Consider the following 70,992-nt stretch of genomic DNA (forward strand, 5'->3'; position numbering starts at 1 on the left):
TTTCTATAATTTCTTGAGGTAAAAGGCTGAATGAGAGAGTCATTGAAAGAGCCTAAGAGTAGAAAGAGGCAGAGAGATACACATGAGTAAAAAGTCTAGAGTGATTTCATATTTCTTTAGGTTAATTCTGTGTCTTGTATCTTGTACCAGTGAGGTACCCCTTTTTTAGTTGGGTGAGCACTAAGAGTGAATAGTTAGGTATTAGCATAACTAAGTCAAGTTAGGTTAGAACTTGAGAGTGAAAGGATTGTGTCAATCCTGTGAAATTGGTGTATGTAATACTTTAACTATAGTGAAAATTCCACCACTGTTGTCGTGGAGACTAGATGTAGGTTGCATTGCACAAGGCAACTGAACTAGGATACATGATGGTGTCAGCTTCTCTCTTCCCTGCTCTGTTCTGTTTTCTGATATTCATGAGACAAAAATAAATTGTCTCATAAATTTTTCGCTGTTGAGTTCAAACTGATTCAGATATAAATTTTGCTTTAAAAAGGGCAGTAACTTAAAAGAAGGTCATAGATTCAACCCCCCTTCTCTAAGCCTTCTACAACCTTCAATTGGTATCAGGAGCCTTGGTCTCAAGAATCAAGCTTTACCGCTTGGAGCAAAGGTCCAATGGTGAATAACTTGGGCATAACCACAGTTGCATACACTCTAACTAAAGGCCAGTCAAACAATAGGCCTCCCTTCTTCAACGGGAAGAACTATGCCTACTGGAAAGAGAGGATGGGGATCTTCATTCAATCCATTGACTACAACATATGGAAGATTGTTGTAAGCTATCCCAAGATTCTAACAAAAATAAGTGCTGATGGAGTGGTGACTCCAAAAGAAGAAGCTGAATGGAATGATGACGACAAGAAGAAAATAGAGCTGAATGCTACAGCCATCAACCTTCTTCACTGTGCTATCAGCTTTGAAGAATACCAAAAGGTGTCTAGATGCAAGACAGCCAAAGAAATCTGGGAGAAACTCCAGGTTACACACGAAGGCACTAAACATGTCAAAGAAACAAGGATTGATATGCTGCGAAAAGAGTACGAGAGGTTTAATATGAAGGATAGAGAAAGCATTGATGAAGTGTTTGAAAGATTCTCAATCATAATCAACAACGTTGATGCTATGGGTACAAACTACTCAGAATAAACCCTATGAGAAAACTCCTTAGAAGCTTCACAAAGGAATAGGAAACCACTGCCACTATCCTAGCCGAGAGTAATAACCTAAGCCCTATAACCTATGATGAGCTGAGAGGAAAAATCCTTGCTTATGAAGCCACACACACAAACCCGGACTCAAAGAAAAAGGGAATAGCCCTCAAGTCAAAAATAGAAGTAAAAGAGAGTGAGTCTAGTAATGATATTTCAAATGATGAAATTGTGTTTTTTGTTAGGAGACTTAGAAGGATGATGAAGAACAAAGGCGCAATATATTATTTCCGAGTTACTCATTTCTTTCTAGAAATTGGTTACTTTATGCTAGTATGTCAATGGATGGTGCTTCTGAGAGGCATTATGATGTTTCTTTTCTTTGCTAAATGGTTGTTTCTACAAATGTTTTTTGATCTCAGATGTGACAGGTAGTTGGGGATGACTCCGTTTTTTAAGATGTGAATGGTTTTTTTTAGTTTCTGGTTTCTGTGATAGTGATACTTGAGCGTTTGATTTTGATCCATGATTCTTTTCACTTCTTAAATCAGGGGCGCCTCTTGACTAGAAAGGGTAAAAGTGAAGATGTAGAAGGCCAATTGATAAACCCCAATTTTGTGGTTTATATTGTGTAGAATTTAGGGGGTTTTGTCAATATTTTCCACATTTATTCACATAAATTGCATGGTTTTGTGTTCTCTTCCTAATATTGCTTCATGATGGAAAACATGCTTCTTTTGCCTTAAAATTGCCATATTTTGATCCTCTTTTATTACCATTTGATGCTGTGATATGTTTGTTGAGTGATTTCAGAGTTTATAGGGCAAGAATGGCATAGAAGAGAGAAAGAAAGCATGCACAAGTGGAAGGAACATGAAGAATTAGATTTTGGAAAATCAGCTACGACGCGCACGCACACCTCACGCGCACGCGTGGGTGCAGGAAGCTGGGTATGGCACGCGAAGAGTGGCACATCCACGTGGATTGGCGAAATCTCCATCGACGCGCACGCGTGCTTGGCGCGTACGCGTGGATCCCGAAATTCAGGCGACGCGCACGCGTTCATGACGCGTATGCGTGACGAGCAGCACGTGACCTCATTAAAGAAATCGTGCCTGGCAATTTCTGAGACTCAGTAGGCCCAAATTCAAGCTGATTCTGCATGGAAAAGACCCAGGAACTCAAGGGGGAAAGGGAGGGATCATCCATTACACACTTAGACACAATTTTTGCTAGTTTTTTTGTTCTTGTTCTTCTAGAGAGAGAAACCCTTATTTTTTTCTAGATCTAGTTTGATTTTGATCACCCATTGCTGAATTTCAGAATTGGGTTTTGTTAATTGTTAGTCATGATTACTTAATTTGAATTCTCTAGTATAATTTTGCTTAGATCTTGTGTAGAGTTATGTTATCTTGTTATCTTCCAATTTCCCACTCATGTTCTGAATATTATGGATCTTGAATTCTATGAATACATTGATGTTTTCTATGATCATTAGTGTTAATTGAGTTGTTCTTTATGAATAATTGTTAGTGGGTCCTTATAATTTCCAATTTAATTGCAATTTGAATATGTCTTTTGTTAATGCCTACCATGTGTTTGATGAAATGTTTCCCTTGATTATGGAGTAGTTTTCTTTATTCTTAGCCTAGGTTAAGGGAATTGGGTAAACTTCAGTCATTGGGTCTAATTGATTTGGTGATTTGAGAACCCTTAGTGGTCAAGTTGATAACCATTGACACTAGCCTACTACTAAGTCAATTAGTAGCTAGGTTAGGGCTTATGGATTGATGTTGATCAAGCCATTTGATATACTTCAAGTATAGAAGTAAACTTAATGGGCTTGGTAATGAGAGGACTTTTGCGTGGTCTAGAAATTTGCGGATAAATCCTCGTTGCAAGTATAGTTTCTAAACCTTCAAAAGTCCTTTCATACAAACGTTTTGGGTGTCACAAGTAACAAACCCCTTTAGAAATTGTTAACTGAGTATTCAAACCTCGGGTCGTCTTCTCAAGGAACTGCGAGAAAGTGTGTTCTTATTATTGGCTATAAAGGTTGTAATCGGGGTTTAGAAGATGAGAAGCAAGTAATGACAAGTAAAGTAAATGACAATTAAAATAAATAAATACTGTAAAGCAAACTTTTGGCAAGGTAAGAGAAGTCGGAGGTCCAACGTAGTTATCTCTCTCAACTATAATGAAAGTTGAATCAAAATTCCACTTGGTCAACCTTTACTAGGGCAAAGAAAAGTCAGGGGACTAATTAAATTGACCTTTGAATCCTATTTATTTCCTAAGAAAAGGTTGGGATTGCTTAAGTTCAGCTCAATTAGCAAGATAACGATTATCAATTATGTTGAGTTTAATAACTGTTGAGTTACTAAATTCTTAACCAGAACCAAAAGGAAAAAAAGTAAAATTGCTGGAATAATAAAAATATCCTTAGATAGGAAGCAATGGTGACTTAAATCAAAGAGAACAATCATAAACTGAAAATACCTCAATTATCATTAATTCAAATAACTGTCTGTAACATAGAATAATTCGTAAATCAAATTATAATAATCAATTCAAATGTTGGAATAAATAAATAAAAGTAAAACTAAAATAAAAGAACATTAAACCTGGGATCTAGAGTTACTCTTAAAACAAGAAGAAATCCTAAATCCTAAAAGAGAGAGAGAGAAGATCTCCCTCTCAACTAAATCTAAATCATTGAAAAGTAAAATATGTGAGCTCTCTTTGAATGGGTGCATTCCCACACTTTATAACCTCTGGTCTATGCTGTCTGTACTTGGATCTGGGCCAAAAAGGGCTTCAGAATTCGCTGGGGGCGTATTCTGTAAATTCTGATACGTAGCCTCTGTCACGCGTCCGCGTGGGTCACGCGGTCGCGTCATCTGGAGCTTTTCCTTTCCACGCGGTCGCGTCAGTCACGCGTCCGCGTCGTGTGTGTTCTACTCAAGGCACGCGGTCGCGTAAGTCATGCGGCCGCGTCGCTGCTTCTTTGCTTCTGGCACGCGATCGCGTCGTCCATGCGATCGCGTGGATACCAGTTTCCTTAAAGCTCCATTTTGCCTTCTCCTTCCATTTTTGTATGTTTCCTTTTTCATCCTTTAAGTCATTCAGCCTTAGGAAACCTGAAGCTACTCAACATACTAATCACGGCATCGAATGGAAATAAAGGTAATTAAAATAATTAATATTTTTAAAGCTTAGGAAACATGTTTTTCACAATATGACATAATAAGGAAGGGAAAGTAAAACCATACAATTAATGTGAATAAGTAGGTGAAGAGTTGAATAAATCACTCTAATTAAGCACAAAAGAACTCATGAAATATGGGTTTATCAACCTCCCCACACTTAAACACTAGCATGTCCTCATGCTAAATCCAAGGTAAATAATTAAGGTTAAAGTGATGGAATTTTATGAAATGCAACCTATGCTAAATGCATCTACCTAATGAGTCATGCAATTCTGATTCATCCACTCATATATAAAGCCTACATGTAGTCAAATTATTTCACATTCTCAAGGAGATATATATACATATATAGCTAACCCTCAAATAATAAAGCATTTTAGCAAAGGAGATGGGAAAGAAAACATTGTACAAACTTGCAAAACAATTAGTAAATTAAGTACAGATATATGTTGATGAGTTATTGAACCCTCACTGGATTTTGTGTTTACTCTCTAGTCACTCAGTGTTTATTGGGTTTATTCACTCTATTTTTCTTTTTATTCTTAATTTCTATAGCTTTGTTCTTCATCTAACCAATCAAAAATTATAGAATATAGTCATACCAAAAAGTCATGAGGTCTTAATTAAGGTTGTAATAGGGTCAAGGTAAAGGTAAGGATTTGTGTATAGGGTCAAGTGAGCAAATAAGTGAATCCTTAATTAGACTAAGATCTCACCTAACATACATATTTAGTAAAACAAAAATCTCTTTACCTATTTTCCCATATTTCCCACTTATTGTTACATGCTCATGTTTCACTTTTTAAATTTTTTTTTATCCCATGTGCATTGTTTTCATTGGGGAATTTCTTTTGTGTCCCCTTTTATTTAGATGCTGAAAAATAATTCTCTTTTTTTTTTAATGTACATGGTAATTGAATCACTTAGATTTTCTCATGAGCATGCTTCCCAAATTTTATTTTATTTCTTTTAATTTCTCTACCTTTTTGGTTCTATCATCCATGTTCCCAAAAAGTTTCCCACATTTAACTCTATTCATGATTTTCTATCTTAAGCTAACCAAGGATTCACTTGGGATTTTCTTTTGTTTTTCTGCTTAAGGCTAGTAATTCGGCTAAATAGAATAAAGGGTTTTTAAAAGGCTCAAGGGGGCTAACAAGGGTGATGTAAAAGGTAGGCTAATTTGGGGTGAGTGAGCTAAAATTAAATGATGGCCTCGATCATTCTCTTGGTATGTATTTATTCTATATTCTATAATTGGACATATAGATTAAAGCAAAGGAAAGAACATTAGAATAAAAAGAAATGTAACACACAGAAATGAAATTATGGTTTGAATGCAACCATACAATTTAAGCTCAAAACTCACAGGCTGTGTGTTCTCTAACTCAAACATCATATATCATTTATATATTGTATGCAGATTTAGTTAAAAATTCCCATTATTCTCATAAAAAATTATTTAGGGTAGCTTTTAAAGTCTTAATGTTCCTCCTTGATGAAATGTTGTCAGCTTAACTACATCATGTAATGCTATATATATAAGGTTTTATGGATCTAAATCTATTATGTTCAAGTTCCTAGCTTACACTTTTTTTTATATATTTGTCAATTTAAACTAAGCTATAACTAAGCTATCTTATGTAAAAAAAAGGTAAACTATACTAATTGATCCATTAATAAGTTAGAATTGCAAACTAAACTAAATAACTAAAATGAGCTAAATAACTAAAATATGAACAAAAAATGCAAAATGCAGAAAATAGAGTAAAATACACAAGTAGCAATGTATAAGTACTCAGAAAATAACAATAAAAGAAAAAGAGGAAAATACAGAAAAATATCCAAAATAAAAGAAAAAGTATGTAGTAGTTCACCAAAATAAACGCCAGAGATGGCGACCTCCCGACACTTAAAATAAAGCATCGTCCCCGATGCTCAATCAAGCCGGGTGTGAAGGAGTGTCATCACTGGTAGGGATGGTAGCTGGGGTCTCTGTGGCGGTGGTGGGCTGAGAGTCTGGCTGCTGTAGAGGGGGGACTGACTGGATCGAGATCTCCGGATCTGCAGCCTCAAGCTAATGTGGGGCCTCCTGCTGTGGTGTAGCGTGCTCTGTGCCTGCCTGCTGATGAGTCTCCGCCTGGGAATGAGGCTCCTCCTCGTGCTCATCCTCCTCCTCCTCTGACGGCTCTGATGGTGTGTCGGGCTCGGAGGGGATGTCGGCGCCCTGTCTGATCATCAGCTTCAGATGGGAATAGCGTCGCCTACTGCGGTGCTCCAATCTCTCATACCGGCGCCTGTTACGGCGCTCCATCTGATCAAGCTGGCGGAATAGACGGTGCACGAGGCGATAAACCGGCTCAGAGGCGGGTGGAGGTGCAGTGGTGGCAGCAGGGGCAGCTGGGGGAGCTGTGGATGAAGAGGGTCCAGCAGACGGAGGGGCTGTCTCATCAGTAGCAGTGACAGATGGTGGTCTGTAGCCCAAAGCAAGGAAGTTCCTGCTGTGAGGGATGATCTTCCTGCAGTCCACTGCTGGTGGTCGCTCATCGGCATCCTCCCAAGGCACATCAGCCTGACGGCCTAGCCGTGTAACCAGATAAGGAAAGGGGAGGGTGCCTCGGACGTGGACCCTGGCCATAAAATGCCGGATAAAACGAGGCAAGTATAGGTCCTTACCCTCCAGCACACACCAGAGGAGGGTGATCATGGCAGCCGGGATCTCAGTCTCATGAGTACTCGGCATCACATGGTTGCTCAAGATCTGATGCCATAGCCGAGCCTCATCATTCAAGTACACTCTTTTGATCCCTCTAGGCATGGTGGTGTCCTGACTCATCTCCCAAGGAACAGCAGGGTCGAGAGCTATCCGTGCCTTCACAGCATCCCAATTAAACCACATCTGGCCCATGTCCTCCTCAGCCTGTGCATAACTATCTGGCTGATCGGACTTGGCTGGGAGCTGGAAAATGGTCTCTATGACCTCCTCAGTGACCAGAATTTGCTTTCCCCTCAGGTTCACTGCATCTAGGGTAGTAAGGTAGTAGTTGCAATAGAATTCCCGGACTTAAGATGCATTGACCTCTGTCAGTGGTCTCTCCAGAAAAAACCAGCCCCTTTGCTTGATTTGCTCAGTGGTGTATTGCTGGAGGGCTTCTGGAATCTTCAAGGTACGTTCCAGGTATAGATTTCTGGAGTTTGCAAAAGTCTGGTACTTCAGCTCACAGTACCGGTTTGCAAATTTTATAGGATCAGTTGAAGGGAGCAGCTGGTCAGCTTTTTCCTGCTGTGTGAAGTTTTTCTCCCGCCATGAGGAATCGTGCATTAGAGCAATGATGGACTGGGAAGAATCTCCTCTCTTGCGCTTGCCAGTAGCCTTGCCTTTGCCTTTCCTTTGTGAGGCAGACATCCTGAAAAATAGAAAACCAGGAAATGGATAAAATAGGAAAGCAAATAGGCAATTTAAACAAAGAAAACTCAAAGCGGTAAGGGAGACATAGAATAAGGAAAATGAGTAATTAAAATGTTATTGAATTAATGTTAAATGGAAAGAAAAAAATCAATATGCCATAGTGAGAAAGTTAGAGGAAGTAAAAGTAATCAGAAAAGAGATCAAGAGGGTTAGTATGGTAAAAAGAAATTAGTAAATTAAAATTAGTGAGTTAGGAAAGTAAGTGGCATAGAAAAAATTCCATATAACAAGGATTCACAGGTAAGAATAGAAGTACTCATAATCGAATAAAGAAAACAGGGTGATGCTGATACGAATAGAAATAAAGAAATCAGAAATTGGAATCAGTGAATCACAATTGCAGGTTATGAACCAGGAAATCAAAGAGGATAAGAAAGTGGCCCTAACATTCATGAAATGGTTTGGGGGAAGCATAGTAAAACAGAGTTGCCAAACCAAAACAAGAATGAAAAAATTTTAAAAAAAAAAATTTGGGCAGCATTCCGACTAAAATTGGATTGTCCCGGAAAATAAACAGCAATCATATCAGTTCATATGAATTAAAAAAATCAAGCTGCATGTACAAAAACATAAAAACTCAATGTAAATAGCAGCAACATACAAGAAAGCAGCATATGAATCATGATTATAGCAGCAACAGGTTTGCACATAGGATAAAACAGAAGTAAGAACAGTGCAAGTAAACAGACCTAGATCCACTAACCACAGCCTAAGCTACCTAACAACCTAAAAATCCACTACAACATGAAAGTCTAGCTATCCTAATCATGAACATAAACGGAATAAAAATACAGAAAAGTGACGAACGGATAAAAAGGGTTGCGTGTTGCGGAACCTGGTAAGCGGAAGGGGTGGAACAGGGAAGAAGGTGGTTGCGGCGGCGTTCGGCGCGGTGGCTGTGGTGGAGAGGGGAGGAGAGAGGAAGAAGGAAGAAGAGAGAAGGGGAGGGGGTGGTACGGCGGCGGCGTCTGGGCGGCGGCGGCATCGGCGTGGTGGCTGGCTGGCGGTGGCTGGGGGAAGAAGAAAAGAGAAGGAGAAGAGGGTTGGGGGTGAAAGAGGGGGCTGCGTGACTAATAGGGTTCGCGTGGCTGGGGGGTTATATTTTCGAATCCACGTAGCCGCGTGGGGCACACGGTCGCGTGGTTGGGGTGAAAATGGGGGAGACGCGATCGCGTGGGTCGCGCAATCGCATGAGAGGGGGGAAAGAGGGGTGACGTGATCGCGTGGGTCGCGCGATCGCGTCGGTGGAATTCGTGCTAAACGCACGACTCCAGCGCCATTTCAGTGCAACTCTCTGTCTCCTTTTGGGGTGATATGCAATCCATGCGACGCGATCGCGTCGCTTACGCGGTCGCATGGGATTGGTATTGGGTAAGTGACGCGATCGCATGGGGCATGCGATCGCGTGGGCCAATTTGTGCGAAACGCACAAGAGCCGCACGATTCCAGCCCAACTTTCTGTTCGTTGGATCCTTACGCCGATATATATATCACGCGGCCACACGGTTCATGCGGTCGCATGGGTGGTGTTTTTCGCGATATGACGCGATCGCATGGGGCATGCGGTCGCGTCGTGCGACCCTTTTTTTTTAACTGAAAAATGCAGGATGCAGTGATTAACATGAATGCTATGCATGATTCCAGGTTAATGTCAAAATAAAAAAAAAAAGTAAATTGAAAACAATAAACAAGAAATAGATTGAGAAAGAAGCGACCATACCATGGTGGGTTGTCTCCCACCTAGCACTTTTAGTTAAAGTCCTTAAGTTGGACATTGGAAGAGTATCCTGTTATGGTGGCTTATGTTTAAATTCATCCAAAAATTTTCACCAGTGCTTGGAATACCAATAGCCTCCGAGGTCCCAAACTAGGCATGTAAAGCTTCTGAGCAGCTTCAAACAGATATTCAGCCTCCCGAGATGACGAATGTCAGAATATAATCCATGATCCCGAGCTGTGTTTTTAGATCCGCCTCCGTTTTGATTTGTAAGTTTCCATTTGGGCGGGTTAAAAAGTAGAATCTCCCCGTGGTGACCAAGCGTTCTCCGTGATCCATGCAATTGAGCATGATACCAATCCGTGTACTTCGAGGTGAAGCGTGGAACCTTATTGAACCTGGTGCACCAGCTCTGAGCACGAGCTAATTCCCTCTTACTCTTAAAGCCGTAGAGAGCTCTAAGTTGGCCATCTGTTTCAAGCAAACCATATTCAAGTGAATAAGTAAAATTATAAGTTAAGGATTGTACCCACTTGAAGCTTGTATTAGGTGGTAATGGCCTTGGGATAGGTATTTTTGGTGGTTCTGCAAGTTCTGTTTCCTTGTGCTCTTCTGTGAATTCTTCCACTTCCTTGCAAAGATCTTCAATTGTATCTGTATCCTGGTCAAAGTCTTCTATGTCTTCCTCATCACTCGAGTCATAGATTGGAGGTTGAGAGAAATCTACCTCCGTATCATCTTCATATTCACTTGGGGAAAATTCTTCGATCTCAGAGAATTCACTTGCGGATGCAAGTTCATCACTAGGAGAACTAGACTTGTGACTATCATCATCAAGAAAATTTGCTTCTTGGATTATTCCGTCTGATTCTTCGTAAACGACTTGCCTTGGAGATTGTACGGTATTCTCCTTAGCATCAACTATAGCATCTTGGACGGAGTTTTCCTCAATTCTGGATTTCCAAGGAAGTTCAGCATCTCCTAAATCTTCAACCAATTCTTCTTCTTGAACAATGACAGCTTCTTCCACTTGTTCTAGTATGAATTCATTCTCTGTCTTGTCCACTGGAGTCTCTAGTATTTCTTTCATGCTACGCTCTTCATCGGGCTGTCCACATGGAGCTGTGGTTGATCCTTGTATATTTGAGCGCCTAGTGGCCCATTGAATTAGTGCTTGCTCCAGTTGTTTAATGGTTGTTTGAAATTTAATTACTGTTTCTTTTAGGCGATCCTCTGCTTCGCGGTTTGCCGGACTTGGACATGATACAAAGGAAAGTGGTGATGATTGGGAACGATTGGATTGGTATTAGGGTAAGGAAGGATCATATGATGGCGAATGGTGAAGAGAAGCTTGTGAGTGTGGTGGTTCGAGGTTATGTTGAAAGGATGGTTCATATGCACGGGGTGGGGCTTGTTGGTAGTTACAAGGTTGTCCACCATGTCTTTCAGCTGGGTATGCACGATAGAATGGTCTTTGTCCAGGATATCTCGGAGGGTGTTGCTGCCAAAAGGGTTGATTAGATCCTCTTGGTTCCATCCATCCTTGATTGGTCTGACCTTGATGCACATTCCTGCTGTAACTTCTATTTCCTTTAACAATATTAGAACCAAACTCAAAGCGAGAGGGGTGAGAGTTCATAGTAGCAAATAAAGATAAAAAGGAAAAACAAAAATAAATAAACAAGCAAAAGAAAAATATTTACAATAACCAATAATAAGGCACACATTAGCAAGTCCCCGGCAACGGCGCCATTTTGATGAGAGGACTTTTGCGTGGTCTAGAAATTTACGGATAAATCCCCGTTGCAAGTATAGTTTCTAAACCTTCAAAAGTCCTTTCATACAAATGTTTTGGGTGTCACAAGTAACAAACCCCTTTAGAAATTGTTAACCGAGTAGTCAAACCTCGGGTCGTCTTCTCAAGGAACTGCGAGGAAGTGTGTTCTTATTATTGGCTATAAAGGTTGTAATCGGGGTTTAGAAGATGAGAAGCAAGTAATGACAAGTAAATTAAATGACAATTAAAATAAATAAATACTGTAAAGCAAACTTTTGGCAAGGTAAGAGAAGTCGGAGGTCCAACGTAGTTATCTCTCTCAACTATAATGAAAGTTGAATCAAAATTCCACTTGGTCAACCTTTACTAGGGCAAAGGAAAGTCAGGGGACTAATTAAATTGACCTTTGAATCCTATTTATTTCCTAAGAAAAGGTTGGGATTGCTTAAGTTCAGCTCAATTAGCAAGATAACGATTATCAATTATGTTGAGTTTAATAACTGTTGAGTTACTAAATTCTTAACCAGAACCAAAAGGGGAAAAAGTAAAATTGCTGGAATAATAAAAATATCCTTAGATAGGAAGCAATGGTGACTTAAATCAAAGAGAACAATCATAAACTGAAAATACCTCAATTATCATTAATTCAAATAACTGTCTGTAACATGGAATAATTCGTAAATCAAATTATAATAATCAATTCCAATGTTGGAATAAATAAATAAAAGTAAAACTAAAATAAAAGAACATTAAACCTGGGATCCAGAGTTACTCTTAAAACAAGAAGAAATCCTAAATCCTAAAAGAGAGAGAGAGAAGATCTCCCTCTCAACTAAATCTAAATCATTGAAAAGTAAAATATGCGAGCTCTCTTTGAATGGGTGCATTCCCACACTTTATAACCTCTGGTCTATGCTGTCTGTACTTGGATCTGGGCCAAAAAGGGCTTCAGAATTTGCTGGGGGCGTATTCTGTAAATTCTGATACGTGGCCTCTGTCACGCGTCCGCGTGGGTCACGCGGTCGCGTCATCTGGAGCTTTTCCTTTTCACGCGGTCACGTCAGTCACGCGTCCGCGTCATGGGTGTTTACTCAAGGCGCGCGGTCGCGTCAGTCATGCGGCCGCGTCGCTGCTTCTTTACTTCTGGCACGCGATCGCGTCGTCCATGCGATCGCGTGGATACCAGTTTCCTTAAAGCTCCGTTTTGCCTTCTCCTTCTATTTTTGTATGTTTCCTTTTTCATCCTTTAAGTCATTCAGCCTTAGGAAACCTGAAGCTACTCAACACACTAATCACGGCATCGAATGGAAATAAAGGTAATTAAAATAATTAATATTTTTAAAGCTTAGGAAACATGTTTTTCACAATATGACATAATAAGGAAGGGAAAGTAAAACCATGCAATTAATGTGAATAAGTAGGTGAAGAGTTGAATAAATCACTCTAATTAAGCACAAAAGAACTCATGAAATATGGGTTTATCACTTGGTTCCTCACAATTGTCAAGATTTGGTTATTAGACATGGATAGTGATCCCAATTCCTATGCCTAGCCAAGAGTTGCTTTTATTATTCATATTTGAAACCCAAAAAAATCTCAATTGCTTAATCCTAGTTATAGTTACTTGTTTAGTTTTAGAGTAGAATCATATGGAATATTCTCTTATTAGTTTGAAATTGCTCATGCCTTGCTTTAGTTACTCGATTTAGTTTCTTGCACTTTAAGCTTTCTTGCTTGTTAAGTCTATTAGTTAATTTCTTGATCATGACTTCCAACCCCGGAATTCTAACCAATGTTGATGCACATGTTTGTCCATTCCTTGTGAGACGACCCGAGGTTTGAATACTTCGGTTACTTTTATTGGGGTTGAACTAGTGACAACCAAAATCTTTAAAATTTGATTGAGAATTGTTAGTTGGTTTGGAACTATGCTTACAACAAAGTTCTATTCCTATTGAGAAAAATTCTAGACCGACAATAATTCTCGTGTCACCGATCACCTCAAGCTGAAAGGAGAAAAGCAGCAAAAAAAACACAACAAAAGCGTGGACGAAAAGCTTCGGTTGTGCCAAGGGTAACCACGTATTTACGACTTAGCGTGTTAATAAATTGACTTCATGATTGTTTATTTGATTCACGCTATTTCTACAAATAGGAAAGCTCCGTTAGTACAGAGAGCAAGCAGGAAGCAATGGAAAGACGACCAACTGGAAGCACAACAAATCCACCTCCAATTAGAACACGCTTAAGATGCGCGGAGAGATCGAAAACTAGCCCGAAGGTGAGTATACATGTATGGTAATGTATGGATTAAATTTTGTATTAGCTTAAGTAATTTCATATGGTCAATTTCAATGTAATTGGATGTTTCTGTAAGTAACATAGGCGATGTGCATAATACAGATAAGCAGGTCAGCTACCAAGGAAGATGGGGGGTTAAAAAGAACCGACCACGTAGGTCCAACCCAGAACCATCTGAAGAAAAAGATCTCCCAATGAACCCACATGATAGCGAGGACAATGAGCCTCTTGATAAGAGGATGCGCCGATTGTTTCACCAGGGAGTTGACCAACAGAAAATAAGTTCCCCGACAGCAATCTCAATAAGGAAAACACACCCCATGAAATAACTGACTCCAGAGTTCTCGATGCAGGCATACTCTCCGTAGCACTAGTGCAACATCAAGAATGGAAATTCAACGGGCAAGTTTCCTATGCAAAACTCTTTTTTGGTTCTATTTTTTTCGTTAGAGAATTAGGAAATGTATGCATACAGAAATTTCCTTTTCTCTAACATTGGTTGATTTTGACGTAGTAATCCTGATTTCTTGTCGATGCGAGACCCGAAGAGCGAAAGAATATAGGAATACCTTGAGAAACTTCAGTATACAGAGCCACTGCAGACCATGATGCCAACCACTCTGTCTTGCAAGACACCCATTCAACCAAGCCACCGGATGTCACCCGAAATGACTCGGATGGAAAAGAATCCTACCTAGTGTACTCTTATAAAGGTGAATTCGTTGCTAAAAGGGCAAAAGCTCGACGAGGATGCTGAGGATCGAGTGCGACGATGGGCGATCAATGCGTCGTTAGGGGAAGAGAAGGCCGTGGCGTCGTATGAAGGAAGGCTACATCCAGAACTGCTCCGAGAGGACCTGTGCACACTACAACCCCGTCGCTGGATCAACAGCAACGTAAGTAGAACATAATAACACTTTGCTAGAATGAATGGAGTTCTTAATAAATATAATATCTCATAAAGATGACCCTAACAAATTAAAATTGAACGTGCAGATCGTTTAGTGGATGTGTTTCAGTTTTAATGACTCGGAATCATCACAGTTTAAGGATGACTTCTACTGTATGCCTCCAGGAATTTTGGTATGAATGATTTTATGGATTTTTAGTGTTTAAGATTTGTGTACTGAAACTAAATATGGTTGTTTTAACAGGAAACGGTGTTGCAAAAGAGGAACCTGTTTTCTTTCAGGAAGATTCCTACCTTGCATTATGTGGGGCTAGATCTTCATTTCGGTGTTGATTCGAGATATTTTGACAAGATAGAAGCTTCGAGGAGAAAATGGGTAATTCAATTCATTAGATGACAAAAACTGTATGGTTCTTGCCTCTTATTCTAGGTGTTTGATGCCATTAAACGAACTAATGCTTGCATGTTACTGTTTTCATACGTTTGTTTACAACGCAGTAGTTTTTTCTTGGATGTTGCTTCTGATAGGCATTATGATGTTTCTTTTCATTGCTAATTGGATTGTTTTAGATATGTTTCTGATTTTTTATGTCTTAAGCATTTGCGATTGCGTGTACTTAATTGAGAAGTGATTGGCTTTTGTTTTCTTAGATATTCTTCAACATGTTTCATGTGTTAAAAATTTTACGGCTGTTTATTTTTAGTGATGAAATTGTGGATGTCTCAAGTCCATTAAGCAATGCATTGCCTAATTATACTAAAAAATGTATTATTCTTGCCTTGTATTCTAGGTGTGTGATGCCATCGAATGAACTAATGCTTGCATGTTACTGTTCTGATACGTTTGTTTACAACACATTGGTTTTTTTCCGTCTGTATTGATCATCATTGGTGGCTGTATGCCTTTGAGGTTCCTCAAAAAAGGTTGTGGGTATTGGATAGTATGCATTCTGGAGCGCATAATGATGAACGATCGAAAATAGATGCTTATTTGATAGGCATATATCACCCAATTAGTGCAACAACATCCTTAGTCGTTAAAAATGTAGCATTGCTAAAGTGTAGTTGCTTTCCAGGGGAGAATTATTGAAGACGTAGTTAAAGTGTCGATGCCCGCATACGAGCCCATGGAGAACGGCCTGACTCATTTCTATGTCAGCGTCCCAAAACAATCTAACCGGTCAGTTGAACTACCACCTATCAATAATCTTACTAGCAATTCACTTGATTTAGATACTTAGTCTTGTGGTTAAAAATAATATTTCTTTCTATACATGTAGCTGTGATTGTGGTGTATACGTGATCAAATTCATGCAGTACTGGAGTCTAGATAAACCCTTGCAATTTTAGACCAAGGTGATTTTAAAAATCCTATTACATTTAACTTGCACCTCTTTTCGATTAATTACTTTCTCGCTTCCAAATCTCCCGCTCACACACTGTTATGCCATTCAGGACGTTCTGTAGGAGTTTTGGAAGGAAATTATACTAGACATAGTGATTGGTCCTCATAATTCACTCATTGGAGAGGCTCTAGAGGCATTGGACGACCATCCTGTACGTCACAACCAGCCGAGAAACAAGACTAAGGCGGTGAGATCACCCTTCACAGCACCGAGCACGGAGACCATGCTACAGCGTGCGGGATTACCTATGAGAAAGCCAAGTAAAGGGAGGAGACAACTGAAGAAGACAGATGCCTAGCTAAAAATCATGTAAACGTACAATTGCCATACTGTTTCTATAGATTCCTTGTGTTAGAGTTGTGGATGTTTATATGGCATTTTCTGCCTTGCAGTAGTTTCGTGTGAGCCTAAGAAATTTTGTTTCACTGCAGGTATATGATTTTCTACTACTGAAACTATGAAGTTGCTGGTGACTTTATCCAAACTTTTAAGTAGATGGTGCTTCTGATAGGCAATAAGATGTTTCTTTTTATTGTAAATTGGATGGTTTTGGATATGTTTTCCGAGTTATCACGTGCAATGCATTTACGGATGTGTGTACTTCATTGAGAAGTGAATGTCTTTTGTTTTTCTAGATAGTCCTCAACAGGTTTCATGTGTTAAGAATTTACGATGGTAAAGTAATTAGTTGTCAAGTTGTGGATGTTTCTAGTTCATTAAGCAATGCATTGCCTTATTATGTTATTCAGTCTACTCTGCTTGATGTATATACCCCATTTGTTTATGACTACATTTAGGTGGTACTTCGTTCCATTAGGCGGCTTGATGTTAACTAAATGGAAGTTTATTTATTTTTTTTATCCTTGTTTTCTATTGCTAAAATTGTTAAGTTGCTGGTATTTTAAGCAATGCATGGCCTTCTGTCGTAATTAGTATACTCGGCAGGTTCCTTTGTGTTGGCACCGGTGATTTTATCCAAGTTTTTAAGTAGATGGTGCTTCTGATAGGCATTAGGATATTTCTTTTCATTGCGAATTGAATGGTTCTGGATATGTTTTCTGAGTTTCAAGTGTTACTTATTCGCGAATGCGTGTACTTCATTAAGAAGTGAATAACTTTTGTTTTCTTATATATTCTTCAGCAGGTTTCATGGCGGATGTAATCCATTTGTTTTTTTACAACAAATAAGTGGCACTTCGTGATCTTAAAACCATGACAGTCTCACAATCTAAAATAATTAATATTTAGATAAAAGATAACCACAGTTGTTCTTTTATTTCTTTTATTGAATATGTCATAACAGAACCAATGCAAGTTACAAAGCAAAAATCGTCAGAGGTTATTAATTTGTGTCAAAAGAACCACGAAATCTAGCTAAGTATGAGAAACCAACCACAACTAAAAATGTACAACCAATTGAAAGAATAACTATCTATGCTCAAAAGAGTTCAACAGAGACATGAATCCGCCACCATCCAATGCATTCCAAGTGGTAGAAGCCTCAAATCCTTTCTTTATAGAACCATCATAATCATTATCTGTCTGAAGGTCAATAACATCCTACAAAATACACAACAAAAAAACAAAAACAACATATATGAATCAACAACACCATCCCAAAAAAAATGAAATAGACCTCACGTCTATCACATACCAGATGCGATTTTCTCTTCCTTTTTTGCATCGATTTCTTAATTGACTTGTCCAACTCTGCTCCAAGTCTCTTACTCTTCAGCTGTCCTTTAGTTTCAACTCTTGAGGGTCCCCATATGTCATGTACAATAACACCGCTTGTGCTCTGTGTGGGCATGGTATTCCGAGTCGCAGTAACAGTAGTCAAACGCATGCTGGCACAATAATCAGTTAGCTTGGACTTTCCATCCCAAAGGGCAGATCGCAAGATGGCTGCTTCCTCATCACAAGTAATGAACTCCTAAGCAACGTTGTAGAACTCTAAACACAAACGCCTGAACAGGTTGTGGCTTTCATCGGTCCGAGCAACATCATGGTTACTCTTAATGTAGGTGTGCTTGCGCATGATGTTCTTACTCCATCGAGGAAGAATATAGTAGCTCGGTACTCTGTCAACTCTGTAGTATGAAAACACCGCAAGGGTGTGGCAACACAATATACCAGTGGATTCAAACTTGTTGCACTCGCACCGAACCTCTTGACTCAATGGGTCAAAATCTACTGTGAAAGTACGGTAAACAGTCTTCTCCCAAACTATCTTCTGCTTGTCCACTTTAACAGAAATTGAATAACCCTGTTGTTCAGTTGACCGAACCACGCAATCAGTTTTTTTGCTTACCTCTAGCTGAACATCCGTAAACATATTACTGGTGTATTCCCGCTGAAATTATCTCTCAATGCCTGTGCTCCCTATACATGGGATGACTCCTTTCGAGTCCGTAACATCATCTTCCAGCTCCTTCTGCTCCTTGTTTACAAGCACATTGTCGTATTTATGGACAAATTGGACTAACCCACTCTTGCAATGCAGAAACCCCCCGTAAAATGCGTGCATACTTTCACTCCACTGTGTACTCCTCATACCGGCCCAAAATTCACTCTTGAAGAATATTGGAACCCACTTCCGTCGATTGGCATAAAGGTGAACATAAAAAAACAGAGCATAAGAGTGTCGCTTAGACACAACATGATGACCGCTTTTAAAGAACTGAGAAAACAAATAAAAGAACATCCAATTTTCCAAGAGAAAAACCATCTGTTTGTGTATTGAAAGGAACATCTACTGACTAGGTAAAAAAGAAACATCGACTACACTCCTAAAAAAACAAAACAACCAATTCAAACCGGCAGAATTACGAACAGTGAATAAATAGGCAATATGCAACCAATATACGGGAGTTAAGTTAACGATAACGGACCTGTTAACCATCTTTTCTGACCTAGATAAAATTCTTCGATGAATTCAACCCAATCAACTTCAAAAGAGTCAGCAGAAGAAGAATTATACACAATGTGATTCATCTTAGAATTCAATTCTCCGTACCTAGCGTAACCTCCAAGCTTGAATTATGACTTCTTCAGTATGTGCTAGATGCACCATCGGTGGACAGTATCCGGTAGGACCTTTCTAATAGCACCGGCCATGGCCTTGCACTGGTCAGTGATGATCCCCCTTGGCGCAGTCCCGACGCATCTCACCTATTCCATGAACACCCACTCAAAACTAGGGATCTCCTCGCTTCCAAGTAAAGTACAACTAAGAAGAGTAGACTTCCCATGGTGGTTTACACCGACAAAGGATGCAAACGGTAGACCATGTCTGTGAAAACACTAACAACAAATGACAGACACAAAAACAAATTAAAGTTGGCATTGTCATCAGCACATCGGAGTGTTCTTGTGATGTAATTTCTGACATCCTTTTCTGAAAAACTCATGTTTGAAGACCCGCCAACCTCGCTTACCAATGCTAGATATGTCTTGTTGGGTCTTATGCCAGCCTCGTCGTTATCCGTAATGACGCACTTAGCATGCATTGTCAACTCCCTATACTCATGATAGTGGACCGCTTTCTTAGCCGAACAGGGGTGGGAATGCCTCAATTCTAATCTAGACACAATCCAACTTTTCTTCTTCCTGTCCAGCATGACATACATCCTTGCTCTGCATCTCATGGCTGTAATTCTGTTTGCCCGAGTTGCTGCCTTCACCCGAGACTCCCGATAACCTTCTCGCGTGCAGTGAATAGACTGATTAATGGGTATCTTTGATTTCTTCCGCATCTTGTCGAAGTTCGTTTTTTTATTTTAGTGACGAACCCAACTTTCTTTGCATAATTTGCATAAAATTCCCGTGCTAGAGGCAACGAATCAAAACACATTCCTATGACTGGGATTTTCTCTTCACTGATCTCACTATGATTCGGCAACTGTAATATCAATTCACAAAACTAAATACGAATTAAAACTAGCATTAACACAGTAACTATAACGCGATGACAAACAATAAGGAATAATTCAAACCTCGTGTCTCAAGTCCAACTCATCCTTTCTCATCACAATGACGTTGGTAATTTTGTCGACCTTCAATTAAAGACACCGAAAAAACTTTTATCAACTTAAGATCCTTACTATATAAAATCACTCCAATAAAAAACATAAAAAAAAAGTGCAAACACATATGGGAGTCAATCATACTTTATCGTAAAAAATATCTAATTAACATGAATAAGAAACATTCACATAACACATTGTCATTAAATTTCATACAATGCAGGACCAGCCTATCCAACATACCTTAGACCCCTCTTGAATAACAACTTCACCCACACTCAATTCTTCATTCCCTTCGTTTGAATTGATTAATGTGCTATTCGATCCATCTTCTAAGGTTGAGAACTCCATGGACGTTACTCTTTTCCAGAAGCTTTGAACTGCAACGGCAGCTTCTTTGTGCAGGAAACGCTATGCTTGATGGTCTTTGTGGGAGAACCACGCTCACGAACATCACGGCCAATGGCGGCACAAACCAGGGAGAAGCGACGAGGGAGCCATGGGTTGAATGATTCGATGGAGAGGGTGGAGGCAATTGATGAGAAGAAGAATGAGTTATTTCACTATTTTCGGGAAGAACTTGCACCATAATCAATCGCAGCACTGCTAATGGGGCTAAGGACCGAGGATAACCGATAAGGGAGCACCGTGAGTATGCCTTGGATGGAGGAGGTTGGTGCTTTTGCTGTTTGGATGAGAGCTCAGATGCACTGCAGTCGTGGAGAGGGAGAGAAAGTGAAGACTCGAAAGCGTTGTGGGCTTTTACCGTGATTCCTGTCGAGAGGTTCTCAACGTATCTCTTTAAACCTGATTTTGGCATTAAAAACCATTAATAACAAATATTTTAAATTATAAATGAATAAAATTAATTAAAATAATTATAAATAACTGAGTTGTTCAATTTTTGGCTTGTTAAAAGTTGATTCCATATACTTTTTCTTCTACAATATTTGGTTGAAATTCCGTTATATTTTGTGAGGATGAAAAAACCCTTGAGATGAAAGAGTAATAAATAAGGCTCAAATATGAGAGAGGTGTTTTTTTTTTTTTGGTCATTAAATATGAGAGAGAGTTATCCATACACTAAAATCCCAAATGTTTACCAAAAACATGGCCCAAATAAAAGAAAGAAAGTGAGTGTGTAGTGGGTTGTGACAAAGGAAAAAAGGAAGGCCAAAAAAAAAAGGAAAAAAGGAAAAATCATGTGTTCATCCTTATCACTCTAATTGAGAAAGTAAAGTAAAAAAAAAAAGCATTATAAACGAGGATCAACGATGAACATAAAAGATTAACGAGGTTGAATAGAAGTTGTAATTGAAAGAAAAATTATTCTCATAACAAGAAAAATTACTAACATATAGATAGAGAAAAGAAAATTAAAGGGAAACATTGAACAAGACAGCTTTAAAAAACCAGAAAATGAAAAATAGATCTTTTGTCTTCTTCCATGCATATATATGTAACAGTCAAAGCGCAAAAAAAAAATTAATATGCAATAGTCACTATCATAACATCATCGTTAATTAATAAAATGAGAAAAATAATACCAGTAGAGTATGGTAATTCGAAAAATAGTAGATACCAACACTTTGAGTTAAAAAAAATATTAGTTCAAATACAAATCAAATATAAGAAAAAATATTGATCATCTAACATTTTTTGTAAGGTTAATTAAAATATGAAAAAGGCGCAATAAATGCTCAATATAATGAAAATTAACCTAGTGGGAGGATTTCCACCACTAATTAAATTCATAGAACAAAAAAGTCCTATATATATGTTTGTGCGTGTGTGTGTGCTTAGCACAAACCATGAACAAGTATGGAAAGTCTACGTTATTATTTTCAAATCAACACTAGTTGATGATGAATACATACATGCTTGCAAATTAAAGTAGTTCATAAGAGAAGGCTTTTTAATTAATGACATTATTTTAATACCATTTATCTTTATTGAAATAAAAACAATCAAAGTATATATAGAAAGGAGGTTATTGACGACCTTCCTCATCCCTAACTTATTTTCCATATGAAACAACATGCATACATATTGGAAAGAAATTAAATTCCTTATTTTATATATATATATATATATATGAAAAGAAGATCAGAGTGTTCTATCCAATAATTGGAACCCTTTTAACAATTCCAGCTTTGTTGATCCAAACCCAAACCCTATCACATCGATAATCAGTGGTTACCATGCTTCCTTCAGGCACAATTATAGCATTCACCAACGGATTTTCCCTCTCAATTCTTGCCTCTGCCACTGTTCCTTCAACTCCAACCAATTCGGGCCATGAACTCTTTCCTGCACACAATATAAACATATAGTATGTATTAATCATGACTTATTATATACTATGCATATTAATTAATATAAACATATTATTTACCTTCGCAACCAGTACTCATGTTTGCCTCTTCTAAATCCCAAAGCAAGATTTGTGTGACTTTATAGTTTCTTTCTTTTTGGCTAATTGCAACTATTATTTTTCGACATGAATGAATTTCAATCTATAGCGGGGGTATTTATAGTTGGCGAGCTCAACAATATGTTTTTCTTTCTTATATTTTAATTTTAATAAAATGTATATTGACTTGACTTTTTTCTATGTGATCCTGGGACGAATAGTTTCAAGATAAACGTATTACAAATGGAGTTGTCATACCTGTAGTGTACATATCAAATAAGACATTCATATGAAATCAATTTGAATATAGACAAAATATCGATCTGATCCAAATTAAAATTATCAGTTCAAATTAAATTAAGTATCTACATTTTTTATATTCAGATACCGAGATACGATCCCACATCTACAAATTACAAATACAAATTACAAATCAAAATAAACGAATTAAGCGAATCTTGCCACACCGCTTAGTAGAGATAAGCTAGAGAGAACGATGACAAACTATATATTGATACTTATTATACCCCAAATAAATAAATAAATTGTTATTACTATTTTGTCCAGTAATAGGATAAGTACTGTTTTGGTCCCTAACGTTGAGGGCTAGAATCAAAACCGTCCCTGATCTAATTTTCGACTTAAAATCGTCCTTAACGTTTTTTTTCGTATTAAAATCGTCTTTTTTATTTTTTTTTTGGATAAAAATGCCCTCCCCTTTCCCCTCCCCCTCCACCCCCACCCCGTCTCCCCTTCCCCCCACCCCCACCACCATCCTGCGTCCCCTTCCCCCCACTCCCACCCCCACCCCCCCACCACCACCCCGCGTCCCCTTCCCCCCACCCCCACCCCACCACCACCACCCCGCGTCCCCTCCCCTTCCCCCCAACACAACCACCACCACCACCACCACTACCAACACAACAGCAAATAATAAACAGATCAATTAGCAAACTTCTTCCATCAACAGCAAACAACAATTCAAAAATCAAGAAAACCAACAACTCAAAACCAACAATGATTCAACAAATCAAAGATTCAACAAATCAAGAAGCAGAAGAAGCAGAAGACGAAGCAGAAATAGAGATCGAAGCAAGAAGCAGAGGCGGCGAGGCGGCGAGGAGCAGCGGAGCGGAAGCCGACGACGACGAGGAGGTCACGGCGACAAGGGCGAGGAGGAGCAGAGGAGGAGCAGAAACGGCTCGACGAGGAGGGCGAAGCGCGAGGGCACGGCGGCGGTTCACGGACGCGGCAGTAAGCGGCGCCTCCGCGAAGGGAAAGCTCGCGACGACCCGAGTTGATGAAGCGGAGAAGATGAGAGGAGGAGGAGGAGGCAGAGGCCGCGAGGCAGGCGAGGCTCGCTAGGCGGCGAGGCAGAGGCGGCGAGGTGGTGACCCTGACAGCCGCCGTCCCCTTCCCCCCTTCCCCTTTCCCCTTCCCCCTCCCCCCTCCGCCTCTCCCCTTCCCCCCACCTCCACCCCACGTCCTTTCCCCTTCCCCCAACCCCCAACCCCACGTCCTTTCCCCTTCCCCTCCAAGCTTCGCCGCCGGCGCCGTCCCCCTCCCCCCTTCCCCCTTCCCCCTCCCCTCCCCCTTCGTATACCCTTTGCCTCCCCCCTCCCCCCCCCACAAAACGCATTTTCTTTTTTTTTAATTTTATATTTTTTTATTAAAGTAAGGGTAATTTCGGAATAAATTAAAAAATTTTATTAGAAAGGACGTTTTTAAAATGAAATGCAACATTAAGGACGATTTTAAGTTGAAAATTAGATCAGGGACGGTTTCGATTCTGGCCCTCAACGTTAGGGACCAAAACAGTACTTATCCCGTCCAATAATTAATTAGATTATTGTTTCAATTGCCAGTGAAACAGAAGAGTTTATTAGCTATAATCTAAAACTAGAGGCACACACAAATTGAAAAGGTATATATTTTTATTTATTTATTTGTGGATATACGGATCCATAATTACAAATGTAAAATCTGTGATTCAATATCTTATTTAATTACAAATTGAATCAAATTGAATCTAATAATGCTGTGGATCGAATGCGGATAATTATTGCTGATGTCGATCGCATGTCGGATCCGGATTTGTATACCAATAAGTATGTTGTAGGGGTGCACAGACTCGGCCCGGCCCGAAGGTCCGACCCGGTTCCGAATACTTTAGGGGTTAATTTGGTGTGATTTCATCGGGTTTAAGACCGGGTAAGGGTCTCAAAAATAGACCCGGTCATTATTTCGGGTCGGGTCCGGGCCATAGCTCGGGTCACCCGAAGTCGGCCCGGTGGCCCGGTCATCATACACAATTAATATTTTGTGTTATTAGTGATGGATCATGACTATTCTTATGTGGAATTTAAGTATTGTAAACCTTAATATTTTGTGCTATTAATCATTATAAGACTATAAGTTAATGTTTTATATTTAGAATGCATAAGACTTTAGACTAATGCATAATATTGTGTTATTTGTATTGATTTAAATATTTGGTATTATTAGACAATATTAGTATTGATTGTGGTTTTGCTTTAGTATTGATTGTGCTTATGCTTTAATTTTAAAGAAGGGTTGGTTCTTATTATATTTTTCTAAGTGAATTTTACCATGTTAAATAATGGTTGGAGTCTTGGAAATTTGGATATTTTTACATGCTAGCTTACAAGAAGATATCAACATAATGTAATGTTAACGGCCCGATTTTCACCCGGTTTTCACCCGATATAATTGTGGCCCGAAAGTGTATTGGTTTCATCGGGTCTAGGGTCGGGTTCGGGTCTAATAAATAGACCCGGTATATATTTCGGATCGGCTCTAGGTCACATCAAACCCGGCTTCACCCGACCCATGTGCACCCCTAGTATGTTGTCAACGTTTTCAATATCACGCAATCGGTGTGCTTGTTTGATGCTTCATTGTATTCAAAGATTTTCGCGTCTGCATGCAGGTACGGCTTAGTACAAGTTTGGCAACTGAATATTCGAAAAAAGAAAGTGTAGGGTCAGTATTTTTATTAAAATTTGGTCTGTAATTTACTTAATTTATTAAAATTGGATTTTCTCCCGACTAATGGAAGTGAGGTGTCGATTCCTCATGAATCCATTTTTCCTTCAAAATGAATGCTCTATTTTCTCTTTTAAGTTTATTTTATAAAAATATCTTTATTATAATTATACTATAATTAGTATTTAAGTAATAATGCATAATTATACTAATTTAAAAAAATATCTTTATTTTTAGAAAGTATTATTCTCATGTAATAAAAGTACTATTCTCTCTTTTAAAATTATTTTTAAAAAAATATCTTTATTATAATTATATTACAATTAGCATTTAATGAATAATGCATGATTATACTAATTTAGAAAAATATCTTTATTTTTAGAAAGTACTATTCTCATGTAAAGAAAGCACTATTCTCTGTTCTAAAATTATTTTTAGAAAATATCTTTATTATAATTATATTACAATTAGCATTTAATGAATAATGCATGATTATACTAATTTAGAAAAATACCTTTATTATAATTATATAAAATAATCTACTTAATATACAAAAATTGAAAGGTGTTTGTTACGGTACGATGATAAATACATACGTATTGATATATTTAAAATATGGACAAATAACAATAAGTCATATGGATTTTATTTTCCACATCAGCACCCAATTTTTTATAAAGACAATATATATTATATCACTAATTTTACTAAAATATTCTTATAATTTAATAAAAATAAAAAATATATTTTTATTTAATTTTTTTAAAAGTGAATATCTTTTTATATATGTCAGGCAAAAATTACTCTTTTAGATTAATTAATCAAATAATTTAATTTTACCATTTCAAAATTTAAATAATCTAAAAGACAAAAACAAAAACACATTTAACAAAATTATTTATCTTTCTATAAACCCTAATCAATTTGTTCATACCAAAAAATGAAATAAATTTAAAAAAATATTAAAAAAATCACTTTGTTCTTGCTGGGTTTCTCCCCGACCTTCACATCCCTTCTCTTTGTTTGTATTTCCCTTTCGTCTCTTTAATCTCGTCTCTTCTCCCCGGTAAAGAAGACAAAGAAGCTTCCTCCACTGCGCCCTGGCAAGGTTACCGCAGCTTTTCCGCACGCCTCACCCAGCCAAGGAGAACGTCGTCACGTCAGAGAGTGTCGCCGTCTTCCTCGTTCCAGAGAGCGTCGCTGTCTTCCTCATTCTTCATCACCGTCGTCAACCTCTCCCTTCCGATAACTCCCTCCCTGCACTATCCATTCCTTCTATGCAAATAGTTTTAAGATGTTTACCTGTTGAGAGAAATCATAAGCTAGTGCTCTTTCTCTTCTGGTTGATGCCTCCATTCTGTTCTGCATTCGCATTTTCGATACATAGCTACTCACAGTGCTATCATCCCATTCTTCCTGAAAATCTCATAAACTATGCTAGTTAACAGAATTCAATTGATGGCGAATTATAGCTAAATTGATAAGCTTAGCACCTTCAATCACTCTTTTAACACTTTTTTATTTATGCAAGAATAAGATGAGCTTTGGTGAATTATTTTAAGCTTAATCTGAATTCAAGTCTTTGAATTTATGACAACATTTCAAGTGAACTAAAGTTAGTTGTTTTTCTTCTAACAAAATCATGAGCTGCTGCTTGCTAGTTTCATGAATTAACATTGTCTTCTGTTATACCTACTGCTTTGTTATATGACTCCTTTTCCGGCAATGAATATGCTGGTAAATGCTCAATTTTTCGCCTTTAACCGAGAACATTTTGGCCGAATTTGCAGTTTGCACTTCAACTGATGTTCCTATGGCTTTCTATTTAGACTTTCAGTTACTAAATTGAGATGAACTTCACCATTATTGCATCTGATTTCATCCTTTGGACTCCTTAACTAAATTTACAGCACAATAATCATAAGAAGAAGGGAAAAATACTAAGCATCATATAAATAATGAATTTATTGATGTAACTGATGTGAATATATGCAAATTGATGTAATTGAAGTTTGTTGAGCTAACCAGAAAGCTTCTATATGCTGATTGAATCCGAATTGCTGCTGCTTCTTCACTCAAGAATGTAGAACTACTTGAATTTGGCATTTCTTCTTGTTCTATTACATTCTCCACAGTTTCTTCACTGTTGGCATCTTCTCTATCACTCAAGTTCTCTTCTATTATTGGTTGTTGATGAGCGGATATTTTATACGCTTTTTGGGGTTAATTTCATGTAGTTTTGAGTATGTTTTAGTTAGTTTTTAGTCTATTTTCATTAGTTTTTAGGAAAAATTCATATTTCTGGACTTTACTATGAGTTGTGTGTTTTTCTGTAATTTCAGGTATTTTTCTGGCTGAAATTGAACCGTCAGTTGTCACCATACTTGTAATATATAATAGTCCATACTTTTCCAGCAATATATAATAGTCCATACTTTGCCACCATCCTTGAAATATGCATTTCTAGGAGAAGGTGATACTTTTCCAGTGATCATAAGCGCTGCTTTAAATTCACAGGAAGAGGAAGCACTTATTCAAGTGCTAAGGACACACAAGACAGCTCTTGGGTGGTCCATAGGTGACCTTAAGGGCATAAGCCCAGCTAGATGCATGCACAAAATCCTATTGGAGGATAATGCCAAGCCAGTGGTTCAACCACAGAGGCGGCTAAATCCAGCCATGAAGGAAGTGGTGCAGAAAGAGGTCACCAAATTACTAGAGGCTGGGATTATTTATCCTATTTCTGATAGCCCCTGGGTGAGCCCTGTCCAAGTCGTCCCAAAAAAGGGAGGCATGACAGTGATTCATAATGAAAAGAATGAACTGGTTCCTACAAGAACAGTTATAGGATGGCGCATGTGTATTGACTACAGAAGACTCAATACAGCCACCAGAAAGGATCATTTTCCTTTACCATTCATAGACCAGATGCTAGAAAGACTGGCAGGTCATGAGTATTACTGCTTTTTGGATGGCTACTCAAGCTATAACCAGATTACAGTAGATCCCCAGGATCAAGAGAAAACAGCATTCACATGTCCATCTGGAGTGTTTGCTTATAGAAGGATGCCATTTGGGCTGTGTAATGCGCCTGCAACCTTCCAGAGATGCATGCTCTCTATTTTCTCTGATATGGTGAAAAAATTTCTGGAAGTCTTCATGGATGACTTCTCAGTATATGGAGACTCATTCAGCTCCTGTCTTGATCACCTAAAACTTGTTCTGAAAAGATGCCAAGAGACCAACCTAGTTTTAAACTGGGAAAAATGTCACTTCATGGTGACTAAAGGGATTGTCCTTGGGCATAAAATCTCAAACAAGGGAATAGAGGTGGATCAAGCAAAAATAGAGGTAATTGAAAAATTACCACCACCTGCCAATGTTAAGGCAATCAGAAGCTTTCTGGGGCATGCAAGATTCTATAGGAGGTTTATAAAGGATTTTTCAAAAATCGCAAAACCTCTAAGCAATCTGCTAGCTGCTGACACGCCATTTGTGTTTGACACAGAGTGCCTGCAGGCATTTGAAACGCTGAAAGCTAAGCTGGTCACAGCACCAGTCATTTCTGCACTAGACTGGACGTTACCATTTGAGCTAATGTGTAATGCCAGTGATCATGCCATTGGTGCAGTATTGGGACAGAGGCATGACAAGCTTCTGCATGTCATTTATTATGCCAGTCGCGTTCTAAATGATGCCCAGAAAAATTACACAACCGCAGAAAAAGAATTACTTGCAGTGGTTTACGCCATTGACAAGTTCAGATCATACTTAGTAGGATCAAAAGTGATTGTGTATACTGACCATGCTGCTCTTAAATATCTACTCACAAAGCAGGATTCAAAACCCAGGCTCATCAGATGGGTATTGCTTCTGCAAGAGTTTGATATAGAAATAAGAGACAGAAAAGGGACAGAGAACCAAGTGGCTGATCATCTATCCCGGATAGAGCCAGTAGAAGGGACACCCCTCCCCTCTCTTGAGATCTCTGAGACGTTTCCAGATGAGCATTTGTTTGCCATTCAGGAAACACCATGGTTTGCCGATATTGCAAACTATAAAGCTGCAAGGTTCATACCCAAGGAGTACAACCAGGTACAAAAGAAAAAAATAATTACTGATGCAAAGTACTACTTGTGGGATGAACCTTATCTCTTTAAGAGATGTGCAGACAGAATTATCCGTAGTTGTGTGCCTAGGGAAGAAGCACAGAGGATCCTGTGGCATTGCCACGGATCTCAATATGGAGGCCATTTCGGAGGTGAGCGAACAGCCACCAAGGTCCTCCAATGTGGTTTCTATTGGCCCACACTCTATAAAGATTCCCGAGAGTTTGTACGTAACTGTGACAGTTGCCAAAGAGCTGGTAATCTGCCTCATGGTTACGCCATGCCTCAACAAGGAATCTTGAAAATTGAGTTGTTTGACGTATGGGGAATTGATTTCATGGGACCTTTCCCACCATCATACTCAAACACTTATATTCTGGTAGCAGTTGACTATGTATCAAAATGGGTTGAGGCCATTGCCACACCCACCAATGATACTAAAACAGTACTGAAGTTCCTCCAGAAACATATCTTTAGCAGGTTTGGTGTCCCTAGAGTACTCATCAGTGATGGGGGCACTCACTTTTGCAATAAACAGCTTTACTCTGCCATGGTTCGGTATGGGATTCGCCACAAGGTGGCTACTCCATATCATCCACAAACCAATGGGCAAGCTGAAGTCTCTAACCGAGAATTAAAGAGAATCCTAGAACGGACAGTAAATACCCGTAGAAAGGATTGGGCACAGAGCTTGGATGATGCTCTGTGGGCTTACAGAACAGCATTCAAGACCCCTATAGGGACCTCTCCATACCAACTGGTGTATGGTAAGGCATGTCACCTGCCCGTGGAACTGGAACATAAGGCCTACTGGGCAACCAGATTCCTAAACTTTGATGCCAAATTAGCAGGAGAAAAAAGATTGCTCCAGCTAAATGAGCTAGAGGAGTTCAGATTCACAACTTTCGAAAATGCCAAGCTTTATAAAGAGAAATCAAAAAAGTGGCATGACAGAAAGCTGTCATCTAGAATCTTTGAACTAGGACAGAAGGTTCTGCTGTTCAACTCTAGACTCAGGCTATTCCCCGGGAAATTGAAATCCCGGTGGAGGGGACCATACGTGATTACAAGCGTATCACCATATGGTTATGTAGAGCTTCAAGATATTGACTCTGACAAGAAGTTCATTGTTAATGGACAGAGAATCAAGCACTATCTTGAAGGCAATGTTGAGCAAGAGTGCTCAAGGTTGAAGCTAGATTAAAAGCTCAGCAAGGTCCAGCTAAGGACATTAAAGAAGCGCTTGTTGGGAGGCAACCCAACTTTTATTTATTTTCATGGTTTTTCATGTTTTATTAGGTTCATGATCATGGGGAGTCACAAAATAAATATTAAAAATTGAAAATGGAATCAAAAACAGCAGAAGAAAAATCACACCCTGGAGGAAGCACCTGTCTGGCGTTCAACGCCAGAACAGAGTATGGTTCTGGCGCTGAACACCCAAAATGGGCAACATCCTGGCGCTGAACACCCAGAACAAGCATGGTTCTGGCGTTCAACGCCAGAAATGGCTAGTAAATGGGCGTTGAACGCCCAAAATGGGCACCAACCTGGCGCTGAACGCCCAGAGTTTTGTGCCAGGGCATTTTGCATGCCTAAATTGGTGCAGAGATGTAAATGCCTTGACACCTCAAGATCTGTGGACCTCACAGGATTATTTCAAGATCTGTGAACCCCACAAGATCCCCACCTTCCCTCCTCATAATCCTAGTTTTTTTCCACATATTCTTCTTCATCTATTCCTTCTTCTTTTGCTCGAGGGCGAGCAACATTCTAAGTTTGGTATGGTAAAACAATTATGTGAAGGATCTATAGCTCAGTGGTAGAACATGTGGCTGCAAATCAAGAGATCCCTGAGATACCTCAGGGGATGCACTTTCCTCCACATAATTATTGGAAGCAACTGAGGATAGAAATACCAAAAATCACTAGGAATCAAGCCACAAAGGCAAGGAAGAGACATAAAAGAGCTCAAGAAGGAAATGCCATCATCACTAAGGTGAACTCGTTCCTTGTTCTTACTTGCTCTGTTTTTCGTTTTCTCTATGTTAAGTGCTTATCTATGTTTGTGTCTTCATTACATGATCATTAGTAGTAATTAGTGTCTATTTTGATTTTATCCCCAATTAAGTTATAGTCTAATTTTCTCATCATCAGCAAACATGAATAAAATAGTAGATCTTTTGAATAAGAGGCAATAAAATTTCGAGTTTTTAATAAGAAAAATTCTAATTAGTAACATGTGGTGGCAATGCTTTCTGTCTTCTGAATGAATGCTTGAACAGTGCATATGTCTTTTGAATTTGTTGTTTAAGACTGTTAAATATGTTGGCTCTTGAAAGAATGATGAACATGAGACATGTTATTGATAATCTGAAAAATCATAAAAATGATTCTTGAAGCAAGAAAAAGCAGCAAAGAACAAAGCTTGCAGAAAAAAAAATATAGAAAGAAAAAGAAAAAGCAAGCAGAAAAAGCCATAAGCTCTTAAAACCAAGAGGCAAGAGCAAAAAGCCAATAACCCTTAAAACCAAAAGGCAAGGGCAAATAAAAAGGATCCCAAGGCTTTGAGCATCAGTGGATAGGAGGGCCTAAAGGAATAAAATCCTGGTCTAAGCGGCTAAACCAAGCTGTCCCTAACCATGTGCTTGTGGCGTGTAGGTGTCAAGTGAGAACTTGAGACTGAGCGGTTAAAGTCAAGGTCCAAAGCAAGAAGAAGAGTGTGCTTAAGAACCCTGGACACCTCTAATTGGGGGCTTTAGCAAAGCTGAGCCACAATCTGAAAAGGTTCACCCAATTATGTGTTTGTGGCATTTATGTATCCGGTGGTAATACTGGAAAACAAAGTGCTTAGGGCCACGGCCAAGACTCATAAAATAGCTGTGTTCAAGAATCATCACACTAAAATAGGAGAATCAATAACACTATCTGAATTCTAAGTTCCTATAGATGCCAATCACTCTGAGCTTCAATGGATAAAGTGAGATGCCAAAACTGTTCGGAAGCAAAAAGCTACTAGTCCCGCTCATCTAATTAGAATCTGAGCTTCACTCAAAAATTCTGAGATATTATTGCTTCTCAACTTATTAGTCTTCTATTTTATTTGTCTAGTTGCTTGAGGACAAGCAACAGTTTAAGTTTGGTGTTGTGATGAGCGGATATTTTATACGCTTTTGGGGTTAATTTCATGTAGTTTTGAGTATGTTTTAGTTAGTTTTTAGTCTATTTTCATTAGTTTTTAGGAAAAATTCATATTTCTAGACTTTACTATGAGTTGTGTATTTTTCTATAATTTCAGGTATTTTTCTGGCTGAAATTGAAGGAGCTGAGCAAAAATCTGATTCAGGCTGAAAAAGGACTGCTGATACTGTTGGATTCTGACCTCCCTGCACTCAAAGTGGATTTTCTGGAGCTACAGAACTCGAAATGGTATGCTTCCAATTGCGTTGGAAAGTAGACATCCAGGGCTTTCCAGCAATATATAATAGTCCATACTTTGCATAAGGATAGATGATGTAAACTGGCGTTCAACTCCAGTTCTCTGCCCAATTCTGGCGTCCAGCGCCAGAAAAGGATCAAAAGCTGGAGTTGAACGCCCAAACTGGCACATAAACTGGCGTTCAACTCCACAAATGGCCTCTGCACGTGACTTTCTTAAATCTTAGCCCCAGCACACACCAAGTGGGCCCCAGAAGTGGATCTCTGCATCATCCATCATAGTCTACTCACTTTTTGTAAACCTAGGCTACTAGTTTAGTATTTAAACAACTTTTAGAGACTTATTTTGTATCTCATGACATTTTAGATCTAAACTTTGTATTCTCTGACGGCATGAGTCTCTAAACCCCATTGTTGGGGGTGAGGAGCTCTCCTGTGTCTCGATGAATTAATGCAAGTATTTCTGTTTTCCATTCAAACACGCTTGTTCCTATCTAAGATGTTCATTCGCGCTTAACTGTGATGGAGGTGATGATCTGTGACACTCATCACCTTCCTCAAATCATGAATGTGTGCCTGACAACCACCTCCGTTCTATATACGATTGAATGAGTATCTCTTAGATTCCTTAATCAGAATCTCCGTGGTATAAGCTAGAACTGATGGCGGCATTCATGAGAATCCGGAAAGTCTAAACCTTGTCTGTGGTATTCCAAGTAGGATTCAAGGATTGAATGACTGTGACGAGCTTCAAACTCCTGAAGGCTGGGCATTAGTGACAGACGCAAAAGGATAGTAAATCCTATTCCAACCGGATCGAGAACCAACCGGTGATTAGCCGTGCTGTGACAGAGCGCGTGGGCGTAGTTTTCACTGGAAGGATGGAAGGTAGCCATTGACAACGGTGATCCACCAACACACAGCTTGCCATAGGAGGACGTGCGTGCGTGAACAAGAAGACAGAGGAAAGCAGAGATTCAGAAGACAAAGCATCTCCAAAACTCCAACATATTCTCCATTACTGCATAACAAGTAACCTTTAATCCATGCTCTATTGTTTATTTGCAATTCAACTGATAAACATAATTGACTTCCTGACTAAGATTTACAAGATAACTATAGATTGCTTCAAACCAACAATCTCCATGGGATTCGACCCTTACTCACGTGAGGTATTACTTGGACGACCCAGTGCACTTACTGGTCAGTGGTACGAGTTGTGAAAAGTGTGATTCATAATTCGTGCACCAGTTGTGTAACTGTAACTTCAGAACTCTTAAGTGAAGCTGAATCCTCCTCTGCCACAACTAAATTGAATTCATTTCCACACAAGTATGATCTAACAGAACCCCATCTTTGATTTTCTGTCGAATTTTTCCTACCCTGAGAAAAAGTAACAAAATTTGTGATATGATCAAGAATTCTTGCAGCATATATATATATAGCATTTTTTAGAGACTCACTTTGCTTTCATATGATGCAGTGGAACGGTTTCTAGAGAAGACACGTCTTACCAATTCTCCAGTAAAACCCATATCTTAACTAGCTTTATGACTTTGAGAAGAATCAAAAGAAATAAAAATTCTAAATAAGATTTATATTAATATGGACAATGCAAAGATATAGCATATAGAGGATGATGCTACTAACTTTAGCATTTCTACATTATTAGATAGTAAAGTGATAAAGGCCAAGCTACATTCTCACTTGTCCTCACAGTATTAGATAATAATGTAATCTTAGCCTTAATATTTTCTTAATATGTGGCTATGTGCACCAAAACTTTAAAGACACTTATTATTGTTACTAACGGTATCTTATAATATAGTGAAATCACATGTTAGCTAGAATTGAATATGATCGTGATGTATATGCAGGGATTTGCAGAGCTGGAATGCTGACTCTAAATCAAAGAAAAAAAATAATAGAAGCTAGAAAGTTAAAAAGAAAAAAAAAAAGGTATATGGATTTAAGTGCAATGTTTTTTATTGCTTTTTTTTTTTTGCATATATACTTTTTGCACATGGCTTGTAGAGGATAGGCTTCTAAAAAAGTTTTGCTTAATGCTGGGGTTATGTACTGTCTTTGGTCATATTTGTTATAACCTTCTTGGTTAGAAAATGTCTTATTCTTTTGAGGAATGCTCCTAATCAGCTATGCACAATTTATTTGTGTGTGTTATTACTTATTACTTGCTCTCTTTAAAAGGTTAATATCTTTTCAATATTGTTAATTTCTTATCCATCTCTTACCCCTGTCAACTCTTATTCATCTCTATTTCGCATCCTGCTTGCTCTTAACTTTTTATTTGCCATTATATTTTGTGGGATTTCTTGGCTTTTGAAGATCACTTTATATCCCATGGGTATGGTATTTACATTAAAAATAAAGTGTCTGTTTTTCTCATGATCATATCACAGTTGACATGCAAAGAACTACAGTCAGTGCAAGTTTGATGTTTAATTTATTTTATTCTATTTTTGTTAATATCTTGATCCTATGTTTCTGTTAATCTAGTTGGAACAGACACTAGGTTACTCAAGTAATATGACCAAGGCTGCCAGTTACATTGTTCTTCCTTTGTCAGGGCTCTAAAAGGGTAATTTGTTGGCAGTAGTTGCCTTGTTGACACTAGGTTACTCAAATTTACAATATTATTTTTGCATATGTAAAACTTGGTGGGATCCATAGATAGATGGATATATCTTAAATAAAGTAAGTAAGACTGCTTATATTGTTAGCGTGCCTAACAATGAGATGTTAAACTAGTAGTTTGTAAGAATTTCTCTATAACGTCTATGATTTATCAGCTAATGCTCAGAGAATAGTAGTTAATGAGTAGCAAAATATAGTCAACGAACTACTTGAATGATGGATTTTTCTATAACAGGAGATAAGATTAACTTTTTATTAAAAAAGTGTAAACAATTTTTGATATCACTTCATTGTCTGATCATGTTGTCAATTCTGTCTAGTGGGACAAAATTTTGCTTTTTGCATATGTTTGTCATTGGCATATTCAATGAAACTTAAAAGTGAAGGTTTTGGTCCTTATTTGTATCAGAAAAGACAAACCGCACTGGAGTATTGTCTAGGAGCAATTTAGTGAAGGCCTACAATGAATGGCTGCTTCCTTTCCGCACCTTGGTGAGTGGGATTATGACAGAGAACAAGAATGATTATGATCAGCTTGCAGTTGACACTCTTTTTCACCAAAGTTGTCATCTTTTGTGAAACATTCCCTTAAAAATTACTTTATGCCACCAACTGAGCTTGGCAAAAACTCGCAAGATTTGTTTCCACATGAAATCTTTAATCTCAAGATAAGATTTTGCCAACACAATCAGGCCTCCAATTATGTGAAAAACAAATCTTCCACCTCTGCAAAAGGAACCTAGAGGCCAGAGCCAGCACAACTAACAATAATAGAGCTATGACAAGTACACACTTAAAAGTGGAGCATTTATTTGTACCAAATTCATTCTATAGGTGATAAGAGTTAGTGTACTGATGTGAAGTTATCCAAGAGGTAGAGTGCTATGTACAAGATACAAAAGAAGTTGGTTGCTTGATAAATATTTCACGACAATAAAGAGTTGTGTTGTCCAACTAATTTGTGTTCTTGCTCTTTTCATTTATTAGATGGTATTCTTGATGATTGGTGAATTGCACGGCACTTCATGTTTCATTGTTGGTCAATTATCCTCTAATATCTCAAATAGGAAAACATCCTTATATTTCACGGATGACACATGAACTTGGATAATTTAAGTGTTATCATTGAATAAAACCGAGATATTTGACCTACAAAGAATGATACATTTTATATGGTTGAAATGTTTCGAAGTTTCAAAAGCAAAGAGGTCGAATAACCCATGTGAAATTTAGTAATAAAGGAACTTGCTACTTAAGCATCACCTATATAGAAGTCTAATTTTAGAACTAACAAAGAAAAATAATTAAAAAAAAACGTAATTCATGACTGCCACTTCTTCCTTCAGCAGAGTTGGCCTGCACAGTGTTCCACAATTGTGGACTCTTGAACTTAATTTTTGTGGACTTTCTCTGATAACAGTAGTGCTCAGCTTTGAGAGATGAGATCTTCTGGGGCCAAGCTTGCGATTTGCTATGTTCCAAGATCGCCCTATAAATATCCTAGATATAGAATTAATAGATCGAGAAACACCTGATCAAGCATTAGACACAGTTTTTTTCACTAAATTTCACAAGAACCTATTAAGTTGAACCAGAGAATTGATAAGAAACACTCACTTACCAGAAAATCAAATTGAAGAAAGAACATAAGGAATGACACAGATGTTTAGCTACCTAATTCAAAAGTAAAATCCAACTGTCAGGCAATTAAAATGAGCATAGACCAGGTGACCCAAAGAGGAGAACGACACTACACAATACTCTTTCCCTCAAACATAAACTGCAAATATCTTCAAAAGTCTTTCTCATACTGTTTCAAAAACTCATATCACATCTTCCAACCATACGGCATGACATCAATACTAAGAATTCTAATAAAACAGTGAATTAACAAAGTGTTGTAGGCCATTTGCAAAAGAACACAGTTACTGAAACAAAATATGCACATTAAATGCATGGAGTGCTACCTACAATATAATGTGACAAGAGATATCTTCCAAAAAATAATGCCACTGAACCAAAGCCATTTTAATAAAATCAATTGAACCTCTTCATAATAACTAAAGAAGCAACTGCTTTAGAGTAAGATAAGATACCTTTCGAGAGCTAACCATAACTGCAGCGAGAGACAGCAAGCATGGAAGTCATTAGTGCTGATGCAGTGGCCGTATGGTAAGGCAGCATTGATTCCACACAGAAGCTTAATTCCGCAGGACACCTTCTCAAAAAACCACAAATTCAATTCATCACAAATTGAATAAAGAACAAAATTAGAATTCAGCACTAATAATAATAAGCAAGAATTCAGTAATAATAATAATAAGCACTTCTCAAATGCGATTTTGCACAAAAAAGCTTCCGGCACAGAACAATTGCATCTTTAAATTGATTATAAACAAAATAGAAATTCAGCTAACCCAAGCTAATAAGCTCAACTCTACCTGTAATTCACCAAATCTTAGCATATTGCAACATCCTGAAAGGAGGAAAGCAGCAGAGTATGACAAAAGTAAAGGAACATAACTTCAAGTGACAAAGCTAACTCTATTTAAATAATTTTACCAACCTGTCTCCGGAAAACATGGAAGAAGTTAGCAGGAGTTGTGACATTCACAATCTGTAAATTGCACTCCTGAATTAGTTTCCGAAGTGTTAGACCCATGTCAGGAATAACATAAGGATTGTCATCAGCGATTTGCCATTAAAAACATATCAAATTGAGAATTAACAGAGCAAATGAAACAAGAAATAGAAGGCAAAGCCACAAAAGTAATCAATAGCATAGCATTGTTTAGGTTAATTGCTTTTTGGCACTAAAAGGGTTTTAAAACAAAAAGTTCCAACAGCCAAATGTGGTAGTTCAAAGAAATTAGAATATAGATTAACGAGAAAACCTGAAGGAAGCATTCCAATCTGGCACTTGAATGCTCAAGGCCTTGGCCATCATAAACCATGAGGAAGTAACACGACAAGCCTAGTCTGACAGAGCCACTTAGCCTCACCAGAAGACAAGAAATGTCAAATATCACATGAGCCCCATTAGTAAAATCACCAAAATGCACCTCCCAAATCACCAGTGAATTTGGATTTTTCAGTAAATAATCCATCATTAGTTAAATACAAATATCAAGTGGGAATATAGGGAAAAAGAGAGAACAAAATGAACAACAATCATATGAAGTCATAACATGGATGTACTTAAAATATTCGAGTCATCTGGGTTATTGTGAAAACTACTTTACATATAACATACAAGTCAGTCAAAACAAAACAACAACAACAACAACAACAATAACAAAGCCTTGTCCCAATAAGTGGGGTCGGCTACATGAATCAAACAACGCCATTGTGCTCTGTGGTGCGCAGAAATTGTGATTACACTTTGATTATGTAAAATTCATCGATCTTTCTTTCCCTGGTAATGGCGCCAAACACATGATGCCAATACCATGGTTCACAACTTCGCACAACTAACCAGCAAGTGCACTGGGTCGTCCAAGTAATACCTTACGTGAGTAAGGGTCGAATCCCACGGAGATTGTTGGTATGAAGCAAGCTATGGTCACCTTGTAAATCTCAGTCAGGCGGATATCAAATGGTTATGGAGTTTTCGAAAATAATATAATAAAATAGGGATAGAAATACTTATGTAAATCATTGGTGAGAATTTCAGATAAGCGAATAGAGATGTTTTCGTTCCTCTGAACCTCTGCTTTCCTGCTATCTTCATCCAATCAGTCTTACTCCTTTCCATGGCTGGCTTTATGTGATACATCACCATTGTCAATGGCTACTTTCGGTCTTCTCTCGGGAAAATGATCCAAATGCCCTGTCACGGCACGGCTAATCGTCTGGAGGCATCACCCTTGTCAATGGTTTCATCTTATCCTCTCAGTGAAAATGGTCAACGCACCCTGTCACGGCACGGCTATTCATCTGTCGGTTCTCGATCATGCTGGAATAGGATTTACTATCCTTTTGCGTCTGTCACTACGCCCAGCAATCGCGAGTTTGGAGCTCGTCACAGTCATTCATTCATTGAATCCTACTCGGAATACCACAGACAAGGTTTAGACCTTTCGGATTCTCTTGAATGCCGCCATCATTCTAGCTTACACCACGAAGATTCTGATTAAGAGATCTAAGAGATACTCATTCAATCTAATGTAGAACGGAAGTGGTTGTCAGGCACGCGTTCATAGGGAATGATGATGATTGTCACGTTCATCACCTTCAGGTTGAAGTGCGAATGAATATCTTAGAAGCGAAATAAGATGAATTGAATAGAAAACAGTAGTACTTTGCATTAATCTTTGAGGAACAGCAGAGCTCTACACCTTAATCTATGGAGTGTAGAAACTCTACCGTTAAAATTACATAAGTGAAAGGTCCAGGCATGGCCGAGATGGCCAGCCCCCAAAACGTGATCAATAGATCAAAATATAATCCAAAGATGCCTAATACAATAGTAAAAGGTCCTATTTATAATAAACTAGCTACTAGGGTTTACAAAAGTAAGTAATTGATGCATAAATCCACTTCTGGGGCCCACTTGGTGTGTGCTTGGGCTGAGCTTTAACTTTCCACGTGCAGAGGCCATTTGTGGAGTTGAACGCCAGGTTGTGATCCATTTATGGCGTTCAACTCTGGTTTTTGATCCCTTTCTGGCGCTGAACTCCAGAATTGGGCAGAGAGCTGGCGTTGAACGCCAGTTTACGTCGTCTAAACTTGGGCAAAGTATGGACTATTATACATTGCTGGAAAGCCCTGGATGTCTACTTTCCAACGCAATTGGAAGCGCGCCATTTCGAGTTCTGTAGCTCCAGAAAATCCACTTTGAGTGCAGGGAGGTCAGAATCCAACAGCATCAGCAGTCCTTCTTCACCTCTAAATCTGATTTTTGCTCAAGTCCCTCAATTTCAGCCAGAAAATACCTGAAATCACAGAAAAACACACAAACTCATAGTAAAGTCCAGAAATGTGAATTTAACATAAAAACTAATGAAAACATCCCTAAAAGTAACTAGATCCTACTAAAAACATACTAAAAATAATGTCAAAAAGCGTATAAATTATCCGCTCATCACTCTGTCATGTGTCATGTCTACAGAGAAACCATTTACATGTAGATCTCGTTTGACCACCTCATGGATGGTCTTCTTAGGTCTTCCTCTGCCTTTCGCCCCTTGTCCATCTTCCATCTCATCCACCCTCCTGACTGGATGTTCTATCGGTCTTCTTCTCACATATCCAAACCACCTAAGACGCGATTCAACCATCTTTTCCACAATGGGTGCTACTCCAACTCTCTCCCTTATATCTTCATTCCTTATTTTATCCAATCGCGTATGACCACTCATCCCTTATGACGACGTTCTCCTTGGCTGGGTGAGGCATGCGGAAAAGCTGCGGTAACCTTGCCAGGGCGCAGTGGAGGAAGCTTCTTTGTCTTCTTTACCGGGGAGAAGAGACGAGATTAAAGAGACGAAAGGGAAATACAAACAAAGAGAAGGGATGTGAAGGTCGGGGAGAAACCCAGCAAGAACAAAGTGATTTTTTTAATATTTTTTTAAATTTGTTTCATTTTTTGGTATGAACAAATTGATTAGGGTTTATGGAAAGATAAATAATTTTGTTAAATGTGTTTTGATTTTTATTTTTTAGATTATTTAAATTTTGAAATGGTAAAATTAAACTATTTGATTAATTAATCTAAAAGAATAATTTTTGCCTGACATATATAAAAAAGATATTCAAATCTTTTAAAAAAATTAAATAAAAATATATTTTTTATTTTTATTAAATTATAAGGATATTTTAGTAAAATTAGTAATATAATATATATTTTTTATAAAAAAATTAGGTGCTGACGTGGAAAATAAAATCCACATGGTTTATTGTTATTTGTCCATATTTTAAATATATCGATATGTATGTATTTATTATCGTACCGTAGCAAACACAAAATTGAAATTTCCCCCAACTAATGAAAGTAAGATGTCAATTTCTCATGAATTTATTTTCTTTTCAAAATAAAAGCACTATTCTCTCTTTTAAATTTATTTTAAAAAATATCTTTATTAGAATTATATTACAATTAGCATTTAATAAATAATGCATAATTATACTAATTTAAAAAAATATCTTAATTATAATTATATAAAAAATTAAATATAAATTTATAATTCTAATTGCTATAAATATGATACTAACGTTTATAGTAGTAAACTGATATTGCAATAATTAATTTCTATAAGTATTTTTGTACTACTAAAAGCTATATATAGTGTTTCTTTATGGTTAGTGAGTCTAAATCTAAGAATCAAAGCATTTTTTTTCTAATCTGTTATTCTTCTTTGATTGGGCAATTGTTTCTAAAGAGCTTTGTAGGTCAAGTTCAAGTCACATTCCCTCCATGTTTTCTACGTTTGTCCGAAAATATTTGAAGTGGAGCATATAATGAGATTGAATTTCCTCAATTTAGGTTCAGTTTTGAAAAATTTGTGCCAACCTTGAAGATACAATTCAAAGATTGGTACTATATTTAAATTTTCTTCTCTTAAACTTTTTGTATTAAAAATAAATTTATAACATATTGTGATTTTTTTTTAGAAACTACCGACCTCTAGTGTATTAATGCAATGCCATTGAGGAGAATAAAAGTCAATTTAATTTGACAATTTTAACAAGAAGATAGTCTGAATATGTACGAATTCTAAATGTTCGATCTTATGATGTTATTTCGGTTGGTTGTTACGAGAATGACTCTAATCTATACGTATCTAAAGATTAGAATAGATTAAATATTATTTAAACAATTTAGTTTTAATATTGGTAGTTGATTAAATTAGTTTTAGAAAAATTTAAATTGTTGTCTCAATTTATATATTATGACTATTCTTTTTGAATATGTTATTTTTAAACTTTTTAATATGATTTTTTTTATTTTTAAATTTATTTTTCTTTTTGGATATATATATCACCTTTTTTTTGTATTTAAGATTAGTAATGCAATTATTAAGAGAAATATAATTCATCAATAAATTAGAATGATTAAAAGTTTAATTATATTGTGTGGACACAAGATTGATTAATTAAGATTAAGGCGTGAAAAAGAAAAAAGAGTCACAATACGTGGTTTTGTTTTCTTGCTAATATATAAAAATACGTGAAAGAAAAAAATTAAAATATCATCATTTAAAAAAAATTGTTAATCATGCATATGAAAAGAGATGGAGGAATATGCATGGATATAAAAAATAAAAAATTATTATTCGATTGTAGAATAAAAAATAATTATATATATAAAAGAACAATCATAACAAAAAAAATTAATATATGTGACTTAAATTTTTATATGTACAATTAATATATATATATATATATATATATATATATTTAAAATTATTTAACAAAATTAATATATATGTATAGATAAATAAAAATGATTATAATTTATGAAAGTTAAATATACGATGACATTAATAATAAAAAATAAAAAAATTATTGAATGATTGTAGATTCAAAAAATTAATCATGATAAAAAATAATTAATATATGCTATTTAAATATATTTACATACAATTAATATATATATATATAAAGAAGTATTTAAAATTATTTAACAAAATAAATATATTCTAAAAATAAAAAATTATTAATTAAATAATTGATATATATATATATATATTTGGAAATTAGTATAATTTATGAATATTATTACACGTATAATGGTATTAATGGAATAACAAAACCATTAAATGAATATAGGTTAAAAAAATATTTATAATTAAAAAATTAAAAAATAATTAATATATGTAACTTAATATATATGTATACTTAAATAAGAAAAGATTTAAAATTATTTAAACAAAATAAATAAATATATTCTACGAATAAAAAAACTATTGACTAATTGATTAAATATATACTGGTAGTATAAATAAAAAACCATTAAATAAAAAAGAAATAGTATGTTTTTAATTTTGGGAATAAAACGTAAATAATTATAATATAATAATTTGTTTAATTATTAATATTTATAATTGTTATTTTAAATAATAAATTTAGAAAAAAAAAGTAGATTAACAAAAATGATTAATAACTATATTAGAGTTGATACACATAACATTAGTTTAAGAAAAAATAAACGCATAACATGTTACTTTTTTATTAATCAAATTACTACAATTCAAATTAATTTCAATAAAATAATTTAAAATTATAATTTCAACCTTATCACGGACATAGTACGAATTATTGAACAATTTATTATCATATACATGGCACGAATTATTAAACAATTTCTCATATTTTTTTTTCCAAAATAAAAATACTATTTTTACTTATAATTATTATTCTTTATCAATTCTTTCATTTAAACACTAATATTATTTATTAATTTTTTTATTTTTATTTCTCATATTTATTAAAAATTCCTTTTCAATATTTTAGGTATTAATTATTGTTATTTAATTAACTTATTTTAGCTATTTACTTATTAAATTTTAGGTATTAATTATACCTCAATTATGATATTAAGACTTTAAACATAATTTTAATTTAATTTTGGACAATATATACACTACCGCAGAAGCGGAGAGTAGTGGCGGAGAAACAGCGGCTGTGGCCAAAATCGCCACATATTGGACGGATAGCTGCAGAGATGACCAGCGGTCTGGATAAATGACGCAAAACGCTCCTGGATAGCGGCTGGGCAGCGAAGACCGCAGCTAAATCAGGATATATATCGTCAACATTCCTCATCTGACCCTATATTCTTGGCGCGCACCAAAGCAGAGCAGAGGCGCGAAACACACCCACCCCCTGTGCCACAATATACCCGGCGACTACTTCCATAAACGCCGCTAGGTGAGTTTTGATTTAGTGTTCCAATTCCCCCTTTTATATCACAACCAATAATTTTTTCCCCCCAATTGTGCAGAAACCCGCGAGTTTCTTTTAGCAGCGCGCCAACCAAGAGCAAGAACAGAGCCGTGAACTTCAGCGCAGGAACCCACCCAGGTGAGGATCTTATCATAATTCATTGTGTCCATTCCCCCCTGTCATCTTATACCCTTTAATTGAGTCCCCAATTTTGCAGAAACCCCTAAAATTTTCGAGCTATTGCCTGTCATCCACGAGTCCTGAAACCATACTCTCTCAGCCATTGTGTGCAAAATCCCTGACCTTTGCTCCACTTTGCGCTTTCGTGTTGGTTGTCGAGCCGCACAGCTGTCATCAGTGCTTCTCTCACCGGGGTTGAAGTTGAGCATATCCCCCTTCACTGGTTCGTTCATCTATATTGGCCTCTTTTTCGTGTTTTCATTCTTGGTTCAGACTTTTAAACAATAATTTGTCTATATCTTCTATGTGTTGGGGTTAATTGCTGCTGTTTAGAGTTAGGGATTTGATTCATGTGACTTCATCCACTATGAGCAAGCTCAGCTGCCTAATCATTTATCTGTTGTTGTCATTACTTTAACTATTTGAACAATAGAGAGTTGATTATCTAGATAGATAATTCAGTATGATTAATTAGTGTATTACTCTATGTATGATTAGCAAGAATTGAGTATGATGAGTTAGCATATTACTCTGTCTATGATCAACAAGAATTGAGTATGGTTAATTAGCTATGTTAAAAGATTAATCTAATTAGAGTATACATACAGCTGCACATCTGTGTATGATCAGCCTGAATGAATTGATCTGTTAATATTACTATGGTTGTCTACCCCTAATAACTTACTTTTTACTATAGACTTAGTATAGACCTTGCTTGTTTAATTTAATTTATCATTTATTTAATTGACCTCAATTTCTTTGCCCTTCACGAAAGTTTCCTCTTTCTTTTTCATATTTGGTTAATACAGTTTACTGTTTCATTGCAATTGAAGACAAAATTTCAATTGAACTCAGTTATATGCTTCCTTATTGTTACTATAATTATCATTGTTATAGCATCTTCCTTCCATGGCTCAAATCCTCATAATGGTATCCCAATAATCAGCTGTGAATCCCATTATCTCTATTCTATTATTCTTGTTCCCTGCAGAAAATTAGGATTTTCAGTTAGATTTGTTGGTCAAAGTATTAACTAAGTTGTTAGTGTGTTTCTCACAAATACTAAATTTCTATTTGTGGAGTTTTATAACAAAATTCTTTAAGTCATGGAATACAAAAAAAACAGGGCTAATATATTCGATGGAGGGTTGGTGGATTGCCAAATAAAATTAGCAATGTTTATGTTTACCAAAGAATTACTTAATTTTGTTTTCTCAAATGTGATAATGTGATTCTTCTGCAGTTTATTTTTTTTTTTTTGTATTTGTAAATTCATTACTTAGTAATAATTGGTTACTTAGTTGTGATTATTTGATTATAACGTTTAATTAATTGGTGTTAGTTTTTTTTTATGAACTGTGATATTACTTCTGCAGTTTGATCTCAGTTCAAGTGAGAACATTTAAATTCCTTTTGAACCTTGAGATGTGTTTTTCAAATCTACTACTACTAGTACATTTCAACAAAGATGCATTTGATATAGTTTTACCTGGATTGGATTCTAGCAGCAACTAATTTTATTCTGTTGCATTAACAAAGTGGTTTTTTTCCAAACCTTACAATAAAAATCTATTTGGTTAACACTTATAAATCAGTACTATGATAAAACCTTTCTTTTTATTATTGTGTTTCTTAAAACTGCCTTCGTTTTTTACCTTCAACTTGGCTGATTTTTTACTAGCATGAAAAGTGATCTAATGTTGACTTTTTTTGGTATTTATTGTGCTGTCTATTTATTTTATATGTAATACTAAATGTAATCTTATAACAACTATTTCAAGGTGTTTTTTACTTATGCACACACACAGTTTTCAACATCGTGGACATGATTTTTTGGGTGGTGCTATTTTATATGAATGTTTTCTGCATGAGAAGTGTTGAACATTAGTGGTCTGTGATGTAAAAATATATTATTACGAAGTTGGCTGATATCATTAGAAGAGGTGAAATTAAACTTTGTGAAGCTGAATTTGTTATTTTATTAATTATGTATTGGTACATAGGATTTTGCTGCATATTGGTTAAAATAGCTTAGGACAAATTTAGAGTAATGCACTTGTGCCATGCTTATACAGTGCTACTCTGTTAACTCTAAGCATATAAATTTCAGATTGAAAAAGGCCAAAGGGCTAAAGTGATAGTGTCCCAATTCTTATATATAACAAGCTGCTTTATCAGTGTCTTTTTTCTTCTTTTCAATTGGCGAATAGAAGATACTGTTAGTACAATATACATCTGTGTCACGACACATGTTTGAAATGCTCATCTACATGATGCATGGGCTTCACACACAGCTTGTGCCTTTCTTTCCTCTCATCATTTACCATTTTTAAATTCCTGTACTATTGTTATCAAGTTAGTCATAAAATGGGGCTTTTCTTAAATAAGTAGTTAATTAAGAACCCATCTTTAAATACTCTTTGTTAGCTAGTAAAGAAGATTTTATTATTTTTTGTTAATTAAACAAATATTATAACTTTATGCCAATAATTTAAGGTTACGATTTAGATCTTATAATAAGTTAATTTTTTGTGACCAATTTTATTCAATAATTTTCATTGCTTTATGATTAAGATCAATGATCAATCATGTACTAGATCACATGTAGTTTCAATTAATATATAATTTTATAGGCATAACCAAACCAATTGCTTAGCTTTTCAACAAGTAAAGAACAAAAATTCTACTCTTTCTATCTCTCGCATTAACAGTTAATACCAAGAGCATATCATAAACTAATCTGTTTCCTTTTTCATGATAAATCCATTTTGACCTCCACTTTTGACTTTCAAATTCCAAACACTACCGCAGCATATAATCTTTGTATATTACATTAGTCTTGAATTTATTTTTCCACTATACATGATGCCTGTTGACAATTTGTTATGCTTATACTAATTCAAAAAATTCAGTGCTATTTTCTTTTTTCATGACTGTTTAGTTATAATTTTTTTTTCATTATTTTTTAAATCTAACTTTCATTTCTGTTTTCTTTTTTCAATTTTTAAGGAAACTTTTATTTTCTTTTCACTTTTTGGACTTGGAACCAGCAAATCTTTCACCCAGTAATTTTTTAGAAAGCACAGAATTTTGCAATGAGTAAGCCTCCTCCCCAATATCTTTCGTGTGCTACATGTTATCTGGGATGCAAGTAAATTTTATTTCTGTTTCCGTTTTGAGTTATTCCGTCGCTCCCTACATGGTTTTGATTGTAATATATTGTCGAGTTTATTACATATGGTACTCTCCCATCTCATAATTGTGATAAATTGTTATTGGTTCTCTTGACACACCCCCCATTTCTCCCTTATTTTTTATAAGTTCTATGTTTTTTTACTATTTTGTTATTTATTTCTGCTATTTCATTTATTTAGACATTGATAAGAGCTGGATTACAAAGCCACGAGGGAATGTAGAATATAGGAATGGTCTAAATAGATTCCTTGACTTTGCATTTGCCAATGCATCATCCGATGGGATGATACATTGTCCATGCCCTTTGTGTGGGTTTCGGTGTTACCAAACTAGAGAAGACGCCTACGATCATCTTTTGATGAAACCCTTTCCCCCTAACTATACCTTTTGGTTACATCACGGTGAGAGGATCGTAGATGAGAGATCCAACGGTAGGGAAGAACTAGAACCCATTGTAAATTCAGGAGATCAAATGCGTGACATGGTCCACGACGCATTCAACTTGCCAGGACTGCAAAATGAGGATGAAGACTCGATGAATGGGCATGTCGGAGACGTTGCGGAGGGGTTGCCGTACCTATCTGACGAACCTAGCCGCGAGGCTCGTGCCTTTCACGACTTGCTGGAGGATGGCGAGCAGGAGTTGTACCCGGGATGCTCAAAATTCTCGAAACTGTCTTTCTTGGTGAGGCTGTACCATATCAAGTGCATGTGCGGAGTGAGCGACAAGGCTTTCGGTTTGATTCTAGAGCTACTGGGGGATGCCTTTGAGCATGCAGGGATTCCGAAGACGTTGCACGATGCCAAGAGGATCATAAGGAAGCTCGGTATTGAGTATAAGAAGATAGATGCATGTCCAAATGACTGCATGCTGTATCAGGGCTCCGATCAAGACCTGTCTAAATGCAAACGGTGTGGAGCATCCAGGTGGAAGCAAAAGACCCGGAAGAATTCCTTATTAAGGATCAACGCCGTTGTCAAGAAGAATGGGAAACCTCTGCCGGCGAAGATTCTCCGTTACTTTCCTCTGATTCCACGGTTACAGCGATTATTCATGTCCAGCAAGACATCCGTGGACATGTTGTGGCACAAGAGAGGAACCAATACTGACGGTTCCTTGAGGCATCCCAGGGACGGCGAGGGTTGGAAAGCATTTGACAGGAGATATACTGAATTTTCTCGCGATCCGCGCAATGTTCGCTTAGCCCTGGCCAGTGATGGCTTCAATCCTTATGGAAACCTCAGTTCAAAGTACTCAATATGGCCAGTGATTCTTATTCCGTACAACCTACCCCCATGGATTTGCATGAAACAAACCAACTTCATTCTCTCTATGATTATTTCTGGTCCTAAAATGCCTGGTAATGACATAGATGTCTACCTACAGCCCCTGATCGATGAGCTGAAGCAGTTGTGGGCCGGTGTTGATACGTACGACGCGAGTGAGAGGAAAACATTCAAGATGCGAGCTGCACTGATGTGGACTATCAGTGATTTTCCTGGCTTGGGCAATTTATCTGGCTGGAATACTTACGGCGGGAGAGCTTGCCCCACGTGCAATTTGGATGCCGAGACTATGCGACTCACCTTCAGTCAAAAATGGTGTTATATGGGTCATCGTCGCTTCTTGAATCGCGATCACAGATACAGACAGGATCGGAGTAGATTCGATGGCAAGGTAGAGGATAGATCCCCACCTACCAAATTGACTGGTAGGGATGTCCTGAGACAATTGGAGGGTGTTCCCGTCTCACAAGGCAAGGTGCAAGTGGTGGGTGGTAAAAGAAGGCGCGGACAGCAGACCGTGGTGCAAGACGAGTCTCCCTGGAAAAAGAGGAGTGTATTTTTTGACCTGCCGTACTGGGAGAACAACGAATTACGTCACAACCTTGACGTGATGCACATAGAGAAGAATGTATGCGACAACATTGTTTTCACCATGTTGAACGAGAGCGGTAAGTCCAAAGACCACCTAAAAGCTCGAAAAGATCTCCAGTTGATGGGCATCCGGCAGGATATGTGGCCACTTGAAGGTGGAAAGTATCCCGCTGCAGTATTTACCATGCGGAATCCAGAGAAGGATGTCTTTCTTAGGACAATCAAGAATGTGGTCTTTCCAGACGGATACTCTAGTAACATCTCTCGCTGTGTTGATTTAAAACAGCGCAAGTTATTCGGCTTGAAGAGTCATGACTGCCATATTCTAATGGAACATTTACTGCCAATTGCGTCAAAACACGTGTTGCCCACCCCAGTGTCCGCCGTCTTGGCTGAGTTATCAGCCTTTTTCCGACTAATATGCAGTAAATCCATAGATCCTCAACAACTTCCTCTCCTTCAGGATCGTGTGGTCCATACTTTGTGCCACATGGAGATGATATTTCCACCTTCCTTCTTTACAGTTATGGTTCATCTAACTGTGCACTTGGTCGAGGAGGTACGTCTCGGTGGCCCAGTGCATTATCGGTGGATGTACCCAATTGAGAGGTATTGATCTACTTAAGGTTTCTCGACCTGTTTTATTAGGACAGCTGTCATCTAGTAATTTATATGTTATGTTCTCAAAGGTACCTATGTCGTCTCAAGCAGTACGTGCGTAACAGGGCACAACCGGAAGGATCGATTGCAGAGGGCTACTTATCCGAGGAGATTCTCACATTCTGTTCGAGATACCTAGATAACGTCGAGACTAGGATCAACCGACCGACGCGCGTTGATGACCGGCCGACCGATGCTCCGCCGTGCGAGATTGCCAATATGTTCCCAGAGGTTGGAAAGGCGGTCGGGGCAGCTTCATTTTTTACTCTAACAGCAACCGAAAAGCATCAAGCACATCGTCATGTACTGGTCAATTGCATTGCTGTAGAGAAATTCTTGGAGTAAGTACAGAGACTGAGTTCTAAAATTATACAGTGAGCCAACTTGGTATTGGTAGTACTAAACTTGAACAAACTTTTTGTATGCACAGTGAGTACAGAGCCATGACAAAGAGAAAACTGTGAAGTAAAACACGGTCCCAGTCTCAGGTAGATAGTGCTGTGCACAGAGGATTTTCCAACTGGTTTAGACATCAGGTAATCTTTAATATCTCAGGATCCTACTACCATTCGATGCCATCTTGCCTCTAATTGTTCAATGCCAGGTCCCATTTGGAAGCACCAATCATTCGAATGAGTTGCAGTGGCTCGCCTGCGGTCCCCTTGCTCAGGCCAAACGCTATCAGGCTTACAACGTCAATGGATTTAAATTTAGAACCATGTCGAGGGAGGAAGGGATGAAAACACAGAATAGCGGGGTTTATGTCACTTCAGATACTAGAAGTTATGCAAGTAAACGGGATGCCAATGTTGCTGTTGGCGGGGTCTCGTATTACGGCAAATTAGTAGACATCATCGAAATAAATTACAGTGGTCAATTCACTGTAGTCTTGTTCAAGTGTCTTTGGGCAGACACCACGTCAGGCAGAGGCATCCGGCAAGACGTTTTGGGCCACACCTGTGTCAATTTTGCCACTCCGATTCACACCGGTGATCGAGAAGACGATGAGCCGTATATATTGGCATCTGAGGCGCGTCTTGTGTTCTACGTGGAGGATATGGTGGAGAATGGATGGAGTGTAGTAGTCCATGTGAAGCCAAGAGATTTGTTTGACATGGGCGAAGAATATGAATATTGTGAGGTAGACCTTAATCCACAGTCCTGTATGACTAGCTTGCCTGAATTTGATGTCGAAGGCCTGCGGTTGACAAGAGACGGTGATTTAGAGGAGTCCACTAGTGAAAGGGTTGAAGATTGTGATGAGGCCGCCGATTCCTAAAACATTGTTCTCCATCATGCATGTATCTCATATTCATTGGAGTTCTGGATATATACTACTATCATGATTCACCTACGATAGATATTGGATTGTATTTTAGTCATATCAATAGACAATAGGTTGATTTTATAGAGTTATTTGAGATTTTTTAAAACTTATCCTCTCATATAAAGCTCTTTTATTTAACTAGGTCTTCACAATGCTGTTCTCTCTCCTTCAAGACTTCTTATAATCACATTTTTATATTGTTCTTGTACATTCTTTCTATTTTTGGTGGACTATCAGGGAAATTGGAGAGCAGAGACTTCTTTCTCATTACCAGAAGCCATTTGTTCGCAGAGAAGATGATAGATGCGTCTCCATTCTCTTCGTTGGACCATGCAACCTCCTTTGCAAGGCAGTTGTGGTTCAAAGAGTCCTGTATACAATCATGGTTGGATGCGTTCTCTGGACATAGTCACCTTTATCGAGCCATTAGTCATGCGCCGGGTTCAATGATGAGGGTTTGTTTGCTGTTGCCCAGTTTCATTTTTTAAACCCTTTTCTTATTCGTGGAAAGAAACCATATTCATGTGGTTATTCTAAAATTTTAGGAAATGCTTCAATGGGACCGAAAATACCGGGCTAAATTTGGGTTTGAGTTTAGAACAAGTACGGAAACGTGGTGCTCACAGGAAATACTTGACGAGGTGAAGGTAAATATTCATGTTTTACTTTTCTTTGCCTTGGCATGATGTGCACCTGCTCAAGTTGGGTTTCATGTTCTACTTACTGCTCAATGTTTTATAATAAGAAAAAGTGAAATTTCTTTTTTTTCTAGCTGCAGTACTTATACATTTTGAGTTATGCTTCTTTGTGCAGTCACGCTATGAGAACACTCTTGTTGTTGAATTGGATATTGCAGCACGGGAGGAATTCAAACTCATAGCACATGGTCTTGAGCGACTATGGGATAGTAAGAAAGACTCGGATTTTGTAATGTTTATATGATCTGTTTCTATCTAATCCACTATAAGCTTGACAAATCTAATTAAGAATTATTTAATTAACACATACATGAATTCAGACTTATATATATATTATCACTCTAACTAATTTCATGTACATATAAGATTTTATCGTTTTTATATCAATTCTAAAGGTGCCAGGCCTAGTTGAGTTGCATAGAGTCTCAATCCCAATCTGCAGCTTATTTGAAGTAGGGGTCACCCCTTGGCTTCACTAATTGTAATCCCAATGTTGTCTGATTAAAGAAGCAATTGATTCTAAATGTTAAGCCTTTTGATTAGTCAATTCACACACTAATTCATCCTAATCCGAGCTTGTTTGGCTACGTTGCACCTCTCAGGAATGTCTCGAGACAATATACAAAAGGAATCTGAAGACCTGGTGGAGGTGGTTCCAGATTCATTGGAAGGAGAGAATGTTGTCTCCTCCGATATCTCTGAGGGCGAAGATTCTGCTGGACGAACGGCTTCGATGCTGTCCTACGACCTCAATAGAACACCCGAAGAGAATGAATATCCTTATAGTGGAATGTCTCCCGAGAAGAAGAATGCGTGGCACTTGGCTATGTGGGCAACAAGATACTTGAATCCTTAAGGGGAAAGCTTTGGTTTAGGTGAAGAACTTCGAGGCCGGTTGCATATGATAGCCGAGACAAAACTATGCAATATTAATTAAGGAGAATATATTTTCATCTATGATTTTTCATGCCACTGTCTGATATTTAATTTTTTATGTAGTTCTTGTTTTAAAGATTTTACTATTTGGTTAATTTACTATACATGCACTATTACAATATCATGAAATATGGATGACTCATTGCTAATAAGTATGTTAGTAATACTTATCAGATATATACTTATTAAACTTGCTCACGACAATTGACACTTTCTTTGTTCAATAATTATATGGACAATATAAATCTAACATACTCATTGTCAGGTTTCGTATAAATATATTGAAATACTCAAACTTTATCTATTGTTATCATTTTAGCCAATTTTTTACGTTAATACAAAGAGAAACAAAAAAAAAAAAAGAATTAGAGTGTTAAATGCACTTGGCTATTTTGGAGATTTTAAGAAGAATAAAAGTAAATATATGAAGGAACTTAAAGTGATGATTTTGAGTTTTTTCTTTTTAAGTTGTTACTGCTTCTAGATATATTTCCCTGTTAACAATAAAATCCAGGAGTTAGCCTAAATAACATGCACTTATTTCGAAAGAAAATTTTCACATGAACATTTTAACCACATATATATGAATCAAAATATTCTTCTATACAAATCCACAAAGTATTGATCTCAGCAAACACAGTCATAGCCAGTAGACCAAGTTTGGGTATTTCTTTGGTGGTGCTGCCTGTTTCAATGAATTTTGATTTCTATAGAAATGGACAAAAGAAGATATAATAGTTTTCGTAATTAAGTTAGTCTAAAAATATTATGATAGGGTATTTAAAAAATTAGAAAGGAGCAAGGTTGATTAGGCTTATTGTGGGTGGCAGAGGAGGTAAGAGAAATCGAAGTGGAGGGATTAAAAGTAGTTGCAAAAGCAGAGAGGCCAACATTATAAGCTTCTTGTTTTAATCGGGTTTACCGACTCCATAGCAACATCTTTCAGAAGCTGCACCTGGCTTCAACTCTTCATAGCACAATGCAACCAAATAAGCCTCCAATCTCATCCTTCGGTTCGATGGTGTTCCCTCATTTTCCATTTGGCTCACAAATAAGTTCCTATTGTATGTTGGTGCAGCCTGCAATGTTGCTTCTGCAACATCAATGTCCCCCTCTGAAGGCCACCCTCTTTTTGGAACCCTAATTTCAATATCATTGAACACTAAGTTTGCAATTTCAAAGGGCGACTGCATCTACCTGAGCATATAGCATCTTGTTGGGTATTTCTATTTTGTTATATTTTACCTAATGGGATTTCATTTGGGCTGTTTTTGTATGCAAAGAAAGGGTATGCATTGAAAGAAAATGGTGAATTTGTTTTCGATGAGAACCTATAGAATTGTTTCATGGTTTCATTTATGTCGTTCTTGAAGGTGCCAGCTGAAGGAGGGTATGATTCTTGAAGAACTGCAAGGGAGCTTGGTGACGCGACTTGGATGTTCGATGAAAGGCCAAGCTGAGAGTCATGCATGTTGGATGTTGATCACTGCTGGAACAAGGTGATAAAACATTGTTGTAATTTCATCTATGTAAACTTCGTTGCCTACTTGGATTCCTATGATTTTTGTGTCTGGTAGGTAGGGTTCGATGTTGTTGCTCTCCCATTAGAAGTGCTTGTTCAATATGGCATTAGAAGTGCTTGTTTTTGTATGGATGAATTTCACTTCACTTAGATTGCGGTCTAGAATCACATAACAGTGACAGTTATGGCCTGTTCTCTATGATTTCTGCATTCTAGGGCAGTTTCAATTTCATTTCAATACAAATCAAACTTCTTTGCCCTTTTTTCCTTTGATTGATATCAAAGTTGGTGAAGCTAAAAAATTCATGAGACATGCAAAAACAACAACAAAACATGCATAGAGAGAGCAGGGAAATACAGGGAGATAGATAGATAGATAGATAGATAGATAGATAGGTATGGAGGTTTGGTTTGCCTTAGCAGCAAGGGCTCGTCAAAGTTACTCGTATTTGGATAATTGGGTAGTCCTTGTGTTTATATTTTGATCAATATTATGATATTAATTTTCAGATAATTTATTTATCTAATTATGTATGAAATATGGCATTTATAGTTATGCAGTAATACAAGTTTGAATGAGTGAGCTATTAGATAGGGATGCTATATTAATTGGTACAATAAGAATACATTTTTGATATATTCGATACGAGAATAATATCCCCTTTTTAATAGTAATAGAGGTCACTATAATTTATATTTATCTGAAAATTATATCTTGAAAAAGATGTGACAACTAATTTTTGGTTCAGATATAAAAAACCCCTATATTATCATTCCTATGTTTATATATACATTAACACTCCCCGATACTTGTACTTAAGGCGGTGTGCAGGTGTGAATTAATAAGGACATGCCTTTGTTACACATGGCTGTTTTTATTATTATTATTATTATTATTATTATTATTATTATTATAAAAGAGTGGGAACCCAATTTTTCATACTAACAAATTGCTAAAGCCAAATTTGAGATGAAATAAGGAACGGCGCCCAAATTCTTATTCTCCCTTGCGAGACTCCATTTGAACCTACCTCCAGCGGTGTCTCACATAGTCCCAAGCAGTCGAAGCCCCCTCCTGACGAAGGCCTGAAACCTATTGCTTCTCTCGTCTATCGCAACCCTTCCACTTCAAAGCACTGCTGTCTCGCTTTCTCTTCTCAGGTAAGGGTCCGTCCTCTAATTATTTCTTGTGTATTTTGACCGAAGCATGAGTTTACCTGGACATGGCAACATGCATGGCTGATATAATTTGCTCATAGATGACCCAGGGGTATAGTTCATGAACCTGCATTGTCATAGGAGCATGTTGCTAAAAATTCTTCTGTTTTTGGAAACCTCGTAATTCTGCCGATGACGTAGAAATAAAAATAACATGGATTAAAAAACAAGTATTGGATCTCATGAGCTGCTTGAGATTATGAATCCGAGATAACAACTATGGACCATGACTATTCATATTCCTTTTTGTGTGCTTGTTGGTGTCAGGATTGTAAGATGGCCCGGAAAGGTCGATTCACGAAAAAATCAAAGTTTGGACCAGGGTTTCAGCAACCTCAAACGGAAGCGAATGCGACGTCGGACCCCCACCATGATGGCTCTCAAATTCACCCGAACAGTGGGGATAGTGTCCCTGCAAGCGGTGATTTGGTTTCCGCTACTTCACGCCCTTTCCGTCCCCCGCGAAGTGAACCAGGGCCTGCTCCACAGATGAGCACAAACAGTGTCCGGAACTCGCTGCCAGGCCATCTAAACTTGGACGCTAATGCAAATGAGGAAACCCTTCCTGATGAAGAAGTTGACGACCTTCATGATGCTTCTGGAGCTCAGAGCCGCAGAGGACGCAAGACTACAGAGTTTTGGGCGGTTAAGACCATCGGTATGGTATTTAATTATTTTTTCTTTCATCAACATGACTTAGGCTCCATCCATTATTAACTTACAATATACTCTAATTCGGTCATTCCAAAATATATTATGTGAGCTATCAAAATATTTTAAAAATATTCTGAATTATTACCCTAATTTAATTTTTGCCTCCCACATTTAAAATTAATTTTAAGTTTGTCATTGTACTTAGTTTTTTACAATAAAAGTCAATCAGTTTTTGTTAAATTTTTTTCAAGTGCTGCAATTCTGTACCAATTTAAACATGTTTTATGCTGGTCTGATCCATCATGCTTCCTTTGCTAGGCGCACAATAAGGTATTATGTTGAAATTATTATGTTATATAATAAATTTCTGACATGCTGTTTACAACGTAAATGTTATGTTTGGCTTATAGATTCTGACGGCACAATCAAGCCGGCAAAATTAAGCGTGAGGGAGGCTATGGAACGGCCTAACGGTAGGAAGATTGTGCTCAGGTTCAACAATGCAAAGCAAGCTATTGGGGACGAAGCTGGACTGTTGAGTGGCATGCTTGGTCTGCTGGGATCTGATTTTGGAAAATTTCCCATCTGTAGAACAAGTTGGCGTGAGATTACTACGAAAGACAAGGTCTATAACGAATGTGTCAAGGTAAAAGTTTATACCCCGGGTAAATTAAATCTGCTTATTTTTACAATTATTGATTATTATTATTATTATCTGTGTAGCAAATATTCCACTTTGATGAAGACAGCGAAGGAATTATAAAGAAAAATATTTTGAAAAGTATGGGGAAGTCTTGGAAGGAAACAAGGCTGAGGTTGTATGACCGTTTTTATGAGCCAACATTCACGACTGAACAAAATCTTGAGAATCGACCGCCGGGAATTGATCGAGAGCATTGGAGATGGTACCTTGACTATCGCGCCAAACCTGAGACGAAGGTAATATACTGTATCGTTGTTACACAAGAATACCAATTATGTTGCATTGAGTCCTTTTCTATCATATTCTAATCGCCCTTTGTCTCGGATGGACCAATAGGAGAAGTGCAAGAAAAACGCGGTCAATCGATCAAAACAACAATATACTCACACTGGCGGCTCGAAAAGTTTCGCACGGCGGATGGAAGAAGAGGTACTCTACTTGTTTTATTTAGTTATTGAACTATCTCTATGATTTAATTTTTATTGATTTTGTGAAAAATTTCAATGCAAAAACTTTGTTGTTACAGTCGGAAGAACAAGGAAGGATAGTCGGTAGAGGGGAGTTGTGGATCAAGGTGCACAAGAAAAAGGATGGCTCATATATCAATGATGAAGCGAGAGCAATTGGTGTAAGTACTACTCGTTAATTGCAGCCTATATTTTTAATAATTTCTTTAATTTATAACGACTAAGATATTTGAGAACTAATTTAAAAAAATAAGTGATCTTTCAAAAACAAATTTGACTATTAACTCAATCTTTTATTCCATGTCTGGCGGTATCCAATTATTTACATTACATATATCTAAAGTATTAAGGATATGAATAAGTGCAGACAATAGTTAGTTGGGCACACGTGCTTATTATTACCATGCATTACATCCATGTCAGGTTGAAATTAAATATCTTCGAAGCAAAAATATTTGTGTGTGATTTATTAACGGGTGTACTTATAGTATATTTATAATTAAGGTGATCTCTTTAAATTTCAATATTGAGAGCCGATGTGTTTGACTGGGTGTGCGAGGAGTTTTGGTGGATGACACGGGAGTCTACCACCATATATGAGTCTGGTCTTTAGTTAATTAGTAGTCTTGCTTGAACAAATAAAATAATAATTTAACTGACTATATTATCTTAATCTACTAGAATTTTTATTACTATAGCCACTTTCTATTTTTCTACGTAGAACCTACGGAAACCACTGGTGCTTCTCTGATCCACTATCATTAGCTTTACTTTGCATTTCATTTACTATCAGAAATCAATTTTAATTTTTCGATTGTTTGTTATTTTTGTTTTCATTCGCCTTTGGATTTTTTATTGATTGGGAGTTATGTGTAATCCTAAATTTTTTTGCTGCTATATTTGTGTGTTTTTTATCATGATGTAAGTGATAAGTTAGTTGAGGAGATTGCTAATTTGTGTATGTAGGAAAGAATTGAGGAGATCGAGCAACATGATGAGTCTTCTAGAATGTTGTCTCAGAATGATTCCATTGCTCAGGTTTTCGGAAAAGAGAAACCGGGCAGAGTACGTGGTGTGGGTTCTGGACCGACTCCTAGCCAACTCTTCGGTCCGAATTCACATGCATCTGGCAACGGAGTCCAACAAGAGGAGACTCAGAGGAAGCTGCTTGAACTGCAGGCAGAGCTAGAAGGCGAGAAGTTGAAGAGAAAGGCGATCGAGGATGAGGCAGCATCAGATAAGAAAAAGTTGAAGGCGATGGAGAGTGCTCTAATTTATCTGTTTCAACGGCAGGGTGAGGAGCTTCCCCCAGAAATCGCTGCAGGGATGAGTTTCGTGGAATGATAGAGTGAAAATAGAATATTAGGATTTTACCTTATTTTGCATTGAAGCAAACATTTTATTGAATTAGACTGAGCAACTCTACAGAATAGATTTATTTACTTCGTATTTTGATGGATAAATAACTTTGTTTTGCTTATATAGTCAATTTTGTTTTTGCTACAAGTTTAGCTTCTATTTTTGTTGAAAATACTCACTTTTAAAATAATAATAAATATAAAAAGAATTAAAAAAATTCCATAATACTTTAAATAAATTGGACAGGTTTTTTTAAAAGACCGAAATTTCTTTTTTTTTTCTTAAATTGGCGGCGGTTTTACACCGCCTCTGTTTGGATTTAGAGAGTGTAGAAACTTCTAGATTTGGCGGCGGTTTGCAACCGCCGGTAACATTGAGTAAAACTAATGTCCTATATAGCGGCGGTTTTATAAAATGCCCTTAAATTGGTTTCAACTTGGACATATCGTGCTAACTTGCGGCGGTTCGAAAACCGCCGGTAAATATGAAGTAAATCATGTCAGAGTCATTTGGCGGCGGTTTTATATTGTGTGCCGCAAAAATTTGATTTTGCGGCGGTTATACCGGCGGTTTGTGAAAATCGCCGCCAAACGCAATCCCGGCGCCCATATCCATGGCGATCCTATTAACCGCCGGCATTTGATTTTGCGGCGGTTTGAAACCGCCGCTAATCAAGAAAAAAACCGCCGCCAATTCCCGCCTCTCTTGTAGTGATATATATATATATATATATATATATATATATATTTCTTTTTAGTTTATTATTTTTCTATCACATGACATATTTATTATTATATTTTAAATTTAGAGTTTTCTTGATCTAACTATTAGTATTATTAGTAAATTTTTAAAATTATTGACATATTGTTAGTATATATAATAAGTAATAGTAAATTTCCTTTCATGTTTATCATTTTAAAAATTTATAATTTACACATAGTCTTTATTCTATTTTTTTTCATATCTAATGACTATTGACTACGATCCTATCAATAGTATCACCTATAGTAGATTATACAAAGAGAAAGTATGGAAAATAAAGACAAGAATTATAAGGTTATAGAAAGTCCCATTCAAGTTTGACAAGAGTAAGACGATTTACATAGAAATAGTTCTAATAGATGATAAGATTAGTTGATTCATTTACTAAATTTTTTCTAATAATGTTAAGTTCAATTTATAAATAGAGTTTAATTTTGACGCACTGACAATGTAAAGCATTTTACACAGTCGTGCAATCACATCCGTTTTTTTGGATGACCATTCACACGGTCAATGTGAAAGGTATTTATTTTTATTGATGTGTCATTACGTAATTGGATGCACGTGTAAAACTACTTTACACTGTCAGTGCATCAAAATTAAATTCTTATAAATATTTGTAGTTCATATTTTAAGTTAATTTTATAAGTACACCATTTCATAAGTCAAAGACAATTTTTTTAATAGCTTTGTAAATGCTAATAGCTTTTATATTTAATTTATTTTGTAATGCGATAAAATTCATTGTTCAATAAAAAATTATTTGACAAAAATATTTGAGAATGAATTGGTAGAAAGAAAGGTCTATGTCTTCTCAAATTTTGAGATTGAGAAATCAAGCAAAATATATCTTCTGACTGTACATAGGGGAGGCAATGGGTAGGGTGGGGGGTAGGATTTGGATCCAACCCTAACCCTACCCACGTGTTGAGAATATCCCAACCCTAACCCTACCCGCTTTTAACCCGCGGGTACTCGACTCTACCCGCGGGTTACAAAAAATATACAACATTATTATATAACTTGATGATAATTTAAAATAGAACTGATTTTTATGTAAAAAAAATATATTAAATTATCTATTAATGATTTTCTTTTAGTGGTTAAGGATCTTTTGCATTTAGTGAAAGGTCTTTGATTCAACATCCACTTAAAACATATTTTTATATAAGTATATAACATAAACATATATATAGAGTGCGGGTTGGTCGGATACGGCTCAACTCGTACCCTACCCGACCCTTACGAGAACCCTACCCGCACCCTACCTTACCCGCTGCGGATCGGGTTGGCAACCCTACCCGATCAGGTGGGGTCGGGTTGGGTACCCGCGGGTGGGGTACATATTGCCACTCCTAACTGTACACACGTGCAAAATATCTGTTAAGATGTGTCACGTATAGTACATAAGGTCGATGATCGTAAAATTCCGGATAATCATTTTAATTTGCTTGCCCATGTTGATATATTGAAACAAACAAATGAACGATTCTACTTATTTGGTACGTAATTAATTTATATTAACCCACGCAAAATTATTTTTCTTTTGATTTTAAATTTTGCCAAAAAATTGTATAATAGCATCATTTTATTGATAACAAAAATTTTAACAGTTTATTTATGAAAATATTTGAAATTGTATTGTGACTTTTTTTAAAGGTATATCATTTTATTAATATACTATTGTTAGTTTTATCGTTTAACATAAAATAAATCAGTAAATTCTCTTTATTTTATACACGTACGAAGTTATAATTTATTATATTATTCACTCATTTGTCCTTAATTTGGTACTTTTAATTCAATTTTTTTTGTTCAGTTAGATGTTATTGGATTCTTGACTAGAAAAGAAAAACTTATATCATGGTCAAAAATAGAGAGAAGTGACCCGTACATTGTGATTGATCTTCATGATTTGCAGTATGTAAAATTTTAATATAAATATTTCTTTGGTAATAATTATGTGTTGTAGTGCAAAATTTTTTTTTATGTATTACTGCTTACTTTCTTAATTCTCACTTTCATTCAAAATGAGGAAAAAAAAATAAGATGTACACTATGAAATTAATTTATAATCCAATTACTTAATCATCTATGTGATCACCAAACAACCAAATACATAATTTATTCTCTAATTTATAAATTTTAACAAAGACATTAGTAAACATATTGGTTTTGTATTTATTTGTATATTTTATTTGTTTATATTATATTTGTAATTATATTATATCTATTTTTATCAATATATATATATTTTTTAAAAATACCGTTAGTGTTAACACATGGTGTATGAAATAAATTAAATGATAAAAATATGTAATTATTTTTTTGTTCAGTTTAGACTTGTAATATCAATATATTAATAGTAAAATGGAGAAAAAATGTAATATTTATATCAAAGAAATTTTTTTAAATCATAATTGTAATTTATGATTGAAATCATAATTGTAATTTATGATTGAAATCATAATTTAAATATTTTAAACGGGATAATTTCATTTAGAGAATTCATAATTCAAACATAAATTTTATACACTTAATAGTTACATTCGAGTTAATATATTTAATATTATATTTTAAAAAATACGAACAATATACATTATATTATTTATTTATTAATTAAATTATTATAATTTAAATTAATTTTATCACGTGCATGACACAGATTATTATACTTGTTAACAAAAAAAAATGAATAATTTTACATTATTAAATGAAATTTAAACCATTAAAATATCAATAATACTTAATTAAAAATTACAAATTATAAAATTTATTGATTTTCTAATATTTCTCATCGAAATATTTTAAAATATATCTATAATATTTTAATAATTTTTAACTATTAATTTTAATTATATATATTATATATATTTTTTATAATTAAAATTAACGATTAAAAATTACTAAAATACCAATGTATCCATACATTTGAAAGTTTTCCCTGAATATTATGGATAAGTACAATAGAGTAGAACTTAGCTTCATTATTCAAAGTGGAAACTACTTCCCCTTAATTGTTGTGCTGCGCATCGGTTCAAATTAAAAACTAATATACTTCAAATTAAACTAATATTTCAGTTTTCTGATAGTATTTTAGAAAATTGTTAAAGGAATAACATTTTTTAGTAGTCAATATTTTATTTTTATCTTAAAAAAACTTAGGATTTAACTTTTAAAATTTAATATAAAAATAATTTTATTGACTAAATATTGATAAAAAAATAACAAATTTTATTAATTATATAACATTGCTCAATATTTTATTATATACATGCATGTAAGTTTGTTTATTTTATTAAATTGTGCTTATACATATAATAAAGTCAAATAAATATATCGTATTCTTCGCTTAAGAATAAGTCAATCTAAATCCAAATCTCCATTAATACACATGTTCGGTACGTAAAATCATCCGGGTAAAATCGTATTATTGCAAACCTAAGACATACGGAGAAAGTGATAGGAAGCTTTGGTTTATGTATACGTTATGAAAGAGACGTAGAGGTATAGATACAAATTAGAGTAATTTAATAATTAGATCTTTAAAGATTTTAATTTTAAATTAATTAGTTATTAAAAGAAAAAAAATACTAATTAAGTCCTTCACAATAATAAACAGTAGACATACAAAATATAGTTGCTCATATATTTCATTATCTACCGTAGTACATGTTTTATTTCTCATATATTTCATTATCTACCGTAGTATATTCACCAACTGCTCTTTATTTATAACAAATTCTACTAAAATTAGTAAAATTTTACTTTAAAAATTGTTATTTACATGACAATCTTTTATGAATAAACACGTTACAATAATAGTACATATAAATACCACCATTAAGTTTTACGTGATAAATTGATAGAAGAACATCACATATTTTCCATTTGCTATCATAGAGGATCAAATTGGTACTTTTTTTTTTCTTTAAGGATTAATTAATCCAAAATTAAAATATTCAAAAACCTAATTGTGTGTATATATATAGTCCGCATAATACTACAGTGAAGAGTAAACATTACTTTTTTTTAGTAAAAAAAACCTCAGGGAAAAAAATTATCATGTACATTACACATGCTAATTGTAAATTTAATAAATTTTTTCACTCTTCATCCAATTAACTTTTCAACATCGAACTCTCCATATTGTCCTTAGTAAAACAATGAACATAACACAATCAAATTGTAGTGTGTCTATATTATCCCCTACAATAAACTTTCTCATAAAACAATGAAAAAATATATAAATCATCTACCACCATAAATTCATCATCATCTACAGTTTATCAGAAATCAATCACCAAAAACAGCTAAAGCATTTCACAACAATCACCATTTATTTTTCAACAAGAAAAAAAAAGAGAACATAAAGGGGGTAGATCAACACTGAGATAGAAATCAAGATGGGGGCAAATCTCAACAACATAGCACAGATCGGAGAAAGGGGAAGTTGAAGGCGACAGAGGAGAAAAGCGACATAGCCGAAAAGCGACGGAGGCGAAGGCAAAGGCAAAGCAAATTAGTCACAATCATGAGCTAAAAGAAGTTGAGGAGAAGCTAGAGGTGATAGTCGGAGTAAGAAATGATAGCAACAAGACCCAACACCCACAGTTGTGTTGCCAGATCAGCAACAATGGTGGCGGGATGAGACCAGCGGTAGAGACAACAAACCAGATCTGAGAGCTTCCTTCATCGTGGGAAGAGGGCTAACAAGAGAGAGGAGAAAGGAGGGAGGAAAAAAGAGTGCAAAGGGAGAAGAGAAAGTGGGAAGAGGAGTGTGGAGAAGACAAACTTGAAATTTTAAAAAACGCATCTTATGTCTTTGTCTCAACTCTAACGTGGTACACAAATCCACTCGTGTCTTATTTCTTGTCTTAACTAACCAAACAATAGAGTTATACCACCATGTCTATGTCGTGAGTAGACACATCCACTAACCAAAAGCTTCCTTAAGTAACATGCATCATGCTATTAGACAAAGGATAATGTTGCATTAGGGCGTACTTTTGAGTTAAGGTTTTGGGTACCGAATTTCCTCCTCAAGCCTTTTCTTTCCGTCTCTCTTCAAACAGATTTTAGAATTTAGAATAAGTAAGCCCTTAAACTATTTTATAATAACTTGTAATTTTTTACGGGAAAAAATCAAGTCTCTAGAAGCATTTTGAAGGACTTCTACATACATAAGCCTGTACACGAGAAAGCAAAAAGAGGCACAGATTAAAAGGGATGCATGATGATCTAGGACTAATTTGGAAACATACTCTCGATTTTGCAGATAATATTAATTCATGTGAGTCTAGTTCTCTTTTGACGAGAAGGCTTATTTTTTAAAACATCCTTTGAGGAGGCAGTAACATCCTTCTGTGGATCTTCATCGCTATTGTCGAAGCTCTCTTCATCAAAACTTTCGGTTTTGTCTGTGTCTTCTTCCACTTGAGGAGATCTCTTAGCAGTGTCTTGTTTTGACAACTGATCTCGAAGCTCTCTCAATTTTGATTTCTTGGAATTTAAGACCCCCAGAAACTAAAATAAATACAAGCAGATTCAAGATCTTTGTGATTGTCAGTATGATTAATTAACTACAATGATCAACAGTCGTTCTTGAGTGACACAGGGCTGATCATGCTATGCAATCAAAGACAACTTTCAACAGACCATAGAGATTACCATATAACAAATGCAAAGAGGTAAGAAGTTACCTTTGTATAGATTTGCGCTTCAAATTCAGCCTTCTCATTGGCGACTCTCTCACTTTGGGCTAAACATTTTTCAGCTTCCACTTTCATGTTCTCATACAATTCATTTTTCCGAATAACTTCCTCCTGTAAATGCATTGATGCATATAAACATGTCAAACTATACTTAATAAGAATTGCTTTTTATAGTTGAGTTAACACTTCTAACCCCAAATTAGCCAACTCATTTCGTGTTGTGTTCCTGACAGACATACAGGACCCAAATACACCAAACTTGAAAAATCATCAGAAAATTCCATATATTTCTAGATGAGATTATCAATTTATAATACTTTTAGATATTTATAAATGTCAAACTATCAAGTCTAATTACCTGTGCCAATAAATGAATGAGTAAATAAAACAATGATGGAACAATACTATGAAGGTCTTAACCACTTCACTAACTCCATTTTCCATAATATAAAAAGAATACAGGTTTTATTAGACATGATAAATTGATAATGGAGACCTTTAATCTCCCATTTCACCCAACTGAACAACGGTGCATAGTCATTACCAATAATCATCCCATGTATTTATCTTTAATACTAATTACTACTTATAAAGTCCACGAGTAGATACTAGATAGAAACTTAATTAACTCCACAGAAAAGCGCTACCTACACGAGAAAGTTTTAGATTAAACGAATGCCATGATAGGACAATTTCAAGGTCACTAACTTCTGGTTTATCAGGAACTAACAAATTTTCTTAAGAATGACATCTCCAAAACGGTGCCGATTACGAACAAAGAAACAGAGAAACATAAAGAGACAAGTGAAATTCATCGGGCGAAATAATCTTACACTAAGTGTTATGTTTGCATCCATGAGAAAGTCCAAGATTTCTGCAGTAGTTTTTTTACAGTTAGGAGACTGCTTGCATTTCCATCTCCATTGAAGAGTCATACCTTCCTTCTCAAATGTCCATGACAACTGCAATGTTCGTAACAATTACATAAACAACAGTAATAGCAGTACCTTAAGCAACCAAATAATCAAGACATACTAAAATCTTCAAGGTATCAACCCAGCAATAAATGAATACTCTGTCTCACACTCACAGGTTCTGTTTCTTCCTTCAAATTCAGCACAAATATGCATTCCGTAAATTTCAATCGCAAAGTAAACTACTAACCCAAAACACACTACAGTAGCAATAATAACACAAGAGTTTACCCTTTTATGGCCATCACCAGCATCAGCAAAGTCATAAACGGAACCAGGTTGCTGAAACCCTAAGTATCGTTCAGCCAACTCCACATACTCCGAAACTGGTTGGTCCCACTGAGAAGCACGCTGGTTCACCTCCTCCTCCGAAGCTTCAAAAGATCAGAACTTGATTATGGTTTTGGCATTAAATTAGAAATGGGTAACGGAAAACGAGAGAAAAGACGAAGGGTTTGAAGGGTACCGTTGCAGAACCAGGCGTTGAAGCCATCGGTGATGGCAAGGTCGAAGCGGGTGGGGAACCAAGTTCCCTTGACAAAGATGGGTTCTCCTTCTGTGCTGTTAACTGGAATCAAGAGCTTCAAGCATGTGTGCTTCTTTGTTTCCTCCATTTTATGTTTCAATAATCTCCTCCAGTTCTCTTCACATTGTTGCAGTATCAATGTATCACTATGACGCTACCTTCCCCCTCCCCTCCCCCAAAACGCTTTTTTTCTTGCTAACCCGACCCGACATTACTAACTATATATATATATATGATAATCGGGTGTACATAGCCCAGACCGGCCTGGATCCGAAATGTTTTGAAGGACCCGATCCGGTGAACATACACTTCTCAAAATTAGGACATGTATTCACGCACACATAATGATAGGGGTGTCCATGGATCGGATCATATCCGCAGATCCGCGGTAAATATCCGCATCCGATCTGAAAATTGCGGATACGATCCGATCCGCAAATTGATCGGATCGGATCCGATCCGCACCCTTTGCGAATCGGATTGTGGATATCTGCTCTACATCCGCGTATTCGATCCGCGGATCCGTAGATCCGCACTATAATAATTAATAAATATATATATATATGTTTGGTATTATATTTAATTGTTTGTATGTTTTAGTTACTTATTATTATTCATATATTATATTATTTTATTTTTGTTATTTAGAGAGAGTTTGATTAAAATTATTTTAGGAATAAATAAGTTTAAAAGTATGAAAGAAATATTTTTATTGAACTTTTTTACATAGAAATATGAATAAAAAGAGAAAGTTTAATTATGCGGATATATCCGATATCCAATCCGATCCGATCCGCAAATGTGCGGATCGGACCGGATCGGATCCGGCACTAAAAAGTGCGGATATCATATCCGATCCTATCAGATGGAAATTGTGCGGATCGGATCGAATTTTCGGCCATATCCGATCCGATGCGATGCGCAGACACCCCTACACAATGAAGATTGAAGGCAACTAGTAAGGCTGAGGCAAAACCCTGAAGCCTGAACCCCGTCTTCTCTTCTCAGCACACAGCCGGTGACGGCACCACCCTTTCCCTCTCAGCCCTCTCTCCGTCTCTCACCAGCATCAGAGTCACCTTGCCCCGCAGAGAAGCTCCTCTGTTCGACTGTTTCTCGGCGACAACTGACGACGATCCTCAGCGAAGTGCGATGGCGTTTCTCTACTGCCCCCGGTCGTCTTTTACTTCTCTGCCACCATCAGTTAGCCACTAGAAGTCACCACCTCTATTCTGTTAGCCTCGCCACCTCTGCTCTGCTCTTTTTTCCAGTTGTCTTCTTCTATTCTCTGACCTCTGTTATCTGATTAGGGATTTTGATTATTGGAACTTTTGAGTAGAAGTGTTGATTATTGTTCTGATTAGTATTTTGATTATTATTTTGATTTCTGATTACCAGTAATGGTAGTTTCTTTTTTTTCTGCAAAATAGTAATGGTATTTTAGTATTTTGATTCTTGTTCTGATTACCAATAAATTGAATATTGTTGGTTATTGCTAAATCTGAAAAAATTAATTAGTTATTTTTAAAAATTAAAATTTAATTAAAAATTATAAAATATTAAAAAAGATATTTATTTCTTATTAATAAAAATTTAATATTTATTGATTGTTTATTTTATATTTTTATTTAAGTAAGACGAATTAATTGATTTAACTAGTAATTTAACGATTAAATCAATAAATTAATGACTCAATAATCTTGACAGATTCGATTATCGGTTCGATTTTGACAACGTGCAAGTGCCGTCTATCTCATTCTCAGAGCGGTGAGTTGATGACTGTGATACTGATCAATTCGGAGTGGTTGATGATTGATAATACCGTAATACTACCTCGGAGGACAATCATGGCAGCCCTTCAACCGAGTCACTTTAACGATGTCACTGTTGTCTTGCTGCTACTTCTGTGCACCATCATCACACCCTTCTCTTCCATTTCAGCTCAACAGCATGTGAAAGACCCTTCAATCACATCAACCATGGAGCAATTCTCCGGTTATGCAATCCATGAGCCTCACTCTTCCCTCTCTTCACTCTTAGTTGATGCTCAGGGTCTCCAGAACCAGGTCCTTGAACTCAAAACTCACTACCTCTTTGGATTGTCATGATGATTGTTTTCTTTCTTGACATTTTTTAACTGTTCTGTGTATTCTTCTTTTCATTAGATTGATGAGCTCTCAACATTTTCTGATTCACCTGCTCCATCAGTAACAAGGGTCTTGTATACTGACAAGGATGTCTTGGCCCGCAGGTATATTTGTGACAAAGTTGTTTCATTTTTTTTTTTTTGGGTGAAATTTTAGGATGAGGATGCTTTATTGGATTCGGTTGTGGTGATGCCAAGTTTTCAACCACAAATCTTGTGAAACTATTCTTTTTGTGGGGGAAAAACCTTTACTTTTTTGGTGAAAATGAGTGCCCTTGCATATTTGTTCATTTCACATTAATTGTTGATTAAATGGATAAAGTAAGTGGCACTTGGTGTTGTCTTCTTTGCTCCTAATATATATACTAAAAGTAATGTAAATAAATAATGATATGGGTTGTAAGCATAAATCAACTAGAAAATGCTAAACAAATTATAAATGAGAATGGTGTGTAGATAGCTCTTGAGGAAGCTAAGTATACAAAGTATGTATGGCTGTATGCAGTAAAATTAGGTGTGGTGTTTTGCAAAAGGAACATTGTTGATATAGACAAGAAAAGGAGACGTAAGCTTCTTATTTTCAACCTTTGCATGCATACATTAACTCTAAAAATACTATTCAATCTGCCAAACACTTGAGCTTGATCATGTTCCTGCTTTGAATGTGAAATGTCTGCATTTACAGATTTTGCTTGTTCCATTTATAGGTATGTAAAGAACTTGATGGGACTTGCTGGTCTATCTGTCAGAGAGGACACTGTCGGTAACATTTTTGGTCGATGGTGAGTTCTCGCTGTCTAACTTCTTACCAGGTTGTCATTGACTTGGCCTTCAGTCACATTGATGTTATATAATCCCTGGCTTAACCGTGTACAGTGTGACTGTAATGTTACGAGCTACACTCACGTGCAGACTTTATGCAGGGATGGTAATGAACCAGAGCTTGCTGCAGTTGCAACAGGTTCACACATTGATGCTATACCTTACTCTGGAAAATATGATGGAGTTGTTGGTGTTTTAGGCGCTATTGAAGCCATCAATGTGCTTAAAAGGTTTTTAACTTCACTTATTATTGCTGATTTAAGAATTAATAAAGTACCAAAAACTTTTAATTATTATGGTCTCTTATTAATGAGAAAGCCTGTGTACAATTCAAACAACATATGCTTAGCGAAGTTAAAATAATGTGAAACTCATGTTTCTCATCTGTATCATATTTCTGAAATTATAGCCTTAGAGATATAGCGAACCAAATCAGACATAAATTATATGTTATATCCATATTCTGTGTATTTTTCAGCTTGGAGAAGTATGAATGAATTGTTGATTTTTAACCAACACATTGTAGGTTTAAACCATTTTAGGACAAAGAGGAGTTCCACCAATAACAAACCCCTTAGAATTTCTTGCTATAACAATGTGATGTTGACTGAATTTTCACAGGTCTGGCTTTAAACCTAAGAGACCACTGGAAATCATATTGTTCACATCGGAAGAACCAACGCGCTTTGGAATAGGTTGCTTGGGAAGGTCAGCAATGGCTTTAAGTACTGTATCATAATAGGACTCCTACTTGTGCCTATTTTTTTGTCAGTTATGTC

At 36.5% G+C, this 70,992-nt stretch overlaps 6 protein-coding genes and 1 pseudogene across 11 annotated transcripts in view; 4 read left to right on the forward strand and 3 right to left on the reverse strand.

The window, feature by feature from the left end:
* Positions 1–17,191: 17,191 nt before the first annotated feature.
* On the reverse strand, positions 17,192–22,555 carry LOC112777368 (glu S.griseus protease inhibitor-like). 3 transcript variants are annotated; one of them, XR_011877849.1, is made up of 5 exons: positions 22,361–22,517; positions 20,209–22,275; positions 19,936–19,995; positions 17,595–19,841; positions 17,192–17,500 (listed from the first exon to the last, which is right to left on the reverse strand). XR_011877849.1 is itself a non-coding variant. In XM_072228029.1 (5 exons), the coding sequence occupies exons 4-5, from the start codon at positions 17,784–17,786 to the stop codon at positions 17,369–17,371; spliced, it is 324 nt and encodes a 107-aa protein (XP_072084130.1). In that variant the 5' UTR covers positions 17,787–19,841; positions 19,936–19,995; positions 20,209–22,275; positions 22,361–22,555; the 3' UTR covers positions 17,192–17,368. The 3 variants fall into 3 exon arrangements, 2 of the variants coding, with proteins under 2 accessions (XP_072084130.1, XP_025677502.1); XM_072228029.1 differs by having other exon boundaries at positions 22,361–22,555; XM_025821717.3 differs by lacking the exons at positions 17,192–17,500; positions 17,595–19,841; positions 19,936–19,995 and having other exon boundaries at positions 21,860–22,275; positions 22,361–22,482.
* Positions 22,556–26,612: 4,057 nt separating this feature from the next.
* On the reverse strand, positions 26,613–34,466 carry LOC112779514 (protein IQ-DOMAIN 33-like; annotated as a pseudogene).
* A 9,727-nt stretch (positions 34,467–44,193) lies between these two features.
* Positions 44,194–53,498, forward strand: LOC112778700 (uric acid degradation bifunctional protein TTL-like). Its single transcript, XM_029295504.2, has 7 exons — positions 44,194–44,457; positions 44,531–44,610; positions 44,690–44,875; positions 51,950–52,167; positions 52,258–52,359; positions 52,526–52,619; positions 53,013–53,498. Exons 4-7 carry the CDS (start codon positions 52,009–52,011, stop codon positions 53,264–53,266), a joined length of 609 nt encoding a protein of 202 aa, XP_029151337.1. The 5' UTR covers positions 44,194–44,457; positions 44,531–44,610; positions 44,690–44,875; positions 51,950–52,008; the 3' UTR covers positions 53,267–53,498.
* LOC112775684 (uncharacterized) lies at positions 48,131–51,664 on the forward strand. The gene is made up of 3 exons (XM_072228503.1): positions 48,131–50,334; positions 50,415–50,726; positions 50,941–51,664. The coding sequence occupies exons 1-3, from the start codon at positions 48,131–48,133 to the stop codon at positions 51,662–51,664; spliced, it is 3,240 nt and encodes a 1,079-aa protein (XP_072084604.1).
* Positions 53,499–54,120: 622 nt separating the features above from the next.
* On the forward strand, positions 54,121–59,416 carry LOC112775685 (uncharacterized). Of its 3 annotated transcripts, none has more exons than XM_072227557.1 (9): positions 54,121–54,566; positions 54,720–54,845; positions 55,828–56,029; positions 56,354–56,744; positions 57,151–57,386; positions 57,464–57,679; positions 57,780–57,872; positions 57,970–58,071; positions 58,877–59,416. In XM_072227557.1, the coding sequence occupies exons 4-9, from the start codon at positions 56,363–56,365 to the stop codon at positions 59,252–59,254; spliced, it is 1,407 nt and encodes a 468-aa protein (XP_072083658.1). In that variant the 5' UTR covers positions 54,121–54,566; positions 54,720–54,845; positions 55,828–56,029; positions 56,354–56,362; the 3' UTR covers positions 59,255–59,416. The 3 variants fall into 3 exon arrangements, with proteins under 3 accessions (XP_072083658.1, XP_072083656.1, XP_072083657.1); XM_072227555.1 differs by having other exon boundaries at positions 54,157–54,566; positions 55,849–56,029; XM_072227556.1 differs by having other exon boundaries at positions 54,496–54,634; positions 55,849–56,029.
* A 5,699-nt stretch (positions 59,417–65,115) lies between these two features.
* LOC112777362 (DNA repair protein XRCC4) lies at positions 65,116–68,121 on the reverse strand. The gene is made up of 5 exons (XM_025821713.3): positions 67,186–68,121; positions 66,951–67,093; positions 66,579–66,707; positions 65,734–65,856; positions 65,116–65,557 (listed from the first exon to the last, which is right to left on the reverse strand). The coding sequence occupies exons 1-5, from the start codon at positions 67,331–67,333 to the stop codon at positions 65,321–65,323; spliced, it is 780 nt and encodes a 259-aa protein (XP_025677498.1). The 5' UTR covers positions 67,334–68,121; the 3' UTR covers positions 65,116–65,320.
* Positions 68,122–68,331: 210 nt separating this feature from the next.
* LOC112776056 (ureidoglycolate hydrolase) overlaps positions 68,332–70,992 on the forward strand; it is a 5,508-nt gene continuing 2,847 nt past the window's right edge. Inside the window, exons 1-7 of one of the 2 annotated variants that reach the window (XM_029295601.2) lie at positions 68,332–68,479; positions 68,953–69,012; positions 69,187–69,311; positions 69,411–69,496; positions 70,099–70,173; positions 70,315–70,443; positions 70,835–70,921. In XM_029295601.2, the coding sequence (XP_029151434.1) occupies positions 69,225–69,311; positions 69,411–69,496; positions 70,099–70,173; positions 70,315–70,443; positions 70,835–70,921 (464 nt within the window). In that variant the 5' untranslated portion in view covers positions 68,332–68,479; positions 68,953–69,012; positions 69,187–69,224. Of the gene's footprint in view, positions 68,480–68,952; positions 69,312–69,410; positions 69,497–70,098; positions 70,174–70,314; positions 70,444–70,834; positions 70,922–70,992 lie in introns of both variants that reach the window. The other variant, XM_025820020.3, reaches the window with a different exon arrangement.

The sequence above is a fragment of the Arachis hypogaea genome, chromosome 19, assembly GCF_003086295.3.
Source record: "Arachis hypogaea cultivar Tifrunner chromosome 19, arahy.Tifrunner.gnm2.J5K5, whole genome shotgun sequence".
Classification (NCBI taxonomy): domain Eukaryota; kingdom Viridiplantae; phylum Streptophyta; class Magnoliopsida; order Fabales; family Fabaceae; genus Arachis; species Arachis hypogaea.

Bases quoted from the DNA above. Each gene is read 5' to 3' on its own strand.
- LOC112775685 (XM_072227555.1), top strand. From the start codon at position 54,739: ATGATTCTTGAAGAACTGCAAGGGAGCTTGGTGACGCGACTTGGATGT. The intron at 56,030-56,353 runs GTAAGGGTCCGT...TGTTGGTGTCAG, and splicing joins GTCTCGCTTTCTCTTCTCAG to GATTGTAAGATGGCCCGGAA. The intron at 56,745-57,150 runs GTATGGTATTTA...TTTGGCTTATAG, and splicing joins TTGGGCGGTTAAGACCATCG to ATTCTGACGGCACAATCAAG.
- LOC112778700 (XM_029295504.2), top strand. From the start codon at position 52,009: ATGATAGATGCGTCTCCATTCTCTTCGTTGGACCATGCAACCTCCTTT. The intron at 52,168-52,257 runs GTTTGTTTGCTG...CTAAAATTTTAG, and splicing joins CGCCGGGTTCAATGATGAGG to GAAATGCTTCAATGGGACCG. The intron at 52,360-52,525 runs GTAAATATTCAT...TTCTTTGTGCAG, and splicing joins AAATACTTGACGAGGTGAAG to TCACGCTATGAGAACACTCT.
- LOC112777368 (XM_072228029.1), bottom strand. From the start codon at position 17,786: ATGCGTTTGACTACTGTTACTGCGACTCGGAATACCATGCCCACACAG. The intron at 17,501-17,594 runs GTATGTGATAGA...TGTATTTTGTAG, and splicing joins GGAAGAGAAAATCGCATCTG to GATGTTATTGACCTTCAGAC.
- LOC112777362 (XM_025821713.3), bottom strand. From the start codon at position 67,333: ATGGAGGAAACAAAGAAGCACACATGCTTGAAGCTCTTGATTCCAGTT. The intron at 67,094-67,185 runs GTACCCTTCAAA...GATCTTTTGAAG, and splicing joins CAACGCCTGGTTCTGCAACG to CTTCGGAGGAGGAGGTGAAC. The intron at 65,558-65,733 runs GTAACTTCTTAC...TATTTATTTTAG, and splicing joins AAGCGCAAATCTATACAAAG to TTTCTGGGGGTCTTAAATTC.
- LOC112775684 (XM_072228503.1), top strand. From the start codon at position 48,131: ATGATACATTGTCCATGCCCTTTGTGTGGGTTTCGGTGTTACCAAACT. The intron at 50,335-50,414 runs GTATTGATCTAC...ATGTTCTCAAAG, and splicing joins TGGATGTACCCAATTGAGAG to GTACCTATGTCGTCTCAAGC. The intron at 50,727-50,940 runs GTAAGTACAGAG...TTAATATCTCAG, and splicing joins GCTGTAGAGAAATTCTTGGA to GATCCTACTACCATTCGATG.